Raw genomic sequence first — 72089 nt, 5'->3', positions numbered from 1 at the left:
CTTCACAAAGGATGGTGTATATACTGTATATGGAATGAGTTGAAAGAAAAAAGGGTTGAGGTAGGTGCAATAACAACATTTGAAATACATTTGGGTAAGCTCATGGATACGCTGAGGTTAAAGCAGTGGTTCCCAATCTTCTTTATGCCATGGATCCATACCATCAACCGAGTGGTCTGTGGACCCTAGTTTGGGAGTCTCTGGTTTAGAGGCTTAAGGGCAGAATATAGGCAAATGGCACTAATTTGGTAGGTAGCATGGATAAGTTGGATCAAAGGGCCTGTTTCAAAGCTGTATTACTCAATGACTTCATGATTGAAGCCTAATTTTGTTCAGCTCTATATGAGTGGTGCCTAGCCAGATGTATATTTCCAGTGTTTTTTGCTGTTTTATGCAGAAAAGAGCTTAAATCACTAAGTTGGATTTGTCATAAGCATGTTTTCAGTGTGTTATTTTTGAACTGTCAGCGCTTTAGAAGCGACTTCTCACCTTTTCCAATTTTAAGGCTGGCATATTTACTGTGGGTTTGGCAATTGATTTTAAGACAAGGAGGAAGAACCTCCTACTCACCAATAGCTAATTCAGGAATGTCAATTACTTCTTTGGTGCTGATGCCAAACTATCTTGAGAAATGGAACTTAGATAAAATCATTCGCTTGTTGAACCAAAATAATCGTTCACAGAACATTAAATATCCATATTAATGCACACACATTGACAGCATATTTTTGAATATATTTCTCCTTACCTCCTAATATAACAGTGATAGGCTGGGATATGGGTTGAAATAAATTTAAGCTGTGTTTAAAATAATTAAGTTGCCAGCAAAGCAGCATATTATTCTAATTATAGCATATATTGTCATATAGTAAGTTACTCTTTTGCTGTTGTTTCAACTTTAATGGCCTTGCATTCAAGCTTGGATGAAATAAGAGTAAATGAAGTTGTGGTGATTGCAGGCTTGATTGTACTGCATTCTATAACTTTATGGTGTGGAGTCAGAGTTGCACAGAAATACAGCACAGATACAGACCCTTTGGCCTAGGCAGTCCTACCCAGCTAGTCTCAACTTCCTCCGTTCAGCCCATATCTTTCCAAAATTGTGCACATGTGCTGCCTCATAAATGTCCTATACAACTGCAACATAATGATCCAGCCACTATATTCATTTCCCTGAGTGGTGAAGGCCAGCATGCTGAACACCTTTTTCATGATCTACCTATGATGTTTCTTTCAACAAACTAAGCACTTGTACACCTAGATCTCTCCGTTCCATTATAATTCCTCTTGTCTTAGCATTCATTGTATGCAGTATGTCATATGTTGGTTTGACTTTCCAAAATACATCCCCTCACACTTACCTATATTGATATTATATTGACTTCCAGTTAAGATGGTGTCCAGCTATGATGTCTGTCAAGGTCGTGGTTCAGACTTGGTTGTTTCTTTGGTTTGTAGGGATAGTTTTGGGGGCAGCGCAAGGAGTTGGGGGAAGGTTAGACAAATCCATATGTCTTTGTAGTGTCGGAGGAAGCAAAAGCCCTTGGAGGAAACCAACACGGTCATTAGTAGAATGTACAAACTCCTTAAAGTCAGCAGCAGAAATGAACCCAGGTCGCTGTTTCTGTAATAGCATTACACTAACCACTACATTTATATAAATAACAAACAACAATGGTACCACACTAGTCACCAGCTTTCATTCCGAAAAACGACCATCAGCCACCACGCTCTGCTTGCTACCACCAAGCCAGTATTGAACCCAATTAATTAAAAAAATTCCAAAGGTTTGCAACCCTCTGCAGACATAACTTTCCCCTTAGGCCTTGATCCTAATTGTTTGCCAATTTGAGACAACACCAGCCAGTTTCAGCTTCTCTGGCTCGAGGAAGTGGCTTCTCAGCATCTAACCTGCCAGATTCTCATAGAATATGGTGAGGTTCAATGACACCAATACGCATTCTAAACTCCAGTGATAATAAAACACTCATATTATATTTGTCTTCAAGAGGTATGCCCCTTAATTTCCAAAATTAATCTAATGAATTCATACTACACTCTCAAATTCATTACCTGTGATGTCCAAGGTTGTATACACTACATGAAAAGAGAATTTTTAAAAAAGCAAATACTAGAAGGCTGAAATCAAAACAAAAAGTGCCTGAAATACTCAGCAAGTCAAGTAGCATCTGTGCAAATAGGTATACGTCTAGGACCTTACTGCAGTTCTGATTAAGTATCATGAATCTGAAACATTAAATGTTTCTCTGGCCTTAATTAATATTTCTGTTCCATGATCCTTCAACAGAACTAGTGAAAGCTCCCAGACCTGAATCATGAATTGTTTGTCTTTTGACAAATGCTGCCTGACCTGAGTATTTCCAGTCCAAGTGAGGCCTCACCAATGGTTCATTCAAGTTCAGTAAGGCTTACTTTATACTTATTCTACTTGGAACCAAAAAAAAAACTAACATGCCACTTGTTTTCCCAATCACAGACAGAATATAATAACTGAAAGGATACAGCTATACAGGAAGAAAAACTGCTGAAAATTTACACTTCAGGCAGTATATTGCTGCCTGTTTGCTCCCAATGCAGGACTAATTAAAAAAAATATTGTGGAACAAGTTATCTATTTACATTGTTTGGGGTTTGGGAGCTAACTAATCTTAATGCTTTCCCTGACACATAGCAGGCCAGCCTATTAAAAAAATCTCCTCACAAATGTCCTGTACAAAAAAGAACAGAAGGCTTTTTATCCTTTCAAAAATTACTGGGAAGGCAAAGACAGCTGATAACTGTTAATTTTTCATAAAACAGCCCTCACTGTGTCTAATGTAAGGAATGCAAATGTCACGGTTGGATCTCCGCTTAATATCACATCTGAACCAGCAACAAGAATGTCTACTTTTGCTTCCAGAAATTCCCTGCATCTACTCCCTGACTGTTGAAATCAATAGATACACCCTTTTTCATCCCTAACTATGTGTGGCAGTATGGTAGCTTAGCGGCTAGTGCAATCACTTTACAATTGGGGTTCAATTCCCTTCGCTGCTTGTACGTTCTCTCTGTGACTGCATGAGGTTCCTCCATGCTATGTTGGTGCTGGAAGTGTGGCGATACTTGAGGGGTGGCCAGTATAATCCTCGCTGATTTGATTTGACGCAAACAATGCATTTCACTTTATGTTTTAATGAACACACAACTAATAAAGCCAATCTTTAAAATCTCTTTAATCTAATCAAATTATTGCTTCACAAACATTTTTATCTACCGTTTACTAAAAAGGAAGACTTTCATTGATATGGCATCTTTTACCATCTTACAGAACAGCCCCAAATATATTACAACCAATGAAGCATATCAACAGTCCATTAGCACACAGCAAAATCTCACAAGTTGCAATATGATAATGACTGGATATAGAAATGGCTAATTTAAGCATTGCTGATTAATGGATAAATATTTCAAAACACTAGGCAGATTTCCATGGTCTATAAAATTGAGTTATGGGATCTTTTAAGTACACCTCATGGACGAGGTAGAGCATTAGCTTAAAATCTCATCCAATGAATTCAACTGCCATCAGTATTGTGTACCCTACTGGCCCACTTTAGCCAATTTAGGATTTAATTTTATAGAATTCCTGAATCAAAGTAATAAAGGACTATAGTACCATCAGATACCTAACAGTATGAAAAAAACATCACATCCAGAATTCCATACCAGGCCAATGTCCAGGATCATCTTGATGAGGGGACATAATGTTCAATGGTACATAATGAGTGTTTGTGGATGGAATGCTAGGAAGAACCTACCTAACAATGTCAGGATTTAGTGATCAGATACAGAATGTCCTTAATTGGTGTTATCAACATTCAAGGGAAAAGTTAAAATTTATTTTAAATGAATTCAAAATTTAAGATAGCATATCTTTTCCAAATCTGATTACAGTTCCAAAGACATGTCTGAGCTGTTTATATTTAAAATAGAATGCCCATTATTCCACCTGAATTAAATTTGTAGCTCTGTCGTTTTCTTCTCTCAGAAGATAAAGCAGAAGATGCTGTATAAACAAAACTTCTGCAATTCCTTGTGTCAACAATCCACCAGCAACCAGCTACACAAGAATGGAAAAGGCCCACGACCCATCATGTCTACACCAATCATCAGGCCTCATTTTACTCTCTCCCACATTTCCACCAACTCCCCCAGATTCTATTACACATACCCAAAGTGTAACCTATAATGGGCCGCTAACTGCCCCTGTGTGTCTTTCAGAAAGCAGAGCACCTGGAAGAGACCCATGCAGTTGTAAGGGGAAGGTGCAAAACTGAGTTGGAATCCTTTACCTAAGTTGCTTCACCATCACTCTCTTTCCAGTGTTAGATGAAGAATTTGGGTACCGTGTCTCAGTAAATATAGGTTGGAATAGATGTTATCCCCATTCCCACCACCAACTGATGAAGACTCACCAAGTTTAAATGGCTAAAAACTGAACTACTGTAGATGTCAAAGTATGAAGAGAGGCATTTGAGCAAATAGATGAGTTAGTAACGGATGTCCATATTTGCTTAGGAGTATGCAATGCACCACCAAAGCATAAGAGAAAGTACATGGGTATGAAGCAGATGTTCATTGCCTTGCCATAGTAAGTCGACAGTACATCCTTAAATCAATGATCCCTTTAAAATGCCTCTTTTCACGTCCTTGAATCTCAGCAAAGACAGCAACAGCTTGAAGCCATTAAAATTTGAATGGAATTAAAAAGCATGGGATTCAAAGTCCTTTGTAAAAGAATGAAGCATGATAAAAATAATGTGAATCACTGAGAATTTTGTGAACACCTCTCCCATCCAGGCAACCCCAACACCACCATGGTGTTCCCATAGGGTGCTTAATCAACACCATTTTCAAGGAATCGCTGTTAGGAACTTGTGAGCTCAGAGTCTACGAAATCATAGAGGAAGTAATAGCACAAAACATATTGGCACATTATTCAACTTTTCACACTTTTGGTTTGTACATTCATCTGGGAATCTATTGAATGTCAAGAGAAGCTTGATATCTACAGGGACAGAAAGGAATAGGCTGTGCCTAATGATGAAGTGCTTGAAAAATCTGTGGTGTGCATAATCATCATGCTAGCTCTATTGGAGTGGATATCCTGGCTCTGTTAGAACATAGAACACTAGAGCACAGTACAGGCCCTTCAGACAATGATGTTGTGCCAAGCTTTTAACCTACTCAACGATCAATCTAATTTTCCTCCTACATAGACCTCCATTTTTCTATCATGCATGAGCCCATCTAAGAGTTCCTTACGTATCCTAATGTATCTGCCTCTACCACTACCCCAGGCAGGGCATTCACCAGTCTGCAGAAAAAACTTTCCTCCAATCACCTTAAAATTATGCCTCCTAGTATTAGCCATTTCTGCCCTGGGGAAAAAGTATCTCTGGCTATTCACTCGATCTATGCCTCTTATTATCTTGTACACATCTATGAAGTCACCTCTCAACCACCTTCTCTCAAAAGAGAAAAGCTCTTACGGGGGTTAAATGCAATTTTATATGATTTTTGGTAACTCTGTGTGTTAATATACCATTGATCAAAAGTTGAGCATTACTAAAGTTAATGCATTTGGTAAAAGTGCTTTCAGATCATTTCTTCAGTACTACTGGATAGAAAAGGCTTAGGCACTGATCCACAGAGCTTTTATGATTATTGCCTTTTTCAATATTCCTCCAGACTGTTGTGTTTCAGGAGTGGCTTCCTAATTTTCACTGCCTCATTCTCTCATTTAGGGTTTAACTTCTGGATGTTGTTTTCCTTCTTGTATGATTCAGCGTGTTTGCAGAGCAGCATGTGCAGCCAAAATATTTGTCCTGGAAACTTTGGGAGGGAGAGTGCTATAATGTTAAGATGATCAGTCCAGCCAGGAGAACTGCTGTTTCAAATTAATAGTGGTATGCACAATAATGATTGTGCTGGTGATTCAGGTCTAGTTACATCTGCACTTTGCTCCATCTGCAACTGTCACATTAGCACTCAAAGTAAAAATCTTTCTGAAAGAATTTGGTTTGTGTTGGGAAACAGATTGCAAATAAATTCTATACCAGTCTTCCAACAATGCTGGACAGTATCACTCAAGTGTGACGTAAAACTTGATACCAGCAGCTAATTCTAGGTTTCTGAGAAAGTCGCCTCTAGAGCCAATAAGGCTATGGTGCTATTATTTCAATACAAAAATTCCCTTGGAATTCCAAGTATCTGCAATTGACACTGACTCAAAATTACCCTGATACTGTGCATTATCCAGATGTCAACAGCTGTAGATTTACCAAAGGTGGCTTGGTCAGTCCAAAAGATGTATTAAGTTTTTTTGATAAAATCTTGCAAACTTTACACTTGATCTACAGTTTTGAGTAATAGATACACTTTTTTTTCTTTTCTCCTAGTCTCGCTATGTCTGTCACTTTAGTCACAGAAACATCCCTGTATATGCTTCTGTCTTAAATGCTTTAAGTCCAATCAATTGACAGCATAATTTGGAAACTGTTTTGGTATTTCCCATTATTAAACCAGCCAGCATTTTTTCTCTTTAAAATAAATACTTGACTACTCCAGACAATTTGTTCAAGTTCACATGATTAGAAAAGACTGTCTGATTCTGAAATGGATTCATTAAAAGCTTTGCAGTTATTATTTACAGGCACACTGGGTCATGTGTGTAACCTGAGAGTTTCTGCTGCTATACATTTTCAGCTTAATAATCTACTGTTAGATTTTTTTGTAAGAATGCACCTGCCAACAGATAGGAGGATCTTCCTTGCTCAAACAACTTCATAAAATCTGCTGAAGAAGACAATGGAAGATTTAGCATTCAGAAAGAATAAAATGGAGGCTTTATGGCAGAATGTCGTTTCTTCTGAAGTAGAACTTGTGGATGGCTGACTATAATGAGCAATAGATGGGGTACAAAGGCAATGTCCTCCAAGTTAATGGTGCAGTAAATCTAGTGGCTGCTTGTAAACTTGGTCATTACCTGGAGTATCACGTAGGAAATGGACAGAAGGACTTGAGGTCATTTGATCTTTGTGGCCATGTTTCACATAAATAGCATAAGGCCTTTACATATATTAACCTGAAAGATGGAAAATTTTCTTTTAATAGGACCCTTTAATGTTGTTTACTTGGATTTTCAGAAGATCTTTGAAAAGGTGCTGCACGTAAGAAAGGTAAAAGCCCATTGTATTAGAAGGAAAATGCAAGCATGAACAGAAGATTGTCTGACTGGCAGAAGACAAAGGAGTGGAATAAAGGGTGCCTTTTAGGGTGTTCTGCAGGAATCAGTTTTTGATCCATTACTTTTCACATATGTTAATGACCTGGATCACAAAACTAATGGGTCCGTGGTCAAGTTTGAGGATGATACAAAGATAAGTGGAGAAACAGGTAATGTTAAGGAAGCAGAGTCTGTAAAAGAATTTGGACAGATTAGGATAATGGGCAAAGAAGTGACTGGTGGAATACAGTGAATGGCAATGCATTTTGGTAGAAGGAATAAAGTGTAGACCATTTTATAAATAGGGATTGAATTTATAAATTGGAAATGCAAAAGGATTTGGGAAACTTAATGCAGATTCCTTAAAGGTTAAGTTGCAGGTTGAGTCAATAGTACGGAAGGCAAATGTAATTTTAGTCTTCATTTCCTAAAGAATAGAATATAAAAGCAAGGATGTAATGCTGATGCTTTATAAAGCATTGGTCAGGCCACATTTAGAGTGCTGTAAGCAGTTTTGTGCCCCATAAGTGAAAAGGGTTGTGCTGACATTGGAAAAGGTCCAGATGAGGTTTGTGAGAATTATCTCAGGAATGTAAGGGTTAACATACAAGGAGCGTTTGATGGCTCTGAACCTGTACTTGCTGGAGTTTAGAAGAAAGTGGGGGAGTGGAGGGGTGCTGCTGGAGATCTCATTGAAACTTATTGAAAATTGAAAGGCCTGTATAGAATGGGCATGGAGAGGATGTTTCCTATAGTGGGGTGGTCGAGGATCAGAGGGCATAGCCTCAGAATACAAGGATGTCCCTTTAGAAGAGAGATGAGGAGAAATTTCTTTAGCTAGGTGGTGGTGAATCTGTGAAATGCACTGCCACTAACAGTTGTGGAAGACAGGTCATTGGGTATATTTAAAGCAGATGATAATAGGTTCTTGAGTAGGAAAGGTGTCAAAGGCCTCGGAAAAGTCAGAAGAATGGAGTTGAAAGGGAGAATAAGCCAGCAATGATGGAATGGCGGAGGAGACACAATGGGACAAATCGCTTACTTTTGCTCCTGTGCCTCATGGTCTTACGCTCTTGATTCAGAACTGAACCATATCCAGGATGTTTTAGAGCTGCATGATCAGACAAATATGGATGGTGAATCACATTCAGAGACATAAATGCAATGGACCATAAGATGTGTAAAGAAGTGAGTAGAAGGAATCTAGTAATAGTTCATTAGAATGCGGAGGGAATAAAATGCGCTTACTGTAGGATTAGTACAAGTAGCCACCTGATGGTTGGTGTTAACTCAGTGGTCCAGGCAGCCTTGTTCTAAGTCACATGATTCTTTGATAAGTAGATTTTAAGGAGTATTAAAAAGATACTGAGGGCTAAAAAGATCTACAGTGTCAATTTCAGAAATTATATTAATTTGTAGAAATTTAATGATGTAGAATTGAGGAGCAGAGATATCTTGAAATATTATAGAGAGGCAAGATCACAAAGAAATCAGGGAGCAAAGATCATAGTGGGGTTTGACTAAGAACCACTATAGGCCACCAAATGAACATAGCATGGCACAAATAGTTCAGAGGCAGTAAAACTTTGAATAGCCTCAAATTTAACATGACTAGAAGAAGGAAGGTGTGTCAAAAGTAAATTATGATAAATGCATAGATGAACAGTTCCAAATCAGTTGAGCTGAGGCTGAAACAAAATAAAATATAATCTGTGATGTATGGATCTCTTTCTTTTACAGCAATGACACCCTCCCTTAGCAGTATGTATTGATCTATTGACTGCACATGTGCATTGATCTGTTGTCTGTGCATGCACTGTTGTCTACGCATGCGCATTGTCCTCTCTCTCTCTCACTGCAATGCAAACGCAACAGTTAAAACCATCTCCTGTTTGCATGCTTTTATTTAATTGAAATGTAGTTGTGCACAAAATTAACAAATTGGCAATAACTGCCAGAATGTCAGAAAATACACAAACTGCACGGACAGTTACAGGACGAAACAGCGAGCGCTAAACAGCATGAGAATGTCAAAGGACCTGTGAGTAACAGTGGAAGATGTGCTGAATTTAAAGTAAAAATAACATGGTGGCAATGGCTTCAGGAGGAAAAGTTGATGAATTTGATAGCGCTAATGAAGGACTGGGACTTTTCCTCCTGAAGCCATTGCCACCATGTTATTTTTGATTTAAATTCAGCACATCTTCCATTGTAACTCCATGATCAATATGGAGGAGCAAAAGCAAGTACCTACACTTCTTAGTTTAATAAGCCAAAAAAAATCTCGTTCACAACTTAGTAACCCCTGCAAAGCCAACAAGCAAGATGTTCAGTGAAATTGTTACAAATTTACAATATCACTTGAGCCCTAAATTGCTGGTAATAACTGAGAGATTTAGATTTTACAAAAGTAATCAGTTAAAAGCTGAAAGATTTTCTAAATACATTGCTGAACTCTGCAAACTTTCCATGTAGTATGACTTTAGAGTTGGACTTTCCGGTGAATTAAGGGATAGGCTTGTTTGTGGCATACAAGTGATAGTCAAAGCACTCAAAAGAGGCCACTGTCCAAAAGAGACCTAACCTTAGAACGGGCATTGAGTGTTGCAATTTCGTTAGAGACTGCAGCAAAGGATGCAGCAGAACTACAGAAAACAAGCCTAGAATGTGAAATGCAAAAAATGTCCCTGAATGGTGCAAGGAGCCAAAAATGTTTTCAATGTGGCAAATCCAGAAAAAGTCACAGACAAGGTCACACAGAGAGAGTGTGCAAGGCAGACAAGTCCAACTGAGTGAAAAGTCTCAAGCACAAAACTAAGCAAATGCATGAAGTTCCTGAATGTAAAGCAGAATCAGACAACATAGAAAAGACAAAAATCTACAGGTGCTGGAAATCCAAGCAACACACATAAAATGCTGGAGGAACTCAGCAGGCCAGGCAGCATCTATGGAAAAGAATACAGTCGATGTTTTGGGCCAAGACTCTTCATCAGAACTGGAAAGAAAGATGAGGAGTCAGAGAAAGAAAAGGGGGGGAGGGAGGAATAGGTGAAACTGGGAGGGGGGAAGAGTGAAGTAAAGAGCTGGGATTTTGATTAGTGAAAGAGATACAGAACTGGAGAAGGGGGAATCTGATGAGAGAGGACAGAAGGCCATGGAAGAAAGACAAGGGGGAGGAGCACCAGAGGGAGGTAATGGGCAGGTAAGGAGATAAGGTGAGAGAAGGAAATGGCAATGGGGAATGCTGAAGGAGAAGTTGTGGAGCCTTACTGGAAGTTCGAGAAATCGATTCTCAAGGTGCCACTCCTCCAACTCAAGTGCAGCCCCACCGCAACAGCAGAGCAGGCTATAGACTGACATGTTGGAATGGAAATCGACAGTGGAACTAAAATGGGTGGTCACTGGGAGATCCCTCTTCCTCTGGCAGACAGAATGTAGGTGCTCAGCGAAGTGGTCTCCCAATCTGTGTTGGGTCTCCCTAATATACAGGAGTTCCCACCAGCAGCACCAGATACAGTAGATGACCCCAACAGGCCCACAGGTGAGGTATCAAACCACCCAGAAGGACTGCCCTGAATGGTAGTGAGGAAGGAGGTGTAGGGGCAGGTATAGCACTTGATCCACTTACAAAGTTAAATGCCAGGAGGGATATCAGTAGGGAGGGATGGAGTCTGTCAAAGGTCAGCTGTCATGCCTAGAACAGCATAGAATAACACAAATAGATCACAAAATCATCTGGATCACAATAGATGTGTCTGGTGTAAAACTGAAAATGGAGCTGGATACAGTGTAGGCTTTGTCCATAATTCCAGAGGCTGACTACAACAGACTGTTTTCTAAGATACTATTAGAGAAGACTTCAGTGATACTAAAGACCTACACTGATGAAAAAGTGTCTCCCAAAGGCAAACTGAAGGTAAATGTGATGTATGGAGACCAAACACAGCAGTGAGTGCTTTATGTATTGAAAAGTGGTGGGCCAGCACTTTTTGGATGTGAATGGTTGTGAAAAATCCAACTAGACTGGCACTCAATCAGAGCAGATAACTGTTGCCCAAATGTTAGCACTAACCAGAGGTTGTCACAGCTGCATAATGCTGAGAAGGTGTCTGAGAGAGGAATAGATAAACAGATTGAAGACTTGGTCAAAATCTGTCCGGGTTGCCAAAAAGTTCAAAATGCATCCCCACAGGTGCCATTTCACCTGTGGGAGTGGCCACCTTCACCATGACAAAGTGTTCATATTGACTTTGTTGGGCTATTCAAGGACTCCATGTTTCTGATTGCTGTGGATGATCATTTGATGTGGCCAGATGTTATACAATGAAGTCAACCATCTCAGCAAAGACTGCCTCTGCTCTAAGGACTACTTTCAGAAACAGTTACCAGAACAAATTGTGACAACGGACCACAATAAACATCAGAAAATTTCCAACTGTTCATGAAGATAATTGGCATCAGTCATTGCAAACAACACACACAAAATGCTGGTGGAACACAGCAAGCCAGGCTGCATCTATAAGGAGAAGCACTGTCGACGTTTCAGGCCGAGACCCTTCGTCAGGACTTCATCAGGAGTTGCAAGTCAGCTTCTCACCACCCAGCAAAGGTTTAGCTGAAAGGTTTATCCAGACCTTCAAGAAATCCATTAAAGCGATGAACCAGGAGGACATTTCTCTACAGTACAACTTCCTTTTTGTGTATTGGAACTCTGTTCATACAATGACAGATCAAATACCTGCAATGAATGCTGTTCATAACCAGGAATCTGTGATCTCGCATAGACCTCTGGAGGGAAATGCAGAATAAGCAGCTCAGCCAGTTGCCAAGTGAAGCAGCAAGGAGCTTTGAGATTGGACAGTAAGTCCAAGTGTGTGACTACCAAGAAGACAAGTGGATTCTCGGTAGGATAGCTGTAAGAACTGGACCACTGATGTACAGAGTGGATGTTGGAGGTCAGACATGGAGACGTCATGTGGACCAGATACTGGATGCTCAACAGAAGAACATACCAGAGTTGACTGTATCCAACAAGATGGACATATTACAGTCAGCTGACCTAACTCTCAGTGATGATTATGTCACTGACAGCAACATGACACTGGAAACTGAGGATGTTGTCTTCGAAATGACACCCTCCAAGCCTGATGCCACTCAATAGGCCCAGAGGCGCGACAAGAATATTATTGCTGACAAGACACCTGCCAAACCTGATGCCACTCCTCATGTCCAGAGGCGCTATCCTGAAAGATACAGAGTGCCACCCAAAAGAACAGTGAATTTAATAATGGGTGGTTATTGTGAAAGTGTGCTTATTTTGGAATATATTTATGAAAGAAAAATTGAATGTTTTGTACATATGTAGTTTTATATGCATTAATCTAAAGGGGAAGTGTAATATTCTATCTATTTCTTTTAGAGCATGGACCCCCTCCGCTTACACTACATATTAATCTCTATCTGCATATGCGCATTTGTCTCCACATGCGAATTGTTTCCCTTCTCTCTCTTTCACTCTCTCCCGCTGTAATCTGAATGCACCAGTTAATGCCATCTTCCACAAGCATACTTTTATTTAATATATATGTAGTTGTGCATAGACACAACAGAGTCATAGGGTTTATAGCACAAAAACAGGTTCCTTGATCCATAATGTTCGTCCCAACCAGGATGCTGATCTGAACTAGTCCCTTTGACTGTGTTTGACTCTTACCACTTTAAACTTTTCCCATTCATATACCAGTCCAAATGTCTTTTAAACACAGTAGTTGTACTACATCTACCAATGGTTCTGGCAGAGTGGTTCACATGCCCACCATTCTTTATGTGAAAACTATCCATAGGAAAGTAAGAGTTGATATTTCATGTAGTATACCATTTGTAAAAGATAAAGACAGGGTACGTTATAGAGATAAAAGTGGATAATTATAGTGATCACTATCACGGGAAGGTTGGTAGTTGCTAGAAATCCAAAGCAACGCACACAGAATGCTGGAGGAACTCAATAGGCCGGGAAGCATCTGTGGAAAAGAGTCAACTGTCGATCTTTTAGGCCCAAACCTTTCTTTAGGACTGAGAAGGAAGGGGGAAGATGCCTGAATAAAAAGGTGGGTGGAGGGGAAAGAGGCTATCTGGAAGGTGACAGGTGAAGCCAGTTGGGTGGGAAAGGTCAAGGGCTGGGGAAGAAAGATTCTGATAGGAGAGAAGCATGGTCAATAGGAGGTGGGAAGGACCAGAGGACCCAAGGGAAGTAATAGGCAGGTGAGAAAGCATGAAAGGCCAGAGTGGGGAATGCAGGGGTGGGGATTGTTGTTTACAAGAATGAGAAATTGATACTCATGCCATCAGGTTGGAGGGCACCCAAACAGAATATAAGGGTGGCCCCATCTTGGCACAAGAGGAGGCTATGGATCAACATGTCAGAACGCGAATGGGAAACAAAATTCAAATGTTTGCCCATTGGGAAGTCCTGCTTGAAGCTTAATGATAAGATCACAAGACCATAACACATAGGAGCAGAGTTTGGCCATCGGGCCTATCAAGTCTGCTCCACTATTCAATCATGGCTGATCCTTTTTTTTCTCCTCTTCAACCCCAGTTCTCAGACTTCTCCCTGCAATCTTTGATGCTATGTCCAATCAAGAACCTATCAATCTCTGCCTTAAATACACCCAATGATCTGGGCTCGACAGTTGCATTCCACAAATTCACCACCCTTTCGCTAAAGAAATTTCTCCGCATCTCCATTTTGAAAGGGTGCCCCAATATCCTGAGGCTGTTGCCCTCTTGTCCTAGACTCTCCCACCATGGGAAACATCCACATCTAGTCTATCTACACCTTTCAACATTTGAAAGGTTTCAATGAGATCCTTGCTCATCCTTTTGAATTCCAGCGAGTACAGATCCAGAGCCATCAAACATTCCTTGTATGATAACCCTTTCATACCTTGAATCAGCCTTGTGAACCTCCTCTGAATCTTCTCCAATGCCAGCACATCTTTTCTAAGATGAGGGTCCCAAAACTGTTCACAATACTGTACTCAAAGTGAGGCCTCACCAGTGCCTTATAAAGCCTCAGCATCACATCCTTGCTCTTGTATTCTAGAACTCTTGAAACGAATGCTAACATGACATTTGTCTTCCTCATCACCAACTCAACCTGAAAGTTAACCTATAGGGTGTTCTGCACAAAGACTGTCAAGATCATTTGCATCTCAGATTTATAGATTTTCTCCCTGTTTAGAATATAGTCCACACATTTATTTCTACTACCAAAGTACATGACCATGCATTTTCCAATATTATATTTCATTTGTCATTTTCTTGCCCATTCTCCTAATCTGTCTAAGTCCTTCTGCATCCTACCTGCTTCCTCAACTCTACCTGCCCCTCCACCAATCTTCGATTCATCTGCAAACTTGGCAACAAAGCCATCTATTCCATCATCTAAATTGTTTATATATAGCATTAAAAGAAGTGGTCCCAACACCGACCCCAGCGGAACACCACTAGTCACTGGCAGCCGACCAGAAAAGGATCCTTTTATTCCCATTCACTGACTCCTACCAAACAGCCAATCTTCTAACCATGTTAGAAACTTTCCTTTAATACCATGGGCTCTTAACTTGTTAAGCAGCCTCATGTGTGGCACCGTCTCAAAGGCCTTCTGAAAGTCCAAATATGCAACATCCACTGCATCCCTTTTGTCTATCCTACTTGAATTTCAACAGGGTCATCAGGCAGGAATTTCCCTGAAGGAAACAATGGTAACTTTGTACTATCTTGTCCTGTATCACCAAGTACTCCATCACTTCATCTTTAACAATTGACTTTAACATCTTCACAACCACTGAGGTCAGGCTATCTGGTCTGTAATTTTCTTTCAGATGCCTTACTCCTTTCTTAAAGAGTGGAGTGACATTTGCAGTTTTCCAGTGGCACCATGCCAGAGTCCAAAGATCATTTCTATTGCCACTACAATCTCTAACACCGCCTCTTTCAGCCGGGTGACTAATGTACCTTTAGGTCTTTTAGCTTTTTGAGCAACATCTCATAGTAACTGTGCCCACTTCTCTTCCTTCACATACTCCAACATCAAACATATTGCTGGTGTCTTCCACAGTGAAGACTGATGCAAAATACTTATTTAGTTCATCAGCCATCTCCTTGTCCCCAATTATTATTTCTCCTGCCTCATTTTCTAGTGGTCCTATGTCCACTCTCATTTCTCTTTCATTTTTAACATACTTGAAAAAACTTTTACTATCCACTTTGATAGTATTTGCTAGATTGCTTTCAATATTTCATCTTTTCCCTTCTAATGATTTTTTTTAATTGCTCGGTGTAGATTTTTAAAATTTTCCCAATCCTCTATATTTCCACTAATTTTTGATTTGTTGTATGCCATTTCCTTTGATTTTACAATGGCTTTGACTTCCCTTGTCAGCAATGGTTGTACCATTTTACCATTTGAGTATTTCTTCATTTTTGGAATACATCTGTCCTGCACCTTCCTGATTTTTTCCAGAAATGCACACCATTGCTGCTCTGCTATCATGCCTGCCAGCATCTCCTTCCAACTTACTTTGGCCAACTCCTCTCTCATACCATGTAATTCCCTTTACTCCACTGAAATACGGTTATATCAGAATTTACTTTCTCCCTTTCAAATTCCAAGTTGAAGTCAATCATATTGTGTTCACTGCCTCCTAAGGGTTCTTTTAGTTTAGGCTCCCTAATAAATTCTGGTTTATTGCATAAACCCAATCCAGTATAACTGATCCCCTCGTAGGCTCAATGACGAACAGCTCTGAAAAACCATCTTGTACTCATTCAACAAGCTCACTCTCTTGAGATCCATTACCAACCAGATCCTTCCAATCAACCTGCATGTTAAAATCTCCCATGACTACCATAACATTGCCCTTTTGGCTCGCCTTTTCTATTTCCTGTTGTAATCTGTGGTCCACTGTTGGGAGGAATGTATATAACTGCCATCACTGTCCTCAACTCAACCCACAAGAATTCAACATCTTCCGACCCTATGTCACATCTTTCTGCTGATTTGATGCCATTCTTTACCAGTAGAGCCAGACCACCCCCTCTGCCTACCTTCCTATCCGTCCAATATAACTTGTAAACTTAGACGTTCAGCTACCAACTACAACCATCCTTCAGCCATTTCTCAGTGATGGCCATGCAGATACATGGTTCAAAGTTCAACCTGAGGTCAAATATGGCAACAAAATTATACACCACCTTGTTTGGGGAGGAGGACTGTAACCAATGCTTAAGGAATACAAGTTCCCATAAAATAACTTTATTTGATGTTCTCAATGTTAAATTTGGAAGAAATTTTTTACTCATCAAATAATGGCTATCAGAAAAATAGTAAATATTAAATGAAGTTTTTGTCTCCTTACTTGAAGGAGGATGTACTGGCTTTGAAGGCAGTGCAGAGGAGGTTCACCAGGTTGATATCCAGAAGAAAGATTGGACTGTACTTGACATATAAAATTATGAAAGGGATAGATAAGATAGAGGCAGGAAAGTTGTTTCCACTGGTAGGTAAGACTAGAACTAGGGAACATAACCTGAGATTTGGGGGAGTAGATTGAGGATGGAGATGAGGAGGAACTGATTTTCCCAGAGAGTGGTGAATCTGTTGAAGTCTCTGCCCAATGCAGCAGTGGAGGCTACCTCAGTAAATATATTTAAGACAACGTTAGATAGATTGTTGCATAGTAGAGAATTAAGGGTTATGGGGAAAAGGCAGGTAGGTGGAGATGAGTCCATGGCCAGATCAGCCAAGAATGGCAGGGCAGGCTTGATGGGTCAGATGGCCTACTCTTGCTCCTATTTCTTAAGCTGTTATGTTAGTCTAAAAATCAACACTGGAGACATTAAAGGAGGTGGTAATAGGGTAAAACTTGATGCTATTGGTCCGCCAGTTGAGTTAGAATTTTTTTGACCATGTTCCTGAGAGGTAGTATGTAGATGGGAAATTGGATGGCATCAAAAGGAGTCCCTTATTAAACACCAGAGTTAATAGTATGGACATCGGAAGCACACATTATCCCTTATCTTTAGAGGCCAAGGAGCTTACCAGCCAATTTTGAATTATGAGCGCTATACAAACAATTACTCTGTGGATAGCATGTTCCGAACATTTCAAATGAGATGATGACCAGATAATTTATTTTTTGTTGATATTGGTTTAAGGATATCCATTGACCAGGATAATGGAGTTAACTTCCCTAGTGATTCCTTGAAACAATACCATGGGATTTTATTTTACTATCTGTTGCACAGTGGATTAAACTGGCATCTAAAAGATACAAATCTGGCAGTACAATGCTGTCTCGATAATCAGCTGGAAATTGTATACTAACCTCACCATGACTGCAATGTGTAGGTTTATTGTGCATGGGCATGCATCCATATAATATACTCTGGATTTTTAAGTTCGAGCAGTAAGATAATAATCTGCGGATGAATTTAAAAAAATCACAAAATTGGATATTTTCCATCTGTTCCATATAAAACTCTAAAAATAGTCTGCATAAATCTCAACTATGCCCTTATTCAGATGTTTTATGTGCAAGCTCACAAAGTGCCTTGTTCAAGGTTTTTACTAGTTTATTAAACTAAATGGTGTGATGGGTAAAAACAGAAATAGGGCAGATTGATCATGGCATAAGAGATTAAAAATAACATTTCGGCTACCTAATAGTGATTAATATACTGCAAGTTTAACTGGCCATTTTAATAGCAAGTATTAGGATAGGTATCTACATATTCTCTGGAGCTCAGTTTGTCCTGTTTGTTATTGTTTATGTGCATGGGTAACACTTCAATATTAGACAAAAAAGTCTGTAGACCAAAGTTTCCAAGTGACAAAGGAATATACTGTATATGAAACATTGCAAAGCAATGAATGTTCCAGAACGTCCCAATAAACATCCAACATGCAAATTCCCATTTATATAATCACATCTCTTTGCAAAAATAATTCCTTCAATCTTGTTTAAAGCTTGTTGATTGACTATGGAGCATTAGCAAACAGAAGCCACACTCTGCAGCATGTCAACAAAATAATCACAGGAAAAGCAGGTTTCATTTTATCTGTCCCTATAAATCTACCCCTATAGCCATGATTATCAAATGCTTGTGTGTATGTGACTTTGCAGTCTGCTCCATCTGTACAGGTTGGAGCTGACTGTAGTTGCAGTGTGTATTGGACAGACAATATTCTGCATTTGTCTACAATCCACCCAGTGGAAGACGAATCAAGTGTTGTGGGTAGACCTCAACTTCCAATTAGGAAACAAGCTACTAGTGCAGATTGCAGACAGGTCACTGTCAGGAACTTTGACAAAGTTGCACATGGAAGGTTAGTTAAGAAGGTTCAGTCGTTAGGTATTAATGCTGGAGTAATAAAATGGATTCAACAGTGGCTAGATGGGAGATGCCAGAGAGTAGTGGTGGATAATTGTTTATCGGGATGGAGGCCGGTGACTAGCGGGGAGCCCCCGGGATCTGTTTTGGGCCCAATGTTATTTGTAGTATACATAAATGATCTGGATGATGGGGTGGTAAATTGGATTAGTAAGTATGCCGATGATACTAAGGTAGGAGGTGTTGTGGATAATGAGGTGGGTTTTCAAAGCTTGCAGGGAGATTTATGCTGGTTAGAAGAATGGGCTGAACGTTGGCAGATGGAGTTTGATGCTGAGAAGTGTGAGGTTCTACATTTTGGCAGGAATAATCCAAATAGAACATACAGGGTAAATGGTAGGGCATTGAGGAATGCAGAGGAACAGAGAGATCTAGGAATAACAGTTCCCTGAAGGTGGAGTCTCATGTAGATAGGGTGGTGAAGAAGGCTTTTGGAACGCTGGCCTTTATAAATCAAAGCATTGAGTACAGAAGTTGGAATGTAATATTAAAATTGTACAAGGCATTGGTAAGGCCAAATTTAGAATATTGTGTGCAGTTCTGGTCACCGAATTATTGGAAAGATATCAATAAGTTAGAGAGAGTGCAGAGACGATTTACTAGGATGTTATCTGGGTTTCAGCACTTAAGTTACAGAGAAAGGTTGAACAAGTTAGATCTCTATTCATTGGAGCGTAGAAGGTTGAGGGGGGATTTGATCGAGGTATTTAAAATTTTGAGAGGGTTAGATAGAGTTGACGTGAATAGGCTGTTTCCATTGAGAGTAGGGGAGATTCAAACAAGAGGACATGATTTGAGAGTTAGGGGGCAGAAGTTTAAGGGAAACACGAGGGGGTATTTCTTTACTCAGAGTGATAGCTGTGTGGAATGAGCTTCCTGTAGAAGTAGTAGAGGCCAGTTCAGTTGTGTCATTTAAGGTAAAATTGGATAGGTATATGGACAGGAAAGGAGTGGAGGGTTATGGGCTGAATGCGGGTAGGTGGGACTAGGTGAGATTAAGAGTTCGGCACGGAATAGGAGGGCCGAGATGGCCTGTTTCCGTGCTGTGATTGTTATATGGTTAGGAAGGTTAGGAAATCCACCATTACATAAATAAAAATGCAATTCTATAAAAAGGAGCTGAGATTATTACAACAGATGCCACAATGTCATTCAGATTCCTATGGAACAAGTCACTGATAGAAAAGTCTCTTTTCCCTCCAACATTAACACAGCATCATAGCATCACAGCATCACTGGGCCAAGACTGCTTGGCAGCTGCTTTATTCCCTTTGTCTCCGGGCAGTACAGGAAGACATTTAACAAGCTTACAAGGACTGAAGGGGTACGTAAAAAGAGAGATGTAGTGCGTCTTTATTTAGTATTTATCAATAAAATTTAAAACTATAGAAACTCCTCTGTACTGATCTCATGTGGATGTGCATCATCCTATCTTTGTCCTAATTCTGTCCTCCCTTCCTCACATGTTTCTGATCACCATGGAGCTCTGAGTCAGAAAGACAAAAATTATTTTTCCATCTTTGCCAAAAAATACTGGTTCATCTTCTTCTCAAGCAGGAGTTTAATTGTTTTCCTTCCTTTTTCATTTCACTGTCCACCAGTCATCTGGGCTTTAGGGATTCAAAGGTGAGCAGGAGCACCCTCCTGATGCTGCCTCATTACTTACTCTCATGCAATAAAATAGCTGCATAATAGCAGCATCTCGACTGGTATAGGCAATCCAAGCCCATGCAGGGAATCTCTCAGAAGATGTGGCATAATTGTAAAGGACAGGCCAGTGCTGAATCATGGACAGCAAGCACGTGTTTCAACAGAACATGTTCTATACAGGACTGAGATGTAAATGTTAGGTTCTAGGCTTGGAAAGCTGATGTATTCTGTGTATTATCAATTGCTAAGTGCTCTGCACTGTATGCCAAGGAATTTCCGTGATGTGCCAGGGAGTTTGAGTGTGACTACTTTACTCTTAGAATGAATATTATGAAATATGTGTCATCACAATTGGTATGGCAGCTGAGCCACCCTTAAATATGTTTTTGGCACCATTGTAACTCAGCCTTGTACAGTGCATGCCTACTGCTCCACTAGTAAGCTTACCCAGGATAGAATGGCAGACCCAAGCATGACAGCATGTTGCCTTTCCATAACAGCAGATATGGTAGTTTTGCAAGTACTGAGGCACATGAGAAGACAAGCCTGATGTACAATGCCCACAAAGCAAAGGTTCCCCTGCTGCACCATACAGCCACCCAACAATAAATGTTCACAGTGAAAATGAGGATTATTTCCCATATCTCAGGAGCATCCTCCCAAAGCAAATATTGATGTAGGAATCTACTTTCAATGCACCAGTTTATTATTTGGTCAGTTGAGGAAGATCAAGAACTCAGAACTAGCACAAAACATACTCAGTATTGAGCAACAGTAATGCACACCCTGGCCTACTCAGACCAGACATCCCAAAGATTCAGCAAAATATAACCAATCTTGTCTCCGTCAAATTCACTAGAAGGTTAAAAAGAACAATGTCAGTGTTGTCTCCCAGGCCAACATTCCAAGTACTGAGACATTCGTTTCATTCAGTCAACTACTGGCAAGTCACCTCACTTGTATATCTACTGCAGATACCCAAAACACACTCTACTCTGAGCTCTAAGGGAAGAGAAGGTGAGATAGACAAATGCAAAATAGAAATCACAAATGAGCCCAAACCCTCCTTGAAGAAATGCAACATCCTCTGTGACTGTTGTGATTCCTTAGATGACTGCTTAAAGCGGTGGAGCATTCTTCATGGCATTAAAAGCATGGAGTCATATATTAGGAGCATGAGGAAATCATGCATTAGTGGCACTGGCCCACAAAGAACCTATCTGCCCACTCTTTTGTCCACCTCTTGCACCATCTGTGGAAGATACTGTGATTCCATGATTGGCCCTATCAGCTATCTCAGAACTCACAAAGCCACTGCTAAAATAAATCACTCTCAATCCTAAGAGCAAACACGAGTAAATCTGCAGATGCTGGAAACTCAAACAACACACACAAAATGCTGGTGGAACACAGCAGGCCAGGCAGCATCTATAGGGAGAAGCACTGCCGACGTTTTGGGCCGAGACCCTTCGTCAGGACTAACTGAAAGGAACGATAGTAAGAGATTTGAAAGTAGTGGGGGGAGTGGGAAATGCGAAATGATAGAAGACCGGAGGGGATGGGATGAAGCTAAGAGCTGGAAAGGTGATTTGGCGAAAGTGATACAGAGCTGGAGAAGGGAAAGGATCATGGGATGGGAGGCCTCGGGAGAAAAAAAGGGGGAGGGAGGGGAGCACCCGAGGGAGATGGAGAACAGGCAGGATGATGGGCAGAGAGAGAGGAAAAAAACAAACAATTAAATATGTCAGGGATGGGGTAAGAGGGGGAGGAGGGGCATTAATGGAAGTTAGAGAAGTCAATGTTCATGCCATCAGGTTAGAGGCTACCCAGCCGGTATATAAGGTGTTGTTCCTCCAACCTGAGTGTGGCTTCATCTTGACAGTAGAGATCCTGACATATTTAGTTGTTTTTTTCTCTCTCTCTGCCCATCACTCTGCCTGTTCTCCATCTCCCTCTGGTGCACGCCTCCCCCTTTCTTTCTCCCTAGGCCTCTCGTCCCATGATCCTTTCCCTTCTCCAGCTCTGTATCACTTTCGCCAATCACCTTTCCAGCTCTTAGCTTCATTACACCCCCTCCGGTCTTCTCCTATCATTTTGCATTTCCCCGTCCCCCTCCTACTTTCAAATCTCTTAGTACCTTTCCTTTCAGTTAGTCCTGAAGAAGGGTCTGGGCCCAAAACGTTGACAGCGCTTCTCCCTATAGATGCTGCCTGGCTTGCTGCGTTCCACCAGCATTTTGTGTGTGTTCTCTCAATCCTATGAGACTGTTTAGAAAAGGGTGAAGATTAAGGCAGTGAATTAGCAGGCATAGCTCTGGAGTGAGTAGAGTTTGAATCCTACTAAGACAGCTACACAATTGTAATTAACATAATGATAGCTGACTTTAATGATAAGCATGAAACTTTCATAAAGTTGCTCATCTTCTTAAGAGAAGGGAATCAGGCATTCTTATTTGGTCTTGTCTATATGTGGGATAACTGGATTCTCTTTCATAGATTGTAAGAAGTTTATAAATGTTAGTATTGCTAGTGAATAAGAAGTTGTCAGCCCCTTAAAGCAATGCCCAAGTACATCACAAAGCCAGATTAGATTGACTTCCCCAGCAATCAAAGAGTTGCTGCAGAAGATTCTTCCAAATTCAGCTCTGAAGAATCACAATCGAAAGAGTCTTTGATGGAGCCAAAGTAAACTTGAAGGCCACATGCAAAAAGCAAAAGGATAGTCAGTGATGAAATTGGTCCTTTTGAAGATCAGAGTGGTCATCTATGCATGGAGCCAACAGAGATAGGGAAGATCTTAAATGGATATTTTGCATTTGTATTTACTTGGGAGACAGACACAGAGTTTATAGAAGAAAAGCAGGGAGGTCATGGACCCTATGCAGATTAGAGAGGAGATTTTTTACTGTCTTGAGGCAAATGAGAGTGGATTAATCCCTAGGACCTGATCAGATGTAACCGTAGATTTTGTGGCAAGCTAGTGTAGAAATTGTAGGAGCCCAGCAGAGAAATTGAAAATGCTCTTAGCAACAGGAGAGTGGATGAAGGATTGGATGAGAGCTAATGTTGTTCCATTGTTTAAAATGGAATAAAAATAAGACAGAAAATTATAAGAGAGTGAGCCTAACTTCAGTAGTGGGTAAGTTATTGGAAGGTATTCTCGGGGACCAGATACATAAGTATTTGGATAGATAGGGACTGATTAGGGATATTTAGCATGGCTTTGTGCATGGTAGGTCATGCCTAATCAATCTTATGGAGTTTTCTGAGTAAGTTACCAGGAAAGATGATGAAGGCAAGGCAGTGGATGTTGTCTACATAGACTTTAGCAAGGCACTTGACAAGGTCTCGCATGGGCAGTTGTTCAAGAAGGTTCAATTGCTTGGCATTCAGAATGAGGTGGTAAATTGGATTAAACAATGGCTGGTAGATGGTTGCCTCTCTGACTGGAGGCCTGTCAGTAGTGGTGTGGTGCAGGCATTGGTACTGAGTCTGTTCTTGGTTGTCATGTATGTTAACAATCTGGATGATAATGTAGTAAACTGGATCAGCACATTAGGGGACACCACCAATAATGGGTGCAGAGTGGATAGCAAGGAAGGCTATTGAAGCTTGTAGCATGATCTGGACCAGCAGGAAAATGGGCTGAAATATGGCAGATGGAATTTAATGCAGATAAGTGTGAGATGTGCTTTGGGAGGACAAACTGGGGTAGGACTTACACGGTGAACAGTAGGGCACTGAGGAACATGGATGAACAGAGGCCAGGCCCATCCTCTCCATCCATGTCTGCAGGGAAATGATCACCCACCGCTCACTTGGCTATGTCTACGTCAGCTTCCAGCAGCCGGTCAATGGCAAGCAGGCTTTGGATATGAAGAATTTTGATGTTACCAATCTATGACAGGGAATAGATACATAATTCATTGAAAGTGGCATCACAGGTAGATAGGATTGTAAAGAGAGCTTTTGGCACATTGGCCTTCATAAATCAAGGTAATTAGTATGAGCTGGAATATTATGTTGCAGTTGTATAAGACATTGGCGAGGCCTTATATGGAGCACTCTGTGCAGATTTGGACACCTACTTGTAGGAAAAGTAACAATAAGATTGAAAGAGTGCAGAAAAAATTTACAGGGATGTTGCTGGGATTTGAGGACCTGAGTTATGAGGAAAGGATGAATAGGTTAAGACTTTATTCCCTAGAACATGGGAGGATAAGGAGAGATTGGATAGAAGTATACACAATTATGAGGGGCATAGGTAAGATAAATGTAAGCAAGCTTTTTCCACTGAGGTTGGGTGAGACTTGAACTAGAGGTCATGGGCTAAGGGTGAAATGTGAAATGTTTAAGGGGAACATGAGAGGGAACTTCTTCACTGAGGGGATGAGAGAGTGAGTAATGAGCTACTAGTGGATGTGATGGATGCAGTTTTGATTTAAATATTTAAGAGATATTTGGATAGATAGAAGGATGGGAGGGGTATTGAGGGCTATGGTCCAGCTGCAGATTGATGGAACTAGGCAGATTAATAGTATGTCATGAAAACAAATGCATAGGGCAACACTTGAGTGCAAACTATTATGCAGTCAGTTTTATTGGCAAGATCAGTATAACCCATCTTGAAATTCGCTGGATGAAAAACATGGGCAAGTGAAAAACTGCAGATGCTGGACATTCAAATCAACACATACAAAATACTGAGGAACCCAACAGGCCAGCCAGCATCTATGGAAAGGAATGCAGTCAACATTTCAGGCTGTTTTCAGTTTATTTTTTCCATAGATGCTGCCTGGCCTGCTGAGTTCCTCCAGCATTTTGTGTGTGTTGCTTGGGCAGAGGCGAAATTGAATTATAGGCATGAAAACAAGCCCATTGGCTCAACTCATCCATGCTGACTAGGAAGTCTGTATGAACTAGTTTCATCCATCTGCATTTGGTCCATATCCCTCTAAACTTTTTCTATCCCTGTACCTATCTAAATGCCTTTTACATGACATTTTTACCTGCATCGCCCACTTCCCCTGGCAGCTTGTTCCATATGACAATTGGAGCTTTGTGCAATCAGAGTGATCTGAAGCCTGAGAAGATGCAGTTCACTCAGGTTCACTGATCGAGCGGAAATGGTTGCGACTCGCAGCAGAGTTGGTGCTTTTAGCAGTGCCCAGTTGGAGAGATCAGAAGCCTGAAAATTCATTGATTGACTCAAAAAGGCAGTGGTTCACAGCATTAGGGCTTTGAGAAGCAGTGTTCAGGGTTGATGAGCAAGATCATCAAGTAAGACAGGGGCAAGTGCACAGCCGTTGGCAGAGTGGACAGAATTAGAGTGGAGAGTTTGAGGCTTTAGCTCTTCAGGCTTCAATGAGGAGAGGTTTTAGTCAGGAAAGGCAAAAAGAGCTGTAGGTGGAGTTACCCCCCCCCCCCTTTACATTTGCTCAGTTAGAAAAGTAGTGATGCCAGGTAAGATGGGGAAAACTCCTCTTGCAGGATGTGGGGAGGCAGTAAGACTTCCAGTGTCTCTGATGAGACTGCAAGGAGTGCATCTTGCTGCAGCTTCTAATACTCTGCATTAAGGAGATGGAACCAGAACTGGATAAATTCCAAATCATTTGTAAGGCTGAGGGGGTGATAGATAGGACATATAGAGAGGTAGTTACACCCAAGATGTAGGAAACAAGAAACTGCATGACATTCAAGAAGGGGAAAGGCTTATACAGCCAATGCAGAGCTTGTGGCCATCTCCCTCAACAACAGGTTTGGATACTGTTGTGGGTGGGGGTTGTCTGAGCAAAGGAAAGTCAGAGCGGACAGGTTTCTGGCCTTGAGTCTGACTCCATGACTCAGAAGGGAAGTGGGGAGAAGAGGCGAGCTTTGGTGATAGGGGATTCATTAGCTAGTGGAATGGAAAGGAGGAACATGGAGAACATAGCTAAGGAGTTGGTTTAGGAGGAAGGGCATAAGATTTTTGGATTATTGGGCTCTCTTCCAGGGAAGGTGGGGCCTGTACAGAAGGGACATTTCCACCTGAACTGGAAGGGGACTAAAATCTTAGCGGGAAGATTTGCTGATGCTAAACAGTGAGGTTTAACCTAAAGTTGCAGGGGATAGGAACTAGACCAGAACAGTCCATGGAGAAGTTGTGGAGACAGATGTTGGTAAGACCTCAGACAGAGTTAGGAATCAAAAGGTTGAGTATGGAGCATCTATTGGCCAGAGCTGCTTATACTTCAATGCAAGAAGTATTGTAGGAAAGGTGGATGACTCAGGGCATGGATAAACACCTGGAATTATGATACTGTGGGCATTACTTGCTGGAGAGGCAGGACTGGCAGCTCAATATTCCAGGCTTCCGTTGTTTTAGATGTGACAAAGTGGGAAAGATTAAAAGAGGAGATGTGGAGTTACTAGTCGGGGAAAATGTCACAGCGATGCTCAGTCAGGACAAACAGGAGATCTCAGTCAGTGAGGCATTATGGGCAGAACTGAGTAATAAGGAAGTTATGACCGTGATAATGGTGCTATATTACAGACCACCCAATAGTCCAAGAGATTTAGAGAAACAAATATGTAAAGAGATTGCAGACTATTGCAAGGAACATAAATTTCTTATAGTAGGTCATTTTAACTTTCGGTACATCTCTGAGGCTTGCCACTTGCAAAAGTTCTCTGCTGACTATTTGGTGGTTGGGTGTAGCAGAGATGGGCAGGAGTCGGAGTATGAGGACTGGTGGACAAGTTTGTGGAGTGGTGTGGGAGGAATCACCTGCTCCTGAATGTGGCCAAAACCAGGAAGATGGGGATCGATCTTAGGAGGAAGAGGTCTGTGATGTCCTGCATATATTCTGGGAGAAAAAGCTTCGGTGGCGGAGCAGTACAAATACTTGGGTGTTCACCTCGACAACAGACTTGACTGGAAAACCAACACCAAGGCTGTTTACAAGAAGGGAATGAGCAGACTCTATGTTTTAAGCAAGTTGAGATTCTTCAATGTATGCAACAGGATGTTGGAAATCTTTTTACCAGTCTGTTGTAGCAAGTGCAGTCTTCTTTGCTGTTTGATGTTATGGAGCACCATCAGTGCTGGTGATGCAAAAAGTCTAAATAAACTCATCAGAAAGGTTGGATCCGTTCTTGGCTACAACCCAGACTTTTGAGTTTGCGATGGAGAAGAGGTCACTAAACGAACTGTTATCGACTGTGGACAATCTAGCACATCCTCCCCATGTCCGACTGAATAAGCAACAGAGCAGCCTTTCAAATAGACTCCTTCAGCTCTGCTGTTACAGGGGCCATTATAGAAAATCCTTCCTACCAAATGCAATAAGCATATACAACAGCTCATCTCTGTGCAACAGGAGAACACACGTCATAGTATAATGGTCTCTGCTTTATTATTTTCTACATTATTGCTGCACATTGGTACATAATTATTGTGCATATTATTATTCTGTACTTTATTATTAGTTAAGTCTCAAAATTGCTTAGTGTGTTTTTAAATGATGCTGCTGTAATGAAAGGATTTCCCACTCGGGATCAATAAAGGAATTATTATTATTATTAACCAGAATTGTCATATTGTAAAAAAGGCTTGATGGGATGGAGTCAGTCAAATGTGTTCAAGAAAGTTTCCTTAGTCAGCATGTAGAATTCCCAATGAGAGAGAGCATGTGATATTTGACCTGCCATTAGGGGATGAGACAGGGCAGGGGACAGAAGTTTGTGTAGGGGAACACTTTCCATCTAGTGATCACAGTGTCATTACTTTCAACATAAATATGTTAAAAGGTAGGTCTGGTCTGTTGGTTGAGATTCTAACTTAGAGAAAGGTAAGAAATGATCTGGCAAGTGTGCATGGGTTGGCTGTTTTCTGGCAAAGGTGTACTTGGTAAGTGGGAGGTCTTCAAAAGTGAAATTTTGAGAGTACTAAGCTTGTATGTGTGTGTCAGAATAAAAGGTAAAGATAACAGGTGCAGGAAAGCTTGGTTTTCAAGAGATATTGAGGTGCTGGTTAAGAAATAGAAGGAGATGCATAGCGGGTTTTGGCAGCTAGGAACAAACAAGGTACTTACAGAGTATAAGAAACGCAAGAGGTCACTTAAGGAAGAAATCAGGAGGGCTAAAAGAAGCTATGAGGTTTCCCTCGCAGAGAAGGTAAAGGAGAATCTTGAGGGATTCTACAGATATGTTAAGAGCAAATGGACTGCAAGAGACAAAATGGGTCCTCAGGAATATCAGAATGTTGATCCATGTGTGCAGCCTAAAAAGATGAAGTGATCTTAAGTAAATTTTTTGCATGTGTATTTACTTGGGAGATGGCCACAGAGTATACAGTATATAAGTGAGGCAAAGAGACATCAAATTCATGCACCCTATACAAATTACAAAAGAGAGGTGTTTGCTACCCTGAGGCAAATCAGGGTGGATAAGTCCCCAGGGCCTCATAAGGTGTTCCCTTGGACCCGATGGGAGGTTAGTGCACAAATTACCAAGGACCTAGCAGAGATATTTAAATCATCCTTAGCAACAGGATAGGTACCAGAGAATTGGAGGATAGCCAATGTTGTTCAGCTGTTTCTGTAGGAAAGTAATTGGATGGTATTCAAGCGACCTGATATGTAAGTATTTGGATAAACATGTACTGATTAAGGATAATCAGCATGACTTCATGTGTCATATCTAACCAATCATACAGTTTTTTGAGAAATTTACCAGGAAAATAGATGAAGGCAAGGCAGTGGATAGTGTTTACATGGACATAAGCAAGGTATTTGACAAGGTCCCACATGGGAGGTTGGTCAAGAAGGTTCAGTCACTTGGTATCCAAGAAGTGGTAATAAATTGGATTAGACATTGGTTTTGAGGGAGAAGTTGGAGAGTGGTAGTAGATGGTTGCCTCTCTGACAAGAGGCCTGTGACTAGTGAAGAGCTGCAGGGATCAGTGCTGGGTCTGTTGTTGTTTATCATCTATATCAATGATCTGGATGATAATGTCATTAACTGTATTTGCAAATTTTCAGATGACACCAAGATAGAGGTTGTAGTGGACAATGAGGAAGGCTATCGAAGCTTGCAGTGGAATCTGTACCGGTTGGAAAAATGAGCTGAAAAATGGCAAATGGAATCTAAAGCAGACAAGTGCGAGATGGTGCAATCCAATAGGACCAACCAGGGTAGGTCTTACACAGTGAAGAGCAGGGAATACCTGGAATACAAATCCATAATTGATTGAAAGTGGTGTCACAGGTAGATAGGATCATAAAGAAAGCTTTGGCACATTGGCCTTCATATTGAGTACAGGAGATTAGATGCTATGACATAGGAAAGGCCTAATTTGGACTACTGTGTGCAGTTTTGGTCACCTACCTGCAGGAAATATGTAAATAAGATTGAAAGAAAATGTACAAGGATGTAGCTGAGTCTGAGAGAACTGAGTTATACGGAAAGAGTTAAATCTGACTCCTCGGTACCCAGAGCCTGGACTGACACCTTACTGCCCTATTGTCTTGTTTATTATTTAGTGTAATGCCTGCACTGTTTTGTGCACTTTATGCAGTCCTGGGTAGGTCTGTAGTCCTTTGTCGTTTTTTTCTGTGTTATTTTTTATGTAGTTCAGTCTAGTTTTTGTACTGTATCATGTAACACCATGGTCCTGAAAAAACATTGTCTTATTTTTACTATGTACTGTACTAGCAGTTATGGTTGAAATGACAATAAAAGTGATGACTTAACTTGAAGTTAGGACTTCATGCCTTAGAATGTAAAAGTTTGAGAGGAGATTTGATAGAGGTATACAGAATTATGAGGAGTTTGTAGGGTAAATGCACACTGGCTTTTTCCACTGTAGTTGGTTGGGACTACAACCAGAGGTTATAGGTTAAGGTGAAAAGAGAAAAGTTTAAGGGGAGCATGAGGGGAATTGTCTTCACCCAGAGGATCATGAAAATGTGGAATGAGCTGCCTGCACAAGTGGTGCATGCAAGCTTGATTTCGATGTTTAAGTGAAGCTTGGCTAGGTACCTAGATGGTAGAGGTATGGAGAGCTATGATCTCAGTACAGGTCAATGTCAGTGGGCAATTTAAGTGGTTTTGGCATGGACTAAGTGAGCTAAAGGTCTTGTTTCTGTGCTGTACTTTTCCATGTTTCTCTGACTCCAATGCCCTCTAAGTGAAAAAATTGCCCTTAAGGTCCCTTTAAAATTTTTCCACTCCTATCTTAAATTTATGTCCTATAGCTTTAGACTGACCTACGCTGTTGAAAAGATTATGGGCATCTACTTTATTTGTTCCCCTCGTGATTTTATATACCTCCTTACAGTCACCCCTCAGCCTCGTATGTTTGATGAAAAACATTTCCAGTCTATCCAGCCTCCTGGTCTCTTAAAAACCTTCAGAATCTTTTCTGCACCTATTCCAGCTTAATGACTTCCTAAAGGTCATCAGACCTTGTTAATGGCAGTCAATGCCATTAATGAAACCTCATTCTCTGCTAACTCCAACTTTCTTTCTCAGTTCAATACTCTAACCAGATAACTTTTCAGTTGTTCACAAGCAAAGCTCTCAATGTGTTTACATAGCAACAAAGCTTTGCTGAAATACTGTCTCTTTGATATCACTGAGGCTGAAGCATGGCGACTTTATTCAGCCTGTAGTGCTAAAGTAATGATTCATTGCGGCTTCCTCCTGAGACATCCACCATCACAGATGCCGCTCTCCAGCCAATTCAATTCATTCCACATGAAATTAAAAGAATAGAGCTGAGAGCACTGGGCATAGAAAAGTCTATAAAACCAAACACTATCCCAGCTGTGGTTCTAAAAGCCTATGCTTCAGAACTAGCTGCACCACCAGCCAAGCAGTTCCAGTGAAGTCAAAAGTCAGACATTTAGGCAGTCATGAGGAAAGTTGCCCAAATACTGTATTTTCACAATATTGAGACAAATATAATTGTGTTAATTATTTATTCTCCAATTGGTCTACGTTCACTTATCAGCAAATTTATCGGAGGCCTTTGTTAAGAGTGCTATCAAATGGTACTTACCCCACCAATGCTACTTTCAGAGTCCGGGTGTTTCCAATACCACTCAATTACAGGCCACATCACTGTCTTGGTCCAAACATCTTGCTAAGAGATGGAATTGTAGAAAGGAGGTAAGAAGTGAGATCAAAGCAGAATTTGATGAAACAACAAGCAATCTGATGGAGAAGCTCCGTGGGTTGAGCAGTGCCTGTGGGAAGAAACCTTCATTGGCAGTGCTGGCTCAAAGGGCCGAATGGCCTACTCCTGCACTAGTTGTCTATTGGAACTGTCAATGAAGGCTTTTGACCTGAAACACCTACACTTCTTTTCCTCTCAGAGCTCTGCTCAAAATTGCAGCATCTGCCAGTTCCCTGTGTGGCATTAAGGCACCTTGTTAGTATCTTCCCCTTCCTTCTCAGTCCTGAAGAAAAGTCTTAGCTCAAAACATCAACTATCTATCCATTTCCATAAATGCTGCCTGACCTGCTGTGTTCCTTCGGTATTTTGAGTGTGTTGTCCTGTTAAAATTGATGTAATTGGGTACAGTATTCCAGCCATTGTAGTTATACCTTGCCTAAAGGAAGATACAGAGCCTATAAAAAAATATTCACCTTCCCCTCAGAAGTTTTCACAACATTGAAACGCAGTGGATTTCATTAGATTTTTTGTGACATCGATTAGCAGAAAAAGACACTTTCGAGTCAAAGTGAAAACAGGTCTCTACAAAGTGATTTTAATTAATTTAAAATCTAAAACACAAAATAATTTTGGATAGGTATTCATCCCCGCTGTAATATGACACACCAAATCATCACTGGTGCAGCCAGTTGGTTTTATAAGTCTCAAAATTAGTTAAATGGAAATCACCTATGTGCAGTCAAAGTACTCCAATTGATTGTAGCAAAAATACACATGTTTCTGGAAGGTACAACTGCTGGAGAGTCAGTATCCTGGTAAAAACTACATCATGCAGACAAAAAACCACAACAAGCAACTCTGTGAAAATGTCCTTGAGAAGCACAAGTCAGGAGTTGGATAAAAGAAAATTTCCAAGTCACTGAATATCCCTTTGTTAAGTCAATCATCAAGAAATGGGGAAAATATGACACAGATGTAAATCTGTCTTGAGCAAGCTGTCCTCAAAATTTGAGTGACTGTGCAAAAGGCGACTCATGAGGGAGGCCACCAAGAGACCTATAACAACTCTGGAGGAGTTACAAGCCTCAGTGGCTAAGATGGGAGACACTATGCATATAACAACTGTTGCCCAGGTGCTTCACCAGTCACAGCTTTATAGGAAAGTGGCAAAAAGGAAGTCATTGTTGAAAAAAACTCACATGAAATCTTGGCTAGAGTTTGTCAGAAACATGCAAGAGGCTCTTAAGTCAGCTGGAAGAAGGTTCATAGTCTGATAAAAACCAAAGTTGAGCTTTTTGGCCATCAGATTAAACACTATGCACATAATCAGAAACACACCATTCCTACCATGAAGGATGGGGGTGGCTGCATCATGCTGTGGAGATGCTTCACTGCACCAGACTCTGGAAGGCTTGAGAAGGTAGAAGGTAAAATCAATGCACAAAATACAGGAACACCTGATGCAGTCCATAAGATAACTGTGACTTGGGAGAAGATTTGTGCTCCAGCAAGTTAATAACCCCAAGCAGAAAGCCAAAGCTACACAGGAATGGCTTAGAAGCAACAGTTAATGTCCTGGAGTGGCCAAGTCAGAGGCTAGACCTCAATCCAATTGAAAATTTGCAGCTGGACTTGAAAAGGGCTGTTCACTTTCAATACCCATGCAATTTAGCAGTTTTGTACAGAAGGATAGGGAAAAACTGTAGTGTCCAAATGTACAAAGCTGGTAGAGACTTATCCACATAGAGTCAAAGCTGTAATTGCTGCCAAATGTTCATTTACTAAATACTAATTTGAAGAGGGTGAATACTTATGCAATCAATTATTTTGTGTTTTATATTGGTAATTAATTGAGATCACTTCATAAAGATCTGTTTTCACTTTGACATGAAAGTCTTTTCTTCTGTTGATCAGTGTTTAAAAAAAAGCCAAATTATATGCACTGTAATTCAATGTCGTAAAGCAATAAAACATGAAAACTTTCAAGGAAGGTGAATACTTTTCACAAGAGAGATCAGTCCTGTCAAAAAGTTTTGGCCCGAAATGTCAACTGTACTTTTTTTCCATAGGTGCTGCCTGGCATGTTGATTTCCTCTAGCATTCTGTGTGTGTTGCTCAGATTTCCAGCGTCTGCAGATTTTCTCTTGTTTGAGGTGAATACTTTTTATAGGTACTGTAATTGTTAACAGTCCCAGCTCCAGAACATAATTTTAGAAGTTCCTAGGCCCATTATCTATAGCTGCTTCATCAATTACCTTATTTCAGTTATCAGGTCAGAAGAATAAGCTGTGAAATCTTCAGTGGGTAAAGATATAAATGGTGCATGGCATGGACAGTATTTGGCATAGGCTGAGAAGTGGCAATAGCATTCATATCTCAGAAGTACCAAAACGTAGCCATCTCCAACACTCGATAGAATTAACATTGCTGAATCCTAAATATAAGTATCTTGGAAAAGATTAGAGGCGGGGTATTGTTTGGCGAGTGATTCCGCTCCTGACACTCCAGTTATTGGGCTCAAATCAGGAGCATGATGGAAAAAAATCTGACTCTTTGAGTATAGTGTCAACAACTCTCAAGAAGCTCAGTGGCCAACTAGAATAACTTCTTGTTTTCCATATTATGTATCTACTACCTCCACAAGGAGTGGCCAACAGCTCCAGTGTGTGATATCTACAACATGGTCATGTTTACTTTAACAAACTACTCCAGCAACATCTCCCAAATATGTGACACCTACCACTAAGGAAGTGAAGGGATCGCGTACAGATTCCCTTCCAAGTTGCTCACTGTTCTGACTTTGAGATACTTCATTGCTACCGGGTCTAATTCTTCAAGCTCCCCATGCAGCAGCTCTGTAGTTGCATCTTTATCAAACAGACATTTTCATTCAAGAAGGCAGTTCACCATCATTTTCTCAACAGCATTGAGAATCATTACTTCCCATGAACTGCGAGTGTTTGAAGAAATGGCTATAGAAAAAGTATATAGTTTAACTTCAAATGACATCTCACCAAGATGTTGAGAACACAGCCATCTATAATTACACAACATCTGACTTGAATATGAATCATTGCTTCTTCACTGTGACTGAAAAATAGTACTAATTTCATCAAAATGTTAATAAGAGAAGAGTGCAATATCAAAAATGTTTGCAGTTATTGAAAATTCAACTGAGAATTGTTTAATCCTAAATTCTATCATAGTCCTTGCCCTGCCACACAAAAAAGTCACTTTGACATGGAGAAATTGAAGTATTCCAGATATCGTCCAAACAACTGCTTGAAGTTTTCTGTTATCACAAGGGTTCGTTTGTAAGCAAACAGTTCAATGTTTACACAGACTCTTCTAGCTTTGGCAATTCATCTTTTAGTTTGCTGACATCCACCTATTGAGCGAATTAGAGCTCAAGGAGGCTGTGATGAATATTAGAATGGTTTAAATGAATAATAACTGTTCTGAAAACATCATAATTAATTTTAAATATTGACCAGACAAGACATTCTACATAAGACACCTGGTCTAAGGATACAAAATAATTTGCTGGAAAAGTGAGTGTTCAACCTGCTTCAGTGAAAGAGAGAATATGGCCAACTTACAGTACTGTGCAAAAGTCTTATGCATATATACAGACTTCTCAGACTTCTGCGCAATACTATGGAACTGTTATGTAATGCACTGTACTGCTGTCACAAAAAATCAAATTTCATGACAGATGTGAATGATGATAAACTTCATTCTGATATGGGTCTCTACTGAGAGTGGGAAGGGGTGTAAGGGAGGGAACCATGGTTGTGAAAAAGGGAAAGGAGAGGGGAGGTGCAGGAAGCACCAGAGAGACATTCTGTAATGATTACCATACTAAGGCAATTGTTTTGAATCAAATGACTGTGCCTGGTGTCTCAGGTCTGGGTGGGTCTGCACTTGTATCATCGTCCCGCTCCCCCTCACCCCCCGCCCCTTGTACACCTTCTCTGCTACCTGTCCCACACCCCTCCCACAATGCTCTACACTTGCCATTCCCAATATGCTTTGCTCCCACCAGATTTATAAACTCGGTCTCCACTCCACATTGACAAGTATAGTACTGTGCAGAAGTCTTAGGCACCCAAGGTACTTATGTGCGCCAAATACTTTTGCACAGTGCTGTATATCATAACTTTAGTAAATACTTTCTATTCAAATGCAGTTGATAACTAAAGTAATGTTCTCACTCTTAAAACATCCATGACAACACTTTCTTTAGCTGATAATTTTCCCATTTTATGTTCCTCATATCCTGAGATAAGAGATGGCATTTATTTAGCTTTGATAACTAACAGTTGAATCATCTCTGTTAATGCTAACATTAAGTTTTGAACCCATAGTTTATTGTATTTCAGACACTGGAGCCACTGGGTGTCTGTCATGCTCCAAGATTTCCTCGGGCTAAAGTCAGACAGATAACCAGTCATATCCATTACGTTTTTGAACCAAGGCCAGTTTCAAATTGAATGTGAACTGGACTTATTGAAGGATTATGGCTGATGTGAGTCTGGCTGAAGATAATTAATTTGATTTTTTTTGGTATCAAACTACTGAGATAGCTTACTCCCTTGAGACTTTTGAACTGAATCTTTCTTCACAATCTGTGGTATCATGTTTAAGTTAGAATGTTTTTGAGGACCTAAACAAAGGCAGGTTTGGTGGGAGCTTTGATAGATGTATTTCTCTGCTTGTACAGCGAGTATTAATCATTTGGACACAAAGACATTAATCATTAATATGATGATTGCTGTGAGATTAGTATTTATGAGAGATTTGATTTGTGATTTCTGTCTTGCTTGATTCAAGTGAATTTATTAACTATTCAGACAACCTCTTACGATTTGAGACAAAAAATGTAGCTTTTAAATTTACTTGGGCCTCGAACAGCTTTGCATTTAGTACCCTACAGTTGAAGTGACTTTTTGTAACTGTATGTTAAATGCAACTGTAAGCTGATCACAACTTTTTTTAAAACACAAAAGATCCTGCAGATGCTGGAAATCCAGAGCAACACACACAAAATGCTGGAGGAATCCAGCAGGTTAGGCAGTACCAATGGAAATGAATAAAACATCTTTGTTCCAGGCTGAGACCCATCATCAGAACTGGAAACAAATGAGGAAGATGCAGGAAAGGGAAGGAGGACAAACTAGAAGGTGATAGGTGAAGCCAGGTTGATGAAGTAAGAAGCTGAGAGGTGATAAGCGGAAAAGACAAAGGGCTGGAGAAGAAGGAATCTGATAGGAGAAGAGGGTGGATCATGGGAAAAAGGGAAAGAGGTAGGGCACCAGAGGAAGGTGATGGGCAGCTGCGGAGCAGAGGTAAGAGGCCAAAGTTTGGAAATGAAGAAGGTGGAACAGGGAAGGGGAAAAATTACCGAAGGTTGGAGACATCGATGTTCATGCCAGCAGCTTGGAGACTACTAGATGGAATATGAAGTGTTGCCCCTCCAAGCACCTTTGTATTTTTTATTCACTCATTTGTGAGACCAAGTTAATTAGCCAGCCCTAATTCCACCTGAAAGGGCAATGAACCACAAGTTGATAAATACTGAAAATACACAATCAGTCTTTAATCACTTTATTGCTGCTGTCAATGTTAGTTTCTTGCCAACAGAGATACATAAGAATGAATGATAAAAATCTGAATTGGTAATGCTATCAAATATCAACAGAGGATGGGTAGATAGCTGTTAATAAAAGTCATTACAAGTCACATGTGATGTGAATATTACTTGTCTAATTGGAACTGCAGTTACTTTTGGAACACAAGTTTTCAGCCGGCATGTTTTTGGGCAGAATCATTGTTATATCCAATGTATCAAGCCATTCACTGATAACTGTTCTCTTTGGAGACGTCAGGAGCAGGTTAATATTGATGATTTAATTGGAATTTATAGCAGCAAATATGAACATAGGATAACTAAATAAACTATGTAAGTATGAATGGGCCTTTTGGGCCCTTGTACTTCTCCACATTTTTACAAAATAATGTATTTTCTTTAATCTCTGTGTCTCTTTCCTACGCTAATTCCATCTGCCACTTTTTTGCCCATTTCCCAATCTGTCCAAACCCTTCAACAAGCTTCCCACTTCCTCAACACTCCATGCCCCTCCACCTATCTTCATATTGTCTGAAAACTTGGCCACAAAGACGATAATTCAATCTCCAAGTCGTTGACATATAATGTGAAAAAAAACGGCCCCTCGCTAAACACTGCAGAACACAACACCACAATCAGCGGCAGTCAACCTGAAAAGGCCCCTTTATTCCCACTCTTCACCTCCTTCCTGTTAACCAGTTTTCTATCCCTGCTGGTATCTTTCCTGCAATACCACGGGCTCTTGTTAAGCAGCCTCATGTGCGGCACCTTGTCAAAAGCCTTCTGAAAATCCAATTAAACAACATCCACTGTCTCTCACTTGTCTACCCTGCCTGTTATTTCCTCAAAGAATTCCAACAGATTTGTCAGGGAAGATTTCCCTTTATAGAAACTATGCTGACTTTGGCCTATTTCTGTCATGTCCCTCCAAGTATTCTGAAACCTCATGCTTAAAAATGTATTTCAACATCTTCCCAACTGTCAGATTAACTGGCCTATAATTCCCTTCTTTCTGCCATCTTTCCTTCTTAAAGAGTGGAGTTGCATTTGATATTCTCCAGTCCTCTGGAACCATTCCATAATCAAGTGATTCTTGAAAAGGTCATTTCTAATGCCTGCACGACATCTTTCGCTACCCTGGGGTGTGGTCCATCTAGTCCAAGTGACTTATCTACCTTCAGACCTTTCAGCTTCCCAAAAACCTTCTCCTTAGAGATTACAAATTCACTCACTTCTGTCCTCTAACACTCTTGAATTTCTATTCTGCTGCTGTTGTCATCTACAGTGAAGACTGATACAAGATATTTATTGTTCTTCCACCATTTTTTCGTCCCCAATTAATACCTCTCCAGTGTCATTTTCCAGCATCTGATGTTCACTCTCTCCTCTCTTTTACGCTTTATTTTTTTGAAAAATAACATTTGGTATCCCCTTTTATACTATTGGCTGGATTTCTTTCATATCACATCTTTTCTCACCTTTTTACTGATTTATGATAGAGTGCAGGCACATGTAAACATCTGCAGATGATTTCCCTTCCATCATGAAGTCAAAATAGAATGTATTCGCTTCTGATAGTTCATTATATAATTCCATTCATACATTTTCAACAAATGGAACAGTCCAGCCTCTATGCAGTAAAACTAAGACAACATCAGGTCCAGGCTGATAAATAGTAAGTAAAATTGCTGTCCTGGTGCCATAAAATGTTCATCTCCAACCGTGTAACTTGGTTGACTGACCAAGATTTAAATTTCCATTTAAATTCTTATATATTTTAAAACCACACACATAATATGGATCATAATTGACCAAAAGAACCAGCAATATAAATAACATCTAGAAGAGCAAATAAGGGGCATGGAATCCTATGGTGAATGAAATACCACCTGATTCCTTAAAGCCTTTCTACCATCTACAAGTTATAAGTCAAGAATCTGATGTAATACTATCCACTTGCCTGGACAACTCTCAAGTAACTTTTTCCCTTTAAGGAGAATGCAGTCTGTTTTTTCAACACCCAGAGAACAACTATATTTCCTCCATTAATGCCCAATGGGTATGGTGTGTAACAACTGCACGTTGAACCTGAGTTACTCTGACAATGCCCAATTAAAAACTCACAACCACATGCAACCAAAAAAGACCAAGGAAAACAGAGATATGGGAACACCATAACCTATGGCTTCTGCTCCAGGTCCCAGTGATTTAGAAAAATCTCTTTGATCCTTCATTGTTGCTGGACTAAATCCTGGAACTCAGATCCCAGCAATACTGTGGAAGTACCTTCAGCAGCTCACCAAGGGCATTTAAGGAATGCTGGGTTCATCTGCAATGGCCAGATCCTAAAAGTGAATAAAGCAAAACCTCAGAATATCAGACATGTTTAGCTTTTTGCCCCATCATATTTAATATGCACGTTGTCATTTCAGACATCTTCCCTGTGGGAGTTTTTTTTATCCTAGTCCATTTTAACCTCCTTAAACACCTCCTTTTTCTCTAAACTGATATGTTATCACCTAGTTGTTCTAAAAACACTTTAAATATATCATTTCTTATAGCGGTTAAGTTGACTTAACATCAGTTATGAACCTTTTGCCCTATTTTATCACTGATAAAATAGCTCAAACACAATCTAGAAATTTGGCAAAGACTCCACAATTGTTGGCAGAATCCCAGATGACAACAGTGAGGTGTAGAGGAGAATGGTAGATTAGGTGGTTGAATGATGTCTCAGTAAAAACTTTGCACTCATTGTCAGCAAGAACAAGGAACTGATTGTGAACTTCCTGAAGTGGTGAAAGGGGCGAGCAGTTTCCAGCTTCTGAGTGTCAGCATCACTATCGTTGGCCCAACATATTGATGCAATCCTGAGAAGGCACGCCAGTGGTTATCCTTCATTAGGAGTTTGAGAAGGTTTGGTATGACACCAGAGACAGTAGGAAATTTGTTAAGGAGTACAGTGGAGGGCATTCTGTCTGGTTGCATCACTGCCTTGTGTGGAGGCTCCAATGAACAGTTTCAAAAGGGGCTGCACAGGATTGTGGACTCAGACAAGCATACCATCAAGGACACCTTCAAGCAGTAGAGCCTCAAGAACGGGGTACCCACCATGAAGGACCTTCATCATCCAGGGCACACGCTTTTCTCATTGCTACCAATTAGGAGGAGGTACCGGAGACTGGTGACCCACACCAAATGTTTTAGAAATAGCTTCTGCTGCTCCAACACCAGATTTCTGAACATTCCATGAACCTATCAACACTACCTTGCTATTCCTCTTTTGGATTATGTGTTTGCTTATTTATTGAAATTTAAAGTAATTTTTATTTCTTGCACTTTGCTGCAAAACAACAAATTACAGCGTGTATGTCAGTGATAATAAACCTTATTCTGATTCTGACTTTCCATAACAGTGTTAAATCTAATTGAATCATGGTTACTACCAAAAGAATGCTCTCCCCTCCACTAACCCATCTTCACTTCCAAACACTAACTCCAGAATTTTCCCTCCAGTACCACCCACAGCCCCTACTTTTTGTTAAGTTATATGTGGCTATGTGGTTATGTGGTATGAAGTAATAAGTATTTCTGAATGCTGTTTAGAAATTTGGTCTCTTCTAATTTTTACACCATGGCTCAGATAATATTTCAGTAACTGAAATCCCTCACTGTTACTTTTCTCGTGTCTTTGGATTTGACTGAAATATGATTGCAAATTTACTTTTCTATCTTCTTTGGGCTATATGCAGGTCCATAGTCTGTACAATTGCCCTTTGTTCTTTAGTTCCATCCACATAAAATCATTTATGTTTCTCATAATGTGACATCTCTTTCTGAGATTGTTCCTTGCACTAATATCGCTTCTCCTTTTCATTCCTCCTCATCTAACAACACCTTAGCCAGTCCTGCCCCCTTATTTAGATAAAAATCGTGTATCCTGATGTATGTTAATGTCCTCAATTAATTTGTATTATTGATTTACAAAAGCTAATGTGTTCATATGGACCTAAAATAGAATTTTAGTTAATCCTGCTTTGCAAATCTTGGTTCACAGACCTTTGGGTTACAGCCCTTCAAGTGCCTGTCCACTGTTTCTACCTCTATACACATTCCAGTGAATGAGGTCCAGACCTCCAATACTTGTTGCATGAAGTATTTCCCTTTTAACACTTTTTCCAATTAAGTCTATCTACGTCCCAAGGTTAGTAACTTTTCTGCTACCAGTAAAAAGGTATTTTCAGTTTATCCATTCAAGACCTCTTGTAATGTTATTCACCTCAGCTAAATCCCCATTCATTCTCCTTCATTCCAAAGAAAACAACCTTAACATGGTCAGTCTCTCTTCACAGTCATAATTCTTCAACTCTGATGGCATCCTCATAAATTTTCCCTGCATTCTTTCTAATATTGTGCAACCTTCCTGTACTGTGGGGAACAAAACTGTAATTGGGACCTAATGCAGTGCCTAACTAATACTTTGAGGGAATCAGAATCATATTTTCACGACATTATGTAGGAAAGAATGCCTCCTGATTTCATTCAAAATTGAGATGAAGAAATACATTTGAGAGAAATATTGGTTGACGTCAGAATAGCAGCATCTTTCATAAATTGGCATGCTTGAGATGCCAACTTAAACCACCTTAAAGTTCAGTTAACCAAGACTCATGTATTTTCTGACCACAAGGCTCTCGACTGTGGTAAAACATTCCTAATGCATGATTATGGTTAGAAATAGCAACATAAAAACAAATGTCTTTACTCTGGGGCAATTGGTAAGTAACTGAGCTTTAAGTGCATATTTTTCTGTTGAAGTAATCAAACGTATCTAACTAATGTAACTAGACGTAAGCTGTTTCATACTCGTGGATTGGAGCAATGGCAGACTCAAATGATCCAATTGGTCTTGGTTCCCCAATAGCATAAAATTATCTTCTTGGTCACATTATTTTGGCAGTAGCTGTGCCGGTCACTTGCAGCTTCTCCAACCTCTTTCTGATCAGTCAGCCTTCCTTAAATTCTAATGCCTTAGGCAACATTTCATTTACCTTTGCTGTTAACTTCTGTATGAACTCTGCACTCTAGATTTTGCTTCATTAAACTTTTCACCTAACTAGTTTCCTCTTCTCTTTTCAAGACTTTTGTTAACATCCATCCTCCAGCCAAGCTGTCAGTCATATTTCCATCTCTATTAAGTGTCTCTGTTCAATTTTGTTGTGATAATGGTTTTGTGAAGAATTTTGTGTTGTGCCGCTATACTGAAGTTGTATGTCAATGAAAAATATTTGTGATGCTTTAAGTATCCTAAGCTGAATTCCTCTTGCATTGTTACTGTCCAGAAACAGCCCTATGGGGTTATTCCACAGTTAGCCTTGGTCTGCTCTTTCAGAACCTCTTCTGTTCTTTTGCTGAAGTGCTAGTAATGCTGGAATGCAGATTCTTGACTAGTGCTGTATGTTCACAGAAATGTTGCAAATTTACAAAATTCTAATAGGACTGGGCAGATCATATGCAGGAAAAATGTTTGCCATGGCTGGAGAGAACAGGACCTGGGCTCCCATTTTAAAGATAAGGATAAGCCACTTAACAGTGAGACGAGGAGGAATTCTCTTCTCCCAAAGAGTGGGCAGTTTGCAGAATCGCCTTTCGTGAGAGTAGTTGGAGCCAAATCATTAAATATATTTAAGAAAGAGATGAAGATATTTCTCAATGGATTAAAGAGATTAAGGTTTATGGGGATGAATCTAACTTTGGGTGATCAGCAGCGCAGTTTTGAAGGGTTAAAAGCCCTACTTCTGTTCTATATTTTCATGTTTCTACACCATTATGGCAGAACATCAAAAACAGCACTGTAATTTATTAATTGTTTATGCACATGATTCATCAAAAAGCACGTAACTAATTCTCATGAGCCAGATCATTCTAAATCTATTATGCATTGTACATTCACAGCTTATGCTAGCCTGCTGCCAAATTGAAAATTTTTTAGCCTTAAGCACTGTTGGTGTCACCATGATAGCCCCTGAGATGCATGAGGACGGTTAAATATGGTAATTAAAACAATTAAAAGTTATGAAAGTAAAAGCAAGTACAGTTTTATAAGTATAAAACTGAGATTAATTAGCTAAAAGCTAATATGCTTAAGAGAAAAATAAACCAATAATTTATTCTAATTTAGCATTCAAGTAAAAGGCAGTGACTGTATTCATATAAATGGGACAATGTTAGATGTGCCAAAAATGTGGGTGTATAGCTGAATAGTCAGATACAATGTGTATCTGAGCTCTGGGATAACACTTAAAGAATATCTTTATAATCTGTGGAGAATTTAGGGTTTGGATTAACGGTCCAATGTGACCTTCTGATTTCTGCACTGCCCTCATCAAACAAAGGATATATTAGCTTTGGAGACAATCCAAAAGAGACTCAAAGCTAATTCCTGTTATGAGAGGTTGTACAGCTAAAGAAGCTGTAGTTTTATTCTTTGAAGCTTACAATAATTCGGGTGATCTTATTTAAAGATTTAAGAACCGAAGGTGTAGATGTCGAGATGTTTTCGCAAATGGGGATAGTTTCCAATGGGGGGGGGGGGCATTGTTACGAGATAATGAAGTAGTTGTTTGAAACTGAATTTCTTCTTGTAAGGGGTGGCGAACCTCTGGATTTCTCTATTCCTGAGAGTGACAGAGGCTAAAACATTGGAGATACTTGAAGAGGAGATGAGTAACATTTTGGAAGATCATGAATTGAGGGCTTTGGGAAACTGATATTAAAATGCTTTTGTATATCAGCCATGATTAGAATGAGTGGCAGGAAAAGCTTGAGCTGCCCACATCTGCTGATATTGTGTTCTTCTGTCTACAATGCCATGTTCTCTTCAACCAGCACAGAGTTCTCTGCAGATCTGCTAGGTAGTAATCAACAATGCAGCAATCTCCAAATGAGTAAAAGGCAAAAGGCAAAATATAATACAGTATCTACACTCCCTATTGTCAATGCAGAAGAATATTGTCAATAAAACTTCATTGCAGGTCTACTTTAGTTACTCCTTTGTAAACTTATTTGAAACCAAAAGATCTGCAAGTTTACACTTCATATTCATATTTTGGCTATCGTACATCAAAGAAGGGGCAGTAAAGTTGGTGTGACGCAATTGCAGTGCCTGGGTTCAATTCTGCCACAGTCTGTAGTGAGAACACTTCATTCTAAGGAAGCAGGATGCCAACTCAGTCAAATTTAACACAAAAATATATTCCTTTTAAATACAAACAAGTGTTTTGGGGTTAGAGTTAATCTAATAATTATCCTTGAATGTTCAAGTTATTATAATTAACAAAATGAATATACCACTAAAAAAAATCCTCAGCAATGGGATCTGGAAAACAGTCAAAAAGCTGTGTGTGAAGAAGCTGGGAAATGAAGAACACCACCTAGCAACAAAGATGAAAACCAATCCCATCTGTAACATCGTAGGTTTGCCAGAACGAGCAGAGAAAACATTCCAACTGATTTGTATTTTTCTTGAACAAAGTTGGCTCCTGTAGTGAAGTTACATGGGTTATTCCCCTTTGTGGTAGAGCTAGATTCTGGAGTCATAGAAACTTACAGCACAGAAGGAGACATCTGGCTCATCCATTCTGCATTGTTGCACTTTGTTCCGTTTGACCTCCTAACGCTATTCCCTCTTTTCAAGTTGTGCTCCTCTTATACACAAACAATACACAACTTAAGTTTTATGTTTATCTGTTAGACAAATTATATAGAATCCACAGCATTGCTAAACATGCATTATTTTTGCCGATGTGACATTGGCTTACTTCTTTCTATGAGTGTACAGATGGGTAATAAACCTCCACATGGTCCAGCTTTCACTGACGTTTTACATACAGAATATTCATACTGTCTAGTCAGGTGTCTGAGTTAAAGGACAAATATTCAGCAGCATCCACAACATGAGCATTCATGGAAAACTCAGTGTTTTTCCCTGGAATAAAATAACTCATGGGTGTCGTACAGATTGGAGAAAGGAGAAAAACGAAGGTTAGGGATAAAACTTGATTGGTAAATCACTGAAGTTTAATAGCTGCAGCATAGGATAGAAATTGTGATAACAGTAAGCTATCTGTGCTGGGTTCAATGATAATGACCTTCTTCAACTTTCATGGTAGGAATTTCATTGATGAATGGTTATTTGACAATCTAACAACACAATGGCATGGAAAGTGCAAAGAAAGGTAATGAAGTTGTACAGTTAGATGTCCTTATGTACCTAATGATACAAGGTAGATTCATCTCCGTATTCCCATGGTAAGTGGGTCTCTGCCTCAGAGCGGGGGGGGGGGGGGGCTGAATCAAATTCTTTGAAATGTAAAATTTGACATTAGTCCCTTGGTGTTTAACTGTTGTGGGATTGGGGCTACACTATCACTTAATGTACTTAAATGATACTTAAAGCTTCCAAACTTGATCAGTGATGTGGAACTAGAAGTAAATCAGTATAAGTAAGAAGGGATATTCTGCCAGTTAATAGATAGCCAAGAATAAACAATTCAGCTGTGCAGAACAATGAAGAAACGCTCAGAAGAGGATGGTGTGTTGACCATTTTGAAGATTCCAGGGATGTTAAGAAGGACACAGACAGACAATGCAATTTGGCCATGCTTTCTTCTTGCTGTTGGTATCTGGAAGGAGGTACAGGACCACACCATCAGGTTCAGGAGCAGTTATTATAATGTATAGATCTATTACTTGTAGAGCAATGATTACCCTTATCACTACATATGGACTGATAACTATGCACATTGATCTGTTGACTACATATGTGTGTGTGGCACATGGCCAAGTGGATAAGGCGACGGTCTAGTGATCTGAAGGTCGCAAGTTCGAGCCTCAGCTAAGGCAGCGTGTTGTGTCCTTGAGCAAGGCACTTAACCACACATTGCTCTGCGACGACATCGGTGCCAAGTTGTATGGGTCCTAATGCCCTTCCCTTGGACAACATTGGTGGCATGGAGAGGGGAGACTTGCAGCATGGGCAACTGCAGGTCTTCCATACAACCTAGTCCAGCCCTCAGTCACCATCGAAAATCGATGGACAGCAAAGAAGAACATGTGAACATATTGATCTGCTCTCTCTCTCACTCTGCAATGTGAATACACCAGTTAAAGCCAAGTCCCACATGCATGCTTTTATTTTAATTAATATACAGTTACACAGGCAGAACAAATTGGCGACGAGAATGAACCTGAAAGACAGCAAATATCAGCAACAGCACCGACAGTTCCAGGCGGCAGAATTTGGAGGAAGAGACAGTGAGAGGAAAGTGTTAATCAGTATGGAGAGATGTGTAGGTACCTGTATAGTACACTGTGAAAGTCGCGCAACTATCATAGTTAAAGGGAAAATCACGTGATGATGGCCTTAAGTCAGGAAAGTTGACGACTTTGATAGCATTACTGAGGACTGGGAGAGAGTTGAACTATAGTGTAATATGAACAATAAAGCTGAGGAAAAGAAACCCTCCACGCTTCTTAGCTTAATGAGTGCTAAAATGTACAGGCTTTTATGCAACTTAGCAATTCTGAAAAATGCCAGCAAGCAAGATATTTGACAAAATTGTAACAATTTCACAAAATCTCTCAGCTGGTAATAGCTGAGAGATTTATATTTTAGAAAAGGAACCAATCAAAAGATGAAAGCATTTCTGAATGCATTGCAGAAGTGCAAAAACATTCCCAGTACTGTGCGTTTAGAAATTGACTTTCTGATTCATTAAGGGAACAGACTTTTGTGGGACATGTATAGTCAAAGCACTCAAATGAGGCTACTGTCAGAAAGAGACCTAGTCTTAGAATGGGCATTGACAACTGAAATATCAGTTTTTTGCAGAAAAGGATGCAGCAGAACTACAGAAAAAAAAAGTTTAGAATGTGAAACACACAATATGTCCCTGGATGGTGCAAAAAAAAAATGTTATCGATGAGGCAAATCCTCCCATGATGCAAATAGCTGTTGGTTCAAAAAAAAAGTCTGCAGTAAGTGTTACAGATAAGGTCACACAGAGTGTGCAAATCAGACAAAGAGAAAAAAATCACACAGAGTGAAAAGTTTCAAACACAATAACAAGCATCTGCATAAAATGACTCAATATGCAACTGAATCAGACAACACAGTGTCTTTCAAAGGTGAGCTGCCATGCCTAGAACAGTATAGCATTACTGAAGCAGACCACAAAATCACATGGATCACAATAGATAAGTCTGTTGCAAAAGTGAAAATGGAGCTGGATGCAGGGTCAATTTTGTATATAATTTCAGAGGCTGATCTCAACAGATTTTTTTCTAGGCCACTATTAGAGAAGACGTCAGTGATGCTGAAGACCTACTCCAGTGAAAAAGTGTCTCCCAAAGGCAAACTGAAAATGAATGTGATGTATGGAGGCGAAACACAGCAGTTAGAACTTTATGTATTGAAATGTGGAGGACCAGCACTTTGTGGACATGAATGCTTGAGAAAAATCCAACTGGACTGGCACTCAATCAAAGCTCTCAATGTGGTATAAACGGGCAATGGCAGCTGAAATGGTAACACTAACCAGAGATTGTCACAGCTGCTTAATGCTCATGAGAAGGCGTTTGAGAAGAGAACCGGTAAACTCAAAAGCATGAAAGTCAGAATTGATCTGGATGAAACAGCAGCACCAAGATTCCATAAAGCGTGTCTAGTGCCTTGCACACTATGCCCTAAAGTTGACACTGAACTGCGGAGCTTGAAGGCATCTGGCATTCTCTCTAAGACTGGGTGGAACAACTCAGCCATGCCCATTGTCCAGGTGATCAAGAATTTATTTGATATGTAGTTGTACAGACACAACAGTTATCAACCATCAGAACCATCAGAAATTTGAACCAGAGGGGACAACTTCACTCACCTTATCACTCAACATTTCCCACAACCTATGGACACATTTTGAAGTACTCTTTATCTCAATATTAATTGCTTATTTTTGTTATTATTAATGACAATTACTGATGAGAGGGCATACAGAGTGAGATATGCCAACTAGTGGAATGGTGCCACAGCAACAACCTCGCACTCAACATCAATAAGATGAAAGAGCTGATTGTGGACTTCAGAACAGGTAAGATAAAGTAACCCATACCAATCATTATGGAGGGATCAGAAGTGGAGAGAATGAGCAGCTTCAAGTTACTGGGCATCAAGATCTCGGAGGATCTAACCTGGTCCCAACATATTGATGTAGTTAAAAAGAAGGCAAGACGGTGGCTATACTTCATTAAGAATTTGAAGAGATTTGGCATGTCAACAAATACACTCAAAAACTTCTATAGTTGTACCGTGGAGAGCATTCTGACAGGCTGCATCACTGTTTGGTGTGGAGGGGCTACTGCACAGGACTGGAAGAAGCTGCAGAAGGTTATAAATCTAGTCAGCTCCATCTTGGGCACTAGCCTACAAAGTACCCAGGACACCCTTAGGGAGCGGTGTCTGAGAAAGACAGTATCCATTATTAAGGACCCCCAGCACCCAGAGCATGCCCTTTTCTCACTGTTACCATCAGGTAGGAGATACAGAAGCCTGAAGGCACACACACAGTGATTCAGGGACAGCTTCTTCCCCTCTGCCATCCAATTCCTAAATGGACATTGAAGCTTTGGACACTACCTCACTCTTTTTAATATACATATATAATATATAATATACATATATAATATAATATTATAATATAATATATTTCTGTTTTTCACATTTTAAAAAATCAATTCAATATACGTAATTGAATTACTTGTTTATTTATTATGTTTTATTTCATTTATTATTATTTTTGCTCTCTCTGCTAGATTATGTATTGCATTGAACTGCTGCTGCTAAGTTAACAAACTGCACGTCACATGCCGGTGATAATAAATCTGATTCTGATTCTGATTCTAAATAATAATAATAATTTATTAATTAAGTTTATTACCCTTTTCTATTTTATTTAATTTTTATTGTTTCTCAACTCCAGATGGTAAAATCTGAGGTACGGGCATAGTCAAGCACACTCATTGCTCAATTGCCAGGAACTTTCAGACTATTTCAGTATTGAAACTTGCTGCAGATTTACATTACTGTATTCCTGTATAGGCCTGATTGTTTAATACTACTGTATAGCGACTTTGGGATGATACTAGTTGCAGACATTACTTCTGGGAAAATATTCATGCTCCATAGTCTGTCAATTTCCTCTTTTAATTTAGCATATTTCTGTTGTTTTTCACTTATTGATTTCAGTATATTATGTGTGCTTGGAATGGCAATATCAATTTAGTAAGTTTTTCTTGCTTGATTATCTTGTAATATTATAGCCAGATGGTTGTTATGGATTGTCCTTCCCGCAATAACTGATCAGTCATAATATGATTTGGAGGATTTTGACTCTACTGTTCCGGGCTTGTATTTATAGTAAGGGAGGGTGTCCATTATGAGTTTGCATTTTAATGCAAAATTTTAGTATATGATGCTTGCCACTTGATTGTGCCTGTGTAAATAATCAGATTGAGTTAAACTGCTACGGGATCTTGTAATGTTTTGGATTGCTTCTGGTTTCACTTGACATTTATCATCTTGAATTTAATGGCCTTTTATTATAAGTTTTTAATATTTTTTGTGTGAACCACCTTGACCTGTATTGCCACAAGAAACCCCTTTGTTTCTGGGAAGAGCTCTCTAACTTTGAACCAGGTATTTGATGCTTCCTTTCCAACATCTAGTCTGCTCAGTTCATGGGGATGTCTTCCATGGAGGGTCATGCTCTTCCGTTAGTTAATGTTATCTTCTAAAGTGATAATTTCTTCATTTTTCTGGGTTGTATACTACTTATCTTGTGGGGTACTGGATCCTGCTGTCATTGATGTAAACATATCCTTAGAAGTTTTATCTAACTTATGTAATTATTTATTGTCTGCTATTTCTTTTCCTCCTTCTGTCCTAGGTAGTGTTAATAAACGTGCATCCAATTAGTTGGATTGTATTCAGCTGCTCTGTTTTATATTTCAGTAATTCTGTTGTATCTTTCTTTATGTTTAATTTTCTGCCCCTATCTATCCAACGTTTATGTTTATATCTTTAGAAAATAGTTACACTTTTGAATTAATTGCTTCAGTTTTACTGCTGAAGGAATGCATAATTTCAAATCATCTATGTTGTATTATTATTATTTCCTTTGCTTTATTTCTTTTTGTATTTGTATACTTTGTAATCTTTTGTCTGTCCATTATGGTAGATGTAGTCTTTCATTGATTTTATTGTGTTCTTTTACTTACTCAGAATGCCTGCAAGTAAATGAATGTCAGTGTCGTATATGGTGATATATAGATATATTCTTGATAATAAATTTCCTTTAATCTTTGGTTATATTCCCAGTCACAGTATTGACTTTAACTATGGTCATTTAAATGACATGGAATTGAAAAGGAAACTTGGGAACTTGAATTACCAGAAATTTGGGTAAAGATATTTTTATATATTCATTCATAAATTTGGGCATCTTTGACTGTGCCAGCACATGATTGTTCATCCCTACGTACCCTTGAGGAGATGGGAGTTCAGAAGTCTTCTTGAACCACTGCAATCCTTAATCTAACAGTACACCCACAATGTAGTCAAGGAGAGTTCCAGAATTTTGAACAAACAACGGTGAAGGAAAGGCAAAATAATTTCAATTTGGGATGGTGTGTGGCTTGGAGGGCAACTTCCAGTGGGTTGTCATACCACGCGTTTACTGCCCGTGTCCTTTTAACTGGCAGAGGTTGCAGGTTTGGAAGATGCTTCTCTGGAGTTTTTGTGAATTACTGCACAGCATCATGTAGATTGTACAAACTGTTGCTACTGTGTGATGAGTCAACAGTGGAGTATTGAATGATTGTGATTGTGGTGCCTATTAAGCAGGCTGATATATCTTGTCTGGTGTCAAGGTACTTAAGTGTTGAAGCTACCCTCATCCAGGCAAGTGGAGAAGAGAAGAGACAGTATATTCATTGCTCTTTTTCAACAAAATTTGAAGCTTTTAGATTGGCACATGAATATACAGGGAATGAAGGACTGGGAGGGGTTGTAAGTTCTGAGGAGGTTGTTTCCTATGGGAAATATTGTGAGAAGTCTAAAACCAAATATTAGAGCCTCAAAATGTGGTGTGAGATGGAGATAAGAAACTTCTTCACTCAAATAATGGAATTCTCTATCTCAGGATGTGGTACAAGCCAAGTTCTGAAATATATTTATGGAGAAAGTAACTGATTTCCAGAAACAAAAGATATCAAGGAATATGGGGAGAAAGCAGTAACTAATAAAAGGTTAAATCAAATAAAGGGTCAGCCATGATTTATTGAAATGTACTGTAGGCTCAAAGTGATGAAGGATTGCCAGAGAAAGAGGCTTAAAGAAAGTGAAAGACTTGCAAGACTTGTTCAAAGATTCCAACAAAGCTAAGATGCTGACAAAATTATCCTCAATAAAGATGAAAATCTTGCTGATGAATGAATGAGGCTCCCGAAAGGAATTATAAATAGGGTGATGATTTTTGTCTGTGGCCAGACTTCATGTGGAGAGTGACAAATGGATTGAATGGGAGAGGCAGCAGTTTGGCAAGAAATGAATATTAACTGTATTCTCTGCATAAGAAGGTCTGCTGGCAGAATGGAGGGTATTTAAACACTTTTCCAACAGAAGCTTGGGCTGGACAAAGGGTAATTATTTCCCAGATGACAACAAAACTGTGAGAAGGCAGAGAAAATCAACTCAAAAGTGAAATTTAAAAAATGAAATCGCAGATGTGAGAAATCTGAAATAAAGATCAAATCACATCTGTCAAATTACTCTGTTTCTCTTGTTCAGATACTGCCTGACCTTCTGTGCATTTCCATGAATTTTATTACAAATCCCTACACAATATCATTTGGTTTTTGATTATGTATATTTCTTCTATGATCTGATTTTATTGAAAGATGAGAGAATTATATTTATTATTTTTTGGTTCAGTTATGTGTTGATAGCTATTGACCAGAGTATTTTAAAACAGTAGCCACTGTAGAAATGTACAAGAAAATCAGAATTTAAAGGGCAGTATTCAGAAACTATAATTATTTTCAATTTACAAGTAGGTATTGGAGACTAATATCTGTGCGTCGGAGTCTGCTGGAGGATGGAGGCAGAGGAAGAAGGCCAAGCCTGGGGTTAGAGGACTGTGTATGTGTGTGCGGGGCACAGGGGTTGGAGTAAAGGGGCTCCTTTCATTCTGCTGTTTTGTTGCTTGTTTTGTTGTGTTATGTGTTGTTCTGCAGAGCATTCTCACAGATAACCATACAGACTTAACGTGGTAGCAGTCCACGTGATTCCCTACCCCTGATCTTTCAGTACGATCATGACAAATTTGATTGTAGCCTCTACTCTGTATCCTCATCTATGTATAGCAGAGTACTAAGTACTCGCTCTCTAATGGCTCTCAATCTCACTTCCTACACTTAACAGAGTCTAACATTTGTAGAGCTTTGTGTTCCTGTGTATCTTACTCCAGAGGAGCTGTCTCCTATTCTCACACTCTCCTCCCCCTACCATGTCCCGTCCATTTTACTTCCTTATTTGACTTGCTTTCTTTCTTTGTCTGTCTCCATCTATCATTCACCTGCCACTGTCTTCCACTTCCAGTCCTACTTACCTCCCCCGCCTGACACTACCTGTCTATCACATGCCCTTAGTCCAACAATCATCTCAAAATCTTTTTCACCACTTCCCTTCTCTACCTTCTGCAGGACTTCTTTCATCACTGGTCAGAGACCTAATGCAATTTTTTCACTTCCACAAATGCTGCCTGACCTGCAGAGTTCTTCCAGCAGATTGTTGCTCCAGATTCCAGCATCTGCAGTCATCTGTGTCACAGCAAATGTTCATGTTCACGTTTATCAGGCAATTATCTAAGAACACAAACACGAGGAAATCTGCAGATGCTGGAAATTCAAGCAACACACACAAAATGCTGGTGGAACGCAGCAGGCCAGGCAGCATCTATAGGAAGAAGTACAGTCAACGTTTCAGGCCAAGACCTTTCATCAAGCCTCATACTCTCCTGACCAAGGGTCTTGGCCTGAAACGTCGACAGTGCTTCTTCCTGTAGATGCTGCCTGGCCAGCTGCGTTCCACCAGCACTTTGTATGTGTAACTATCAAAGCACCTACTTCAAATATCTTTTGAAAAAGACAATTCCCTACAGAGTAAATAAAATGCCTGAAATCTGTCTTAAACGATTGCCCCTTATGTTTAAACAGTGACCCTTTTGTTTCAGATACACCCACAATCATCTTCTCCACATCTTGCTACTCACCCTTCTGAGATCCAGTGAATGCAAAGCTAACCCAAATAAACATCTCGGCCCATCTAGTCCGTGCCGAATGCATAGTCTCACCTAGTCCCACCTACCTGCTACCCTCCATTCCTTTCCTGTCCATATACCTATCCAATTTTTTTAAAATGACAAAATCAAACCTGCCTCTACCACTTCTACTGGAAGCTCATTCCACACAGCTACCGCTCTCTTAGTAAAGAAGTTCCCCCTCTGTTACCCCTAAACTTTTGCCCGTTAACTCTCAACTCATGTCCTCTTGTTTGAATATCCTCTACTTTCAATGGAAAAAGCCTATCCACGTCAACTCTATCTATCCCCCTCATAATTTTAAATACCTCTATCAAGTCCCCCCCAACCTTAATTTTTGAATAATTTGAATAATTGAATAATTTTTCCTCAATTAGCAGTTCTGTTAATGCTCAGAACAATGTTTTATATGTTCAGGTAGATGAAAGAGAAGCTTGTAAGAAGCAATGTTCAGTATAAATGAAGCTGCACCTCTCATGCCCATTGGATTGATGCTCAAAAAAGACAAGTAAATTATATTTTAAGCACCATATCAATGGATCACAAAAAGTTATTTTCAAAAGGAAGGATTATAGACGTCAATATTAAATACATGTATTCACATATAACACCCTGGTTAAGATTTTTACTTCTATGCTGCAGGAGTTTCAGTTTAGCAATTCTGTAAGAGCAGTCTCTTTTACTTTCTGCCTGTTTGGGTTTGGGCTGAGGTAAGAGGCTTTGTTGTTCAAATTAAGAATGTGGTGTTAGCCAGTTAGGATGGTGGAATTGCGAGAAGGTTCTAGAGCTGGGCAGAGAGTTTTTGTGAGGGACACTGGTGTGGGTCAAGATCCTTTTTGGCGGGATCTGGGAGAAGTCTGGAAAGAAGATGGCTAAGCATACTGTCCCTGTTGCACAAGGTGCTTTGTGCAGAGGAGTGAGTTCAAGGAGGAAGGACCTATACTCCTGTAGAGGACCTGTTTGTTCGAGATGGATTTCAAAAGACATTCGGAAGATGGTGTGTGCTTTCACGCAGACTAAGGGTCCAGTGCATGAGTTACAGACAAGTTCAAGATGTGCTCCAACTTATGTGCACATTTGACTGTTTAATTATAATGGGTCCTTTTTGTTTTTTTTTTCTTTATTTTCTTTAATAACTCTTTGGCTAAGTTAATGTTCATAAATATACTCTCCTTATAATTGTATGCAGTGTATGATCTGTTACTTCTTGCCAATGGATGATTGCAGGGGGCAGTAAATCACACAGCATTCAAACAAACCAGGGTTTGGGTGGACGAAACATCCCAACCTCTTGGGTTTGGTGGGACCAAAGTCGTGTACACCCTAGACATATAAAGCCTAAGAAAGGTGGACTTCTCACAGCAGAGTCCAGTGGCTGTTAACGAGGGCTAATAAGCCACATTTCCAGAGACACCCAGTAGCTCTGTAAAAAGGGGTTTCATTGTGGGGGCTCATCTGGGATTGAAATTGTTGAATGCTGTGTGATTGCCCTAAAGATTGATGAAGTGGTTTGTGTGTTTAACTATTGTTTGAGACAGTGATTAAGATACATGGTTAAGGACACTGCAGAGATTAAGTGTTGGTGCGATTCAAAGAGATTGCCTGTAACTAATGCATGTGTTCTGAGTGGGGTGGATATCTGCAGCCCAGATAAATTGTTGATTAGGATTTTAAGTACTGTTAGAGCATTAGTGTAAGTTATGGTCATGAGTGTCAGTTTAACCAAACAGTGGGGAAAGATGTAGTGTTAGTTCAAGACTAGCACTGACATAACAGGATCTGTCTGTTACCCTTGAAGTACCCAGAGAGACAGGCCCATGGAGCACCCATACTTTCAGAGAAGAGTGGAGTGTAGGTGAGGGTGTTGAATTGTGTCGAGTTTCTGGTAGCTGAGGGCGGAGACTTCAAAGAAAAGTTGCTTTTGTTTCTGCAGTTAGGAGAAGGAGTTGTCTGACGTGGTATGTCTACTGAGTCCTTCAGCAGTTAATTTCAATTCTGAGCTCATTTTGGTTATTACATCACTGGTTGATAAGTGCAGAAGCATATCTGTGGAGAGCCAAAGTTATTGTTGGCTGCGAGTGTTCTCTGGAGTCAAGCCCACTCCCAATGGGGAAGAAGAATATGAGGCTTGGGCTGAGCAAACATCTCAGTTATTGGATGAATGGCAATGCTCAGATAATATGAAAAAAATTGAGACTGGTAGAGAGCTTAAAGAAGCCAGCAGCTGATATAGTGAGGTTCCTCAAGGCAGAAAATACATTTGCCACATCAGCTAGTTAGCTGCTAGCTCTGGAAGATGCTCTTGGCACTGTTGGAAGTGCAGCCAATCTTAATATGAAGTTTAGGCACACATTCCAGGAGGAAGGAGAGAAGTTGTCTGCCTTCATTTTCAGGTTGGAGAAGCTGCTGCATTGTTTGTGCCAAAAAGAGGACATTCACCTGACTGAGAGAAATTGCTTGAAGATGGAACAAATTGTGAAGTGCGCGTTGTCACATGAAGTGACTGCTCTACATATTCGAATGATGCGCCCTCCACCATCGTTTTTCCAAGTAACTCAGAGATGTTAGAGAGGAAGAAGATGTGATGCAGGAGCGGGAGGTCTCCATCAGCAGCGTACGGTCCACAGTAGTAGCCTCTGTTGCGAAAGTGCCATACAAGCCCGGGTTTTGCAGGATGTTGTGAAAGATCTGAGGGCTGACATATTTTGGATGATATTGGTTGGTTCTGCCACCAAGCCTGACAGGACCAGTGGTTTGTACTTCAGTAGTGGGCGAGTTGTTGCAGGATTCTGAGAGGCAAGATTTATGAGCATTTGGAGAGACATCATCTGATTGGGATTGTCAGCATGGCTTTGTTAAGGGCAGGTTGTGCCTTACAAGACTGACTGAATTCTTTGAGAGTGTAACAAAACAGATTGATGAAGTTAGAGCACTGGATGTAGTGTATATGGATTTCAGTAAGGCATTCGATAAGGATCCCCATGCAAGGCTCATTCAGGAAGTACCTTGGAATGGGATCCAAGGAGACTTTCCTTTGTAGATCCAAAATTGGCTTGCCCACAGAAAGCAAAGGGTGGTTGTAGATTGTTTGTATTCTACATGGAGGTTGGTGACCAGTGGCATTCTGTAGGGATCTGTTCTAGGAAACCTCCTCTTTGTGATTTTTATAAATGACCTGGATGAGGAAGTAGAAGGGTATGGAGTATTGTGTTCAGTTCTGTCACCTCACTACAGAACGGATATGGATACTATAGAAAGAGTGCAAAGGAGATTTACAAGGATGTTGCCTGGATTGGGGAGCGTATCTTATGAGAATAGGTTGAGTGAACTTGGCCTTTTCTCCTTGGAGCGATGGAGAATGAGAGGTGACCTGATAGAGGGGTATAAGATAATGAGAGGTGTTGACTGTGTGGATAGCCAGAGGTTTTTCCCCCTGGGCTGAAATGGTTAACACGAGAGAGCATAGTTTTAAGGTGCTTGGAAGTAGGTACAGAGGGATGCCAGGGGTAAGTTTTTCACACAGAGAGTGGTGGATGCGTGGAATGCACTGCTGGCAACAGAGTTGGAGGCGGATACAATAGGGTCTTTTAAGAGGCTCTTAGATACGTACATGGAGCATCAAAAAATAGAGTGCTATGTAGTAGGGTCATTATAGGCAGTTTCTAGAGTAGGTTACAAGTTCGGCATAACATTCTGGGCCGAAAGGCTTGTAATGTGTTGTAGATTTCTGTGTTGTACATTTGTGGCAGCAGTACAATGCAATATATGATAAATATAGAAAAAAACTGAATTACAGTAATTACATAGACCAGTACTGTAATTCTCATGAATAATCAATGACCTGAAGCACTACATTTTTTCACTCTTCATTACTGCTGTCTGGCTTGCTTAGTATTTCTAACACCTTTTTTGATTCCTTTATCTAAAGTATTTAGATTTTCACTTAAATCTCTTTAGTAAGGGTACTTATCTGCATATCTGTACATATCAGTACAAAATAGTGAAAATAGACCAGCCAGTGCCAGTCTACTTATGCATGCCAACTATTTGTTCTCTTGTTGTTGTTTATTATGATATCTAACAAAAACAAATAAAGGAGAACTTTCACCCCAGTGAGTGATTGGGTTTAGGAGCAGGTGAAGAGTCTCAATGCAATAAAATTGACAGCTTAGTAAAAATTTAACACCATACTGCCAAATTCATGATGTAATCCAAGTGCATCAAGCTGACTGCAAGAAATCCACTCATGGGAAAAGGGGTGGCAATTTAAGCATGAGATCTTCCTATTAATCATGATATCGAATGGAATTTGAGACTTTAGCTCAGTATACGTAAGTTTTCCAAACTTGCTGGATGAGAGAAGAGTGGCTGATGAACAAATCTAGCACTGATTATTACAGCCTGGTTTCTTTCGCTACTTAGTGAAAGGGCATCTCCAGAATAATCATATTGCATGATTGTTATGAACTTTGCTCTTCAATTCTCAAATGCTGAATGGGCCAATTTATGGATGGCTCTCCATAACCACAGAATCATGATAATGCTTTGTGCTGAAATGTTAGAGGAGCCAGAGGGAGGCCAGGGAGAACACCAGGAGGAGCTTCAGGAACAGAAGTAGACTACACCACTGCAGCTTCAGGGGTGAAAGGGAAAGTGCAGAGTGTTACCACTCACAGGAAGATATATCTGTGGTAACTTCTACTTTACAAAAAGACCACTCGACAACTTGATGGCCAAAAGATCATCTTTATCTGGGACGGCAAATGATATTTACAATACAGAGGCTTCCAGGTACCTCGTGCAGCCTGGGTGGAGGAACTATATACAATGCATACTGGGAGTAAAAAGAGCGGAAGTAAAGACCCCGCCAACCCCGGATCCTACCTCTTGCTACCAACAGCTCCCCGATTCGTATTAACTTACTTTTAATAATACTCACATTACAACACTTCTCCCTCTTTAAAATCCAACATTCCCCAAATATAGAAGAACTGGGAAATAAAAACGGTGGTATCATTAGCAACAGGTTACCAATACAAAAACACCTAAACAAAACGTGGCAAATTCAACATTCAATCTAACAACAAAAGAAACTATCCAATCAAAGATTCAGTCCGTCAGGAGGTTTGCAAGGGCACTACGATCTATGCACTACCCCTGGTGACCCAGCAGGCAGCACTGGTGAGGATGTGTTGGGTGGATCTACTGTTGGGGACATGAGAGGGGTCTGTGTGTCCATGTGAGAATGTCCATCCTCTTCAGGGAACTCTGCCCCCTCTGCCAATGTGTATCCCACTAGCAAAGTCACTGGTCGACATGCTTTCCTAGTATGCATTAAGTGGTCATTGCTCCTTAACTGTTTTGGACTACTGAGCTTCTTTGAAATCAGTGGCAAGCTATACTCAGCATTATTGGGATAAATGGCATCTGCAGGTTTGCCACCTGGCTTGGAACGCACTGAAGAAGGAACTTTGGTTTTTGAACCATCGTCATGACCATGGCTCAGAATAGACCCAATTGCAAATTTTTCATAAAGTTCCTTGTTATAACTTGGAACTGTCTGGAGTTCAACAGCAGGAAATCGCAATGTGTTTCAGAAAACCTCTTGTGCTTGAACAAAGGTCTTGTCTGTTAAATCACAGTCATTGATTTTGATGATACATTCATTCTCCTGGAGCAGGTTCTCTTTTCTTGAACGGCTGTTCTCTTCAATACCACGAATACTCGGGCCAAGGAATCTTCCACTCAGCGTAGAGTTAAAAGGCACCACATGGATTCCCAGGGGGCCACCACCTCCAGAAAATTCTACTTTCTTTGTCAAATCACTTTGAGTGCTTTCTGGATGCTTGTCTGGTGGTCCTGGAGGCTCTATTCTTACATTGTCTGCGGGTGCCCCGTTCGCTACTGTTACGATTGGCTTCACATGCAGGTTCCTGTTAGCGGGATCATCAGGCTGAGGTTCACCTTGCTGTGACTGGGCAGGTGGTACAAGAGCTGGGTCACTGCTTTGTCATACTAGAAATGGCGTGCTGGCTTTCAGTGTCGAGGGGGTAACTTCAATTGCTCCTGTAATCGGCTGAAGAGCCGCAAGCTGCGCTGCGAGCTCACTCTCAAACGTGTCCGGACTATGTCTGTCACTCACATTGCCATCAGAGACTTCATCTGCACGCTGCACCTCATGCTCTTCCATCATGTGTGCATATTTAAATTCATGTCAGTTGAGCCGGATTTTGCGAAGCCAATCGCGGCCCAAAAGACTGGGCCCACTGCCCCTAGCTATTACCAGCCTGGCCTCAGCATTCTAGCCCCCAGCCAAAATATCCACATATAACACCCCTAAATGAGGTATGGGATGCCCCGTGTATGTCCTGAGTTGGAGCTTAGATGGTCTGATGGGAGGCAGGTTGGATCCCCATGTCCTCCTGTAGGTCTCTTCACTAATGACTGATGCAGTAACCCCTGAATCAATCTCGAATTTAATGTCCTTTCCCTTGACAGTGACTGTGGCATAATGTGGTTCGGGTGGTCCCTCATCCATTTCCACCCCTAACATGTTGCAGGCACACGCTGCCTCTCCGTCTGCTTCTCCTAGGTGGTGTGTGGCTGCCTGAGCCTGTTGAGCTTTCCCCTGCCCAGGCTTAACCTCACCCTTTATGTTCCTGCACCTTTTAATGAAATGTCCCTTCTTGCTACAAGCATGGCAGACAGTATCTTTGAATTTACAAACATTTGCATAGAGTATTCCTCCACACCAAAAACAGTCCACCCACTTTTCCTGTCTACCAGTTTCCCTCCTGACTTGGAGCACCGCTGCCTACTGCGACCCCCCATATCCTTTCTGTATATCCTTTTATCCTTGGCATTATCAGCAGTCATCTCCATGTCTTGAGCAATCTCTAGGGCTGTCTTGAAAGTCAACGGTGGGGTTTCCCCCAACAAGCGGCGTTGTACAGCGTCGTTATTAATGTTGCATACTAATCTATCACAGAGCATGTAATCCATTCGGATTGTGGTGGTTCCCCACGAGCTTGACCAGTTCATTGTACGGAATTTCTCCCGGTTTCCACGGCGTTGCTAAGTTCCATATTGCCCCACACACACTCAGGAGAATAGAGCGCTTCTTAGCCTCCTCAGTAATTCCATTAGCGCAGAAAAAGTGGCCCAATCTGTCCTTGTACTCTGGCCACTCCTCAATTTGCTCGTCAAACACACCAACCGTTCCGAATGCAGCCATCCGAATACATCGCTCCTTGCCCGCTCACAGCTCCTGATCGAAAACAGGTCTGACCCATCCACAAAACCAATTTACCTCATCGCCAAAAATATGTGGTCACTTGTACTTTACAAAAAGACCACTCGACAACTTGATGGTCAAAAGATCATCTTTATCTGGGACGGCAAATGATATTTACAGTACAGAAGCTTCCAGGTACCTCATGCGGCCTGGGTGGAGGAACTATATACAATGCATACTGGGAGTAAAAAGAATGGAAGTAAAGACCCCACCAACCCCAGATCCCGCCTCTTGCTACCAACAACTCCCTGATTAGCATTAACTTACTTTTAATAATACTCACATTACAATATCCATTGGTCAAGAGACATAGGCAATGGCTGAGTTTCCTTGACATTGCTAAACATTGATATTTGAGGAAACTCATGGCACGGCATCAAAAATATGCACCATCCTTCCACTGAGTGTAATCCAGGCCACTTTATCGGTTAATGACCACTGACTTTAGCTTCCCTGCCTAATGATCCATCCAGACACTCTCCGAGGTAACTGAATGTTCTTATAGTTCAACACACTGGTGTCTTGTTTTCAGGCTGGATAATTATGCTGCATTAGCCTCCAACAATGTAAAAATAGAATGAGTGCCCATTTCTACCACTGACTTCCTTCCTATTGGTTAAACCTGTTGTCTTCGGCAAGTATTGAGCCATTGTGGCAGTCCAGATTATTCAGCAAAGTTCATCACTCCATATTAACAAAGAAAAACAAAAGCATTTGCACTCAATATTTGTTGGAAGAACATTTTACTGATGAATGTCAAATATTCTATTCTTAACTTTGTCATGACATAAGAGCTCTAGGTATTTACCTTAATATTTTCATTTTATTGTGCTCCATGAGTCCTGATCTATTCACACTAACAATGACACATCCTGCTTGGCTGCCATAGGGCATGGCAGATGCACCTTTGAAGAAACCAATCAGAAAGTGGATAACCAATGCAATTGCTGACAATTCTCTGGGTGAGTCTTTGGTTGCTGAAGTTGTACATCAAAAGCATTGATCTGAAAGTAGTATGAAAACTCCTTCAGTATGATTGAAGTCTGCAGCAGCTGGCTCTATACCACACTGGAAGCAGCAAGGACTGGAAGAATAAAAACAGGAGAGTTATAGAGTAAGAGGAAGAAAATGCAGGTATTGATAAATGTTCAGCACGGATTTCTTCCGGGGATGCTCTCATCACTGAAACTTTCACTTATGGTCTACTTGTCTGACATCTAAAGGCCAAATCCTCTTTCCAGATCCATAAATTAAAATTTCATTCTTTTGGTTGTATTTTTTACCATACTTGCTCACAGGACTGGACCCAAGTGCTGAGGAACAGTCAAGTTGGTCACCGCCACTGGCTCAACTCAGGAGTGATGGCTGGCAGGCTCCGGACTGGAGGAATGACAGAACTCCTGTGAAGAGATGGAAACAAGAAGCTAAGCATAAGAATAGCAATAGACCCTCAGAGGGACAACTGAGTAACACCATGAGACAAATCATTCTCTATAACATAGTAGGACTCATCTAAAGAGCTAACTACAGCCCCTTTTAAATAACCATAGAATGAAGGAAACACGTGTCAGTCACAAATAACTTGTCAAGATTAAACTGTAAACACAAGGGCTTAACAGCTCTAGTTAAGATAACAGCAAATACAGGTTCTCAAGAGACCTAGAAGAACAACACTCTGTTCAGCCTCAGAGGCCCACAGAACTCATGGCAGTAATTAGGTATTTTAAATAAATTCCCTTTGAATTGATATCAATAAGATAAAAGTGGATAGTTTATGTATAAGCAGAATGAACTCCAGGATGCTGGGTGAAATATGTACCCTTTTCTTTATCAAAGATGTAAAAGTGAAGATCGTTGAGAGATTTAAGTTTTGAGATGCAAATAAACCAACATTGCATGAGCTTTCCTGGTTATGTGAATACTATGGCCAAGAAGGCACATCAATGCCTCTACTTCCTCAGAAGACAAAGGAAATTCAAATTGTCCCTAATGATTGACACTAGTTTTTACAGAGGCATCATAGAAGGTGTCCTATCTGAATGTCCCATTGCTTGGTATGTCTACTGTTGTGTCCAAAGGCACAAGGAATTGCAAAGAGTTGTGAATGCAGTTAATCCATCACGCAAACTAGTGTCCCCTCCAAGGAATTTATTTACACATATCATAGCCTCAGAAAAGCAGCTAATGACATCAAGGATCTCTCCCTCTTGGTCATTCTTTCTTCTCCCTCGTCCAGTCGGGATAAGTAGCAAAAGCTTGAGAGCATGTACCACCCAGCTTAAGATAGCATTTATCACAAACACAGGAGATTTTCAGATGCACTTGAATAGAATGAATTCTGATTCATCATTTTACCTCAATGGGATCCTTATACTTTCTTTACTTAACTGCCACTGCATTTTCTCTGCACTCTGTTCTGCATTCTGTTTATCTTTGTGCTCACTTGATGTATTTATATATGGAATGACCTGTCAGGATAGCACACAAACAAATCACTGACTAGAAACAGAAAGAGGAGGTCAGAAGAGAGTGATCTGAGGAAAGAGAATTAGTCAACGTTTCAGGTTGGGAGGCCTTCATCAGAATGGAAAGAGATAAAAATGCTAATTTTATTTTGCAAAGAAGGTGACAGGAAAGATGGCTAGGGCAAAACAACCAGTAATAGAAGAAGGCCAGTTCAAATGGGTAAAGGGCATTTAGGGTATGATTATGTTTCAAGTACAAAGTAATTGAATGCCAGAGAGAAAACCTCTTAGAGTTCAGAGAAAAGTGGGTTTTGATTCAGTTGGTTTGTACACACTGTCAACGGGACTAGTAGCATATAGAAACCTGTTGCAAATTACAAAAATATTTTCAGCCACTAGCAGTACCTTATGGATAATGTACTCCCTAAAATAGATGGGACATTTCTGTTTAGCCTAAACCCCCAACTCCTGAACCATGTCTTTATTGACAGGCTTGTGACTGATACAAGAGATACATTGTGTAATTGACTGGCAGGACTTGACAGAATGCCAAAATCCATGTTTGTTGCTTCTCTGCTATTGAATGAAGTTCCCTGTAGCTAGGAAATAATTTAACCCAAAAACTGGATTTAATTATTTTGGTTTGCTAAAGGTTGTGCTAGTACCTAGTCTGGTTGCCTTCAAGATTACTGCAAAATTGACTAAAAACATTTGTTTTATTTCCAGAAGCAAGAGCTAACATGCAATCTGTGCAATGCCGGAGGGGAACAGTACTCGGTGGAGCATAGCTGCCAACAGTTGGCTATTACAGCGATCCGAGAGATATTGCCCCTTAAAGGCAGTAGCAGCAAACAGCAGCAATAACCATTCTAAATCTCATGAAGAAGGCTTGGACATGAATGTAGGAGGAATGATTAATAGATTTACAGATGACACAAAAAATTGTGGTGTTGAAGATAGCGAGGCGGATTGTCTTTGGCTACCGTATGAAGTTGAGCAGCTGGGAAGTTGGCTTGAGCAATGACAGATGGAATTTAATCCCAACAAGTGCAAAGTGATGCATTTTGGAAGTCAATAAAGGGTATGACATAACAGTAAATGGTAGGGCACTAGGGACTGTTGATAAACAGGAAGAACTTGTGGTACATCCATAGATACCTGAAATTGAAAATTCTGAAGAGTTCTCTACCAGTTTGGAAAAATCCTCTTAGGTAAAGCAGAATGTCTACTGAAAATTCAGAACAGTGGCATTCAGAATGCCTGGGGCAAGTGTGCCCTTTTACTGTGCAATGTAAATAGTGGTGATGCAATCACTATTAAACACTCAATCTATATATGCAGCATATCCAATTGGAAATACAAGACTGCAGGTGCTAGAATCTTCTGGATGAACTTAATGGGTTGAGGAACATCCATATGAAGAAAGGAATTATCAATGATTCAAGTCAAAACTGTGCATCATTGCTGACAACCTCTTTCCTCCCAGAGGTGCTGCTTGACACACAGATCTGCTCCAGTAGATTGATCTTTGCTGTAATATATCTAGTCTTTGTTCCAAGTGGCTCATCTGAACATGTAGGTCATTGCCTTCCAATTTATCAAGTAGCATACGTCTAGGGAAAATCAAATGTGGGAGATTGTTCGTCTAATTGTCAATGATCAGAGTTAATATTTTGGAATAATGATGCACAGCGCCTTACCTAACTGACTATTCACTGTATGAATGTTACACATTTTAATCATTTATTCACTAATTCTTAATCTATTGTTCCACTCACACATGCTTACTCTTTCATTTGACTGCACTGTTGGACAAATAAGGTGTTTCAATATTTGCATAATGTAGACACCACAAACCAAATCAACAATGCATTGTACAGTCTTCTTGCTTGTTACTTCACAATTAAGACTTACATAACATTTCAACACCAACTGTAATTTATACGTACCCATCTTCATTTTCCAGACATAGAAGAATGCAAATCCAAAGAGTAATGTTCTAATTGTTGCCAAATAATTATCAACCCTATTGCCTTTCCCACGGAATGGAATCTACTGATAATGATTTATACAATAGCAATGACAGAAAAATGCATTTCCTTTGCCGAGTAATGGTCAGAAACTCCCTATTCCACTGCTACTGTTATTTCAATCTTGTCAGATCTACGAGTGAATTAACCAAATTATTCTGTATACAATACTTACAGACAATACTGCAAAGATCAATGACCAAAAAACTTGAGTTTCTGAAATGAAGTTCCATTAATTATAGAATAGACACCTGTTAGGGATTATACTGGATAACAAAGAATTTTCTTCTTAATTATTTTTGGGTGTATCTTATAGATTTTGGGCTGCTTGTCATGAAAATCATCATGAGATTTCTCCATCATGTGCCAAATTTTTGAAATTGCCTATATATGTTATTGCAATTCATAAACATAATTCAAGTAAAAATTAAAATGTTGCCCACAATGTAAGCTGAAAAGTTTTCTATCTTGTCCAGGCATGCCTGGCAAGATTAGGCAGGGCAGAATGCTGCACTGTAGGCCAGGTAATTGAAAGGCTATAAAAGTATCATTTTATGCTTTGTGCTTTCATGTATATTGGCTTGCAATCACATTGATGAGTATGCTCTATGTGTATAACATATTACGAATACTCATTCTAGTAAAGTAATTGTATTTTCAGGAGTATTTGTGACAACAAAATGGTTTGCCAATGTCACAACAGCCACAATACTCAGAAGCTAATGCCATTTGCTGTCCCGGCAATATGGTGGGAGCAGAAGGATCATGTGACAGTCTGACCAGTGAGTCTGATTTTTCTGCTAAAAATAATAAATTCATTGAGTACTCTTCCATTCAGCCCAGAGACCTGTGCAACATGATGCTAGTCTTCCAGTAGTGAAGCCACCAAAGACGTGGAGTTTAGAGGGGACAGATGAAGATGCCATGATGCATGAGTTAGGAATGGAAACCCACACTGAAACTGATACAGATTTTGAACCCTTTATGTCAAGTGAGCCATATCTGTTAACTCAATCTGATTAAATTAGCTGGTCAGAGAATTGGGGTCGTCAATGGCAAAAGCAGAATTACTGGGTTCAAAACTGCAACAATGGAATCTGCTGTCATCAGGCACAAACATTTCTGTAAAGGATTTTGATTTTTGAGGCAGATGTTTTCCAGAATAACTGGTGCCAAGATTAAGGAAGGCATTTTGATGGTCCACAAATCAAACAGGTCATCAATGACAGGCAATTTAAAGAACTTCTTGTGGGACCGGAGAAAATCACATGGAAGGCGTTCAAGGATGTTGTTGAAAATCTTTTTTGGCAATTACAGAGCACCAAAGTTCATGCAACTCGTTGACATCATGCTACAGATATACAAAAACATGAAGTGCAGCATGTCCTTATAGATTCATTTTCTGCATTCCCATTTAGACTTCTTTCCTGCAAATCTTGACACTGTCAGTGATGAGCATGCTGAAAGGTTTCATCAGGACATTGGAGAAATGATATCAGGGCAATTGGAATCCATCAATGCTGGCTGATTATTATTGGACACTTAAGCAAGAAGACTCAGCCGCTGAGTACAAATGAAAATCATCAAAACATTTTTAGCTTAGTTGAACTATTGCAAGGCATCAGCATCACTTTGCAATTGAAGACATTATAATCAATAAAAGTTAATTTCTTGTTTCTCCAAATTCCTACATGATACAAGTGTTATGCGATTACATTTGTGTTCACCTTCAAATGGTCTATCATAACAAAAAAATATTAAGGAAGCAAGGTTTTTGAAAAAGATTGTTCTCCAATGCTCCAATGTTATTATTTGGAGGATGAACTATTTTGGATAACAGAATTATAGATTAACTAAAATGAGAGCCTGTCTTCAGGAAATAATTTCTTTACACAATTTATGTTCACAAGGCTAGTAAAACTAATCATGGGTGTGGGGCATCCTGATTCTGTCATTAGTGCATTGTTAAAGGAATATCCCTGGCACTTAATGTACAGTTCAGGGCAAGTCTGTTTTGTTACTCAACCTTCTGGTAGATGGAGCCATCCTTTAACTCTGTAACAAAAGGGACATATTTTGGATGTTTGCAAAAGAAAGTACTTGTTTTAGAATAAGAATTGCATAAAACTTGCAACATAAACTGATCATAAAACTTAATTTGTTCAGCTCTCAAAAATTAATAATGTGAATGACAGTTGAAACAGAGGGTAAACTATTCTAATATTGCAAGATATGCATTATTCCAAGAAGAGCAAATGAAATAGAAAATTAATATTGAATTAAAGTAACATTTTTGTATAAGGAAGTAGCTATTTAAACTGAGTTATCAGAAGTATGTTATTGTGATAAACAGTTAGTGTTAACTGCAAAGTTTTTGGCTCACTGTATAGTAAGTATCTGCAAGGGGCATTTAAAATTAAAATAAGGCACAGTGTAAATGATGCATTTAAAAACACTATCAGAATTATTATATTTCTGCAATTGTATTTTATTTACAATCGTAAAAATGTACAGTTTTCTTTGACTCTGTTTACACTATGCAGAGTGATGATCTAAGATAGTGACATTGAGTGCCAGATAAATGAGTTATAATGAAAGTCTGGAGGAACATTATGTTAGTCTTTGAGGAGGTGCTGACATAATCAGCTCTTTAAAATATTATAGTGCTGTTTCTATTGAGTTTCCATGTCTCTTTAGTGCAGTGGGTGGTTGCATATAACTCTTCCCAATATTGGGAGGGCAGATCATTTAAGTAATTTTCTAGTAATTCCAGTGCTGATAATACAAGTTCCAGCTGTTGGTCTATGATCCAAAGGAAAAAAAAAACTTTATTTTTAAGAACAATGAGTGAGGAAAGAAGAAAAGAAAAAAAAACAAGTGAATGATTGCACTAAAATACCAGCTCAGAACCAGGCCATTCAGTCAACTCTTACTTATTGGTTTATTTCCAACATGAACCCCCTATCATATTTCATTCTATACTAATAGAATATCCTTCCTCAAGTCCTTAACTGGCTTCTCCTTAAAGGTGTCAAGGGAAGGAAAAAGAACATCAAATCAAGTATTAAAATGCCAGAAGTAACTGGGAAATGTCAAATGTTCTGCATCAAGCTGCCAGCATTAATTCTCCATTAGTGTCAGTGAGTTCAGGAAGTCCTAATTTTGCTGGCCATGCTCTGCATGGAGTTCAGCTGCAGAGAATAAATGTTAAATTCTTCAATAATCACACTTTCACTGGGGAATCTGTTCACTGAAACAATGCCAATTTAGATTTTCTGCAGTAACAGTGCACAGTTCATTCATTTGAATGGAGAGAAAAGGCTGCAAGGAAGAAGTGTAAATATTAATTAAATTTATTTTTTCTGAATTATTTTTGCTTTTATTTGAATTAACAAGTTGTGTTAAAGGTTTAAATTATTTATTTTAAATATTCATATTTTAGATTCCTTTAATTGCTTTTGAATATTTAATTATGTAGAAAATTTTCAACACATTTAAAGTAGTTGATAAGTTGACAGCTGGCAAAGCTAGAAGCATGATTTTCCAGCTGGAATATTTTGGGCCATCTCATGAGCTTGACTTGCCATATGATGGCACTGCATAAGGCCCTGCCATGACTCAGGTCTTGTCATTTTAGATCCACACACACATTCAACAGTGGAAGATCAATGAAAAGCAGGTCAAACTTCTTTTAAACATCTGGCAGCTGTGGAACTGGGCAAATTGACTTCCTTTTTAACATCAGCTCCAAACATTTACTGTAGAAATGAAAATGTAGGTACTATGAGTAAATTACAAAATTCAAATGTTATTCATGACTCTAAGGAATCATGCAACCAGTGCCTGCTCTTTGAAATTTCAGAAAATTGTCTGATTGGTGAGGATTTATCAGACTGTCATTGTCACAATCTTCCCTCATTTAAACTTAAGAGACAAATGTAATGTGCATTGAATTCATACTAGAATGATTTTGTCCAGTACTTTATTCCATTGTGAGTCCAACTGGATCTCTAATTTCTTGGCTGCTTTTCAATAAATTTGGGGTTGTGAAGCATACTTCTTTGTTATGCCTCTCATTTTGATAAAATTTAATGCCTTGTTCACCATTTCTACATCTAATGCTACTCAGAAATTACAATTCTAGACATGCTTCAAAGTTATAAACCACCTACAAAGCACTAGATCTTTGTTTTTACAAATCAGCGCATCAAAAAGTTAAAATATTTCAATCACGCCCTGGATCAAATATTTATTAAATTCTCCTTTAGATACTTTTATATTCAGGACAGTCTAATGACTGCATCAGCAGACTCCATATCACCAAATAATCTCAGGCAACTAAAGGACAATGCTTAGGCTTAAATTGCTTCATGTTATTTTAACTGACTGACTGAATAAAAGCTCAAAATATAAATTGTATAAAAATTCTGATTAAATTGGATTAAAGTTTCATTGAATGGGTTTGAAATAGAATTTTTGACTTTCAGACAATCCCTTAAGTTTATGAGTAAATTACCTCTCTACAGTTTTGTAGAGTTAACACAATGGAGAATTCATAAGTTGTCCTTCTGCCATACAGGCTGGGCCACCATTTGTTCCAATGCAAATCTAAACGTTTCTCCCCACATTGAGTGGTTTTTGGCCAGAAGTTTGTCTAGGGAGACAAGGATGTTACAATTTTGAAGGAGGCCTTGGGGTTAGTCTTGAAACATTTTCTATATCTGCCTGAAAGTGGCTTGCTGTGACAGTGACCAGAAGAGCACATTCATTTAGGGGTTTGGTACCGATGTATACAGAATTTGTACTTCTCCCATTAAAGGTGATTGAGCATGATCAAAATCTCGATGTTGCAAAAGCTAACTCAAGACAAGACTCTGGCAAAATGTTGAATATCCATAATCAACACATTGTACCTTGAAACTATAATCACTGTTACAATAAATTAGATCAGTAAGTTCAGTACCTGACAATTACTGAGTATTCCTTTATCAGATGGTCCCATAAACTAAAAACTGAAAAGTGATGCTGTGGCACACAATGTCATGGAACTTTTAGTGAGTAAAAACCACGTATTGAGATTTCTCTCCTACTATTGACTGGATAAAAGAATACTATACAGAGAAGATCAATCTCAGGGATATAACCTTATCTTAATCATTAAGCAATTTGCTTTATCTACAATACCTGTACAACCAAAAGTTGAGAGAACTAATCAAATATATTTAGTATGGAATTACCAGATGAAAACTCTTTTTGTAAGTTACATACTTACCAGTTTTTTTCTCTATTTTCAGTGTGCATGTATGACATTTAACTTCACTGGATAAATAATCAAGTAGAGGGGAAGTTGTGAAATGTGCTTACCAAATATTGACGAATTTTACCCAGAAAGATGTTTCAAAATTCCAACTGGACTGTAATGAAGAGGCATTGACTTTGCTTAGTTAGCATTATTCTTGCATTTGAATCTGAAAATTCAATAATCCAGCTTTCAGTGAATGAACATATAAACTTAGTTGCTACTCCAATGTACTGTAGAAAGCATCATGAATCAACCCAACTTGTATAGGATGATAAATATTTAGTTTGGGAGCATTATTCAGAAAAGCACAGGGAATTCTCATTATGCTTTCTCATAACTAATGTTAGCGCAGAGATAAATAAACAGGTAAGATTTAAGAATATGAGTCAAACTAGCTTAGATGGCCACCTTGGTTGCATGGATGAGTTGGGCTGAAAGCCCAGTTTCCAAAGTTGAATTACTCTATGACTCTGTGGCGAAGGATTGCTATTCTCATTGCTAAGAAAAAGAATTTATGAATGTGCTTACATACCTACCAACATTCATTGGACCTCAACAGTAATGTTACACATAAGTTGTGCTTGGTTGCAAAGTAAAGCCCCAATGAATGCAGTATTTTTTATATAGAGATTAGCCAACTCCAATTCCACCCAGTGATTTCTTTCAGGTACGTTCAAAGCTAAGGTCTAAATTTTTATTCTTAATAACTCAGTCTGATGGCTAGTCCTTAGATATTTTGCAAGAATTGTGATACCGAAATGCAATGGTTTGATCATTATGAGCCTTCGGTGAACTGAGTACATAGCAGAGCTCTCTCTACAGGCAGAAGGATTATATTGCAATATTCTAATTTATTTGACAGGTCCCAATATTAAGGACTTGAATTTTTCAGTTTTTATTTCTGGTTCAGTTCAGGTGCATTTTTTCATTCATTATTTTATGCTTGGAAAACCATATTTCTTCAATTTTCAAAGGCCTGATCAATGTTGCAACAATTTTGTCCTCTGTAAATTGTAACTGAACTCTTGAACATACAAAGTCCTGTTACCTAATAAACATTTACCAGCTTTTACTAAGTCATCACTGTCATGCCACTAACCGGTTCATCCCGAAAGTAGGCTAGGTCAGAGATCTATAGCAACTTGCTCAGTCTTAAAGCAAAATGAATGAAAGATTAAATTCTATATTGTTGGCATTTCTTGCTAGCATGGAGTTCAATCAGTGAAAATGTTATTTTTATCCAATTATGTTTATAAGTAGCATTTATAGATTATAATCTTTTTGTATTTAATGTTAAAACTAAAAAGAAAAATCAGGCCCCCACACGTTATTCAGAACAGAGCACAGTTGCCACTTCTCAGAGCAAAAGAAATGCAAGTAAAAAGTA

The 72089-nt window shown here is 39.7% G+C and overlaps 1 long non-coding RNA gene across 1 annotated transcript; it reads right to left on the bottom strand.

Moving 5' to 3' along the window:
• Positions 1-17687: 17687 nt before the first annotated feature.
• Positions 17688-61810, bottom strand: LOC132395021 (uncharacterized). The gene is made up of 3 exons (XR_009512488.1): positions 61714-61810; positions 31436-31519; positions 17688-17773 (listed from the first exon to the last, which is right to left on the bottom strand). It is a non-coding gene; the product is annotated as an uncharacterized LOC132395021 (long non-coding RNA).
• Between the last annotated feature and the right edge of the window lie 10279 nt (positions 61811-72089).

The sequence above is a fragment of the Hypanus sabinus genome, chromosome 6 (assembly GCF_030144855.1).
Source record: "Hypanus sabinus isolate sHypSab1 chromosome 6, sHypSab1.hap1, whole genome shotgun sequence".
In the NCBI taxonomy this organism is placed as follows: Eukaryota; Metazoa; Chordata; class Chondrichthyes; order Myliobatiformes; family Dasyatidae; genus Hypanus; species Hypanus sabinus.
The sequence above is the reverse complement of the archived record's forward strand: the minus strand, read 5'-3'. Positions and strand labels throughout refer to the sequence as shown.